We start from the raw sequence: 68,263 nt of genomic DNA on the forward strand, positions 1-68,263 counted from the left end.
CATAGGACGTGCTCTGCCCGCAAACCCCTGCACAAATCTCCTGTAATACCCTGCCAACCCGAGAAAACTCCTGATCTCCGTGACATTCTGCGGCCTAGGACAATCCCTGATAGCCTGAATCTTCTCCGGATCTACAGAAACTCCATCTATAGACACAATATGACCCAGAAAACCCATCTCACGTTGCTAGAAACTACACTTGCTCAACTTAGTAAACAACTTCTGCTCCCGCAGCTTCTCCAGAACTGCCCTCAAATGCACTGCATGCTCTTCAGGACTCTTAGCATAAACCAGGATGTCGTCGATAAAAATGATGACAGACACGTCCAAAGACTCCTGGAACACACTGTTCATCAATCTCATAAACGCAGTTGGTGCGTTAGTCAACCCAAACGGCATCACCACAAACTTATAATGCCCGTACCTTGTCCTGAAAGCGGTCTTCCTCACATTCGCCTCATCTATCGGGATCTGATGATAACCCGACGCCATATCTATCTTGGAGAACCAAGTAGCACCTCTCAACTGATCCAACAACTCATCGATCCTCAGAAGAGGGTACATGTTTTTCACAGTGACCCGGTTGAGATCTCTGTAATCAATACACAAGCGGAAACTCCCATCCATATTCTTAACGAATAACACCGGCGCTCCCCACGGTGATACACTAGGACGGATGAATCCCTTGCTCAACAAATCCTCTAACTGCTTCTTCAGCTCTGCCATCTCTGCTGGAGCCATCCTGTAAGGAGCCTTGGATAACGGTGTCGTCCCTGGTTCCAGTTCAATCGTAAGAGGATCAGACCGAGAAGGTGGTAATCCCTGCAACGACTGGAACACGTCCTCAAACTCCTCTACAACCTGAATACCGCTAACCGTAGACTTCCCCACTGACTTTGGCATAGATATAGTAACCAAATAAGCCTCACGGTCCTTCTCAATCATCTTCCCAACCTGAATGGCCGAGATCACGAGACTCCCCGAAGTCGGTCTAATCCCCTGAAAAACCAACTTCCCTCCTGAACGCTCAAACTCCACTCTACCTCGATGACAATCCAGATGAACCATATGCCGATGCAACCAGTCCATCCCCAAGATAACGTCATACAACTCCACTGGGCTGATAAGCAAATCCACAGGCCAAGACTCTCCCGCGATCTGAATATCAATACGCCTCGCTCGACCAATAACTCTCAGAAACTTGCCTCCCGCAACTCTGACAACTTCTGTACGCTCTCTGAGATCTCCCACGATACCCGCACTCTCTGCACACTCCGGGGTAATGAAGCTATGAGTAGCTCTAAAATCAAACATAACGTGGGACTTAAACCCGCCCACCAACAAGGTCCCAACACAAACCTCATGTGTTGAGAACCTAACACTTTATCACATGACAACATAAAATCTGAACTTACTAGGAATTCACAAAGACAAAGTATCAGAGATTATACATGTGATCGCCCCAGCACTGGTCCCACCAGTCTCTACCGTCGTGTAAACCCGTGGTGCCTGCTCAATTCGTGCCACCATTCTCTACAATAGGACTTGATGTGCCCTAGCTCCCTGCAGTAGTAGCATACACGATCTGCTGTCGACGGGGCACTCCTCATGGGATAGCTAGCAAACTTGTGATCCTTGCTCCCACACTTGAAGCAACCCGCACCACTCGACATCTGCCTAGTCTCCCACCTCCTCTTGGTTCCCTACGCAGGCTTACCGCCCTAGCTAGAACTTCCCTGATGCTGAGCCCTGCTAGGCTGGACTGCTGGGCTATCCGCCACTGACTGTGCCCGGATATCCTCCTCAATCCGTGCTGCAGTCTCAACCAGCTCTGCACGCGAAGCATAACTCCGCCCCTAGAAAGAACCCTCAAGTCATCACGTAGGGCCCTCAAAAACCTCCTGATCTGAGCCTCCTCAGACTCCATATCCCGACCCCCATACCCCACAAGTCGACTGAACTCCAAGTCAAGCTCCCGCACTGACCGAGTCCCCTGAGCTAGTTGAAGTAACTGCACCTCCAACCTATCCAGTGCCTCCCTAGGGAAATACTTGCGGTTAAACTTCCAAGACGAAGTCAGCCCAAGACATCTCCCTCTACACTCTCCTGGCTGCCACAGAACTCCACCATAACTGAGCATCACCAGTCAAATAGTGAACCCCAATGTCCACCCAAAACCCCTCAAGACACCTCAGAGTATGGAAGTTACGTTCCACACTCCTCCTCCACGCATCCGCAGCGGTAGGATCTGTACCTCCCGAAAACCTCTCGGTACCAATACGGCCCATCTCTGTCAGCATGCTGATATAACGAGAATTGACCCCACATCCGCTGCCACTGGCTGCCACTCCTCCGCCACCACTGGTGGCACTACCTGAGCCTGAGTCGGTGCCACATGTGGCAACCGCTCCAACAACTGTGCCAGCAAACCCGCAAGGTCGATACCCGCACTCTCTGCACACTCCGGGGTAATGAATCTATGAGTAGCTCCAGAATCAAACATAACGTGGGACTTAAACCCGCCCACCAACAAGGTCCCTACACAAACCTCATGTGTTGAGAACCTAACACTTTGTCACAGGACAACATAAAATCTAAACTTACTAAGAATTCACAAAGACAAAGTATCAGAGATTATACATGTGATCTCCCCGACACTGGTCCCACCAGTCTCTACAGTTGTGTAAACCCGTGGCGCCTGCTCAATCCGTGCCACCTCCTGCCCTCTCGGCTGCACCTGCTGCAACGTCGCCACTGATACCGGCTGCAACTTGGGACAATAGGGCTTGATGTGTCCTGGCTCCCTGCAATAGTAGCATACACGATCTGCTGTCGACGGGGCACTCCTCTTGGGACAGCTAACAAACTTTCGATCCTTGCTCCCACACTTGAAGCAACCCGCACCACTCGACGTCTGCCTAGCCTCCCACCTCCTCTTGGTTCCCTGCGCAGGCTTACCGCCTTTGCTAGAACCTCCCTGATGTTGAGCCCTACTAGGCTAGACTGTTGGGCTATTCGCCACAGACTGTGCCCGAATATCCTCCTCAATCCTTGCTGCAGTCTCAACCAGCTTTACACGCGAAGCATAACTCCGCCCCCTACAAAGAACCCTTAAGTCATCACATAGGGCCCTAAAAAACCTCCTGATCTGAGCCTCCTCAGACTCCATATCCCGACCCCCATACCCGAGAAGTCGACTGAACTCCAAGTCAAGCTCCCGCACTGACCGAGTCCCCTGAGCTAGCTGAAGGAACTGCACCTCCAACCTATCCAGTGCCTCCCTAGGGAAATACTTGCGGTTGAACTCCAAGACGAAGTCAGCCCAAGACATCTCTCTCTGCACTGTCCTGGCTGCCACAGAACTCCACCACAAATGAGCATCACCAGTCAAATAGTGAACCCCAATGTCCACCCAAAACCCCTCAAGACACCTCAGAGTATGGAAGTTACGTTCCATACTCCTCCTCCACGTATCCGCAGCGGTAGGATCTGTACCTCCTGAAAACCGCTCGGTACCAATACGGCCCATCTCTGTCAGCATGCTGATATAACAAGAATGGACCCCCACATCCGCAGACACTGGCTGCCGCTCCTCCGCCACCACTGATGGCACTACCTGAGCCTGAGCCGGTGCCATAGGTGGCAACCGCTCCAACAACTGTGCCAGCAAACCCGCAAGGTCGACATCCGGGACTCCACCCACTGGGACATCCACACCCGGGGTCCTAACATCACCGGCTACTGGAGCATCAACACCGCCCCCTCCGGCCACACTCATGGAATCCCCCTGGACACCTTGCGACTCGCCAACACCCTCTGCTGTCACACTCTGGTCCGCAGTCTCACTAACCACTGGGACTCTGCCCCTACCACGACCACGTCCGCATCCACGACCACGTCCGCGTCCACGACCACGACCAGCAACAACATCCTCTTTAACCATCTGCACTACCATGAGCAGAAGGCTAAGCACACAATAAACAGAACACAAAAACAAAAACTCATCGTGGAATCACAATGTAGGCTCGAAGAAGATGTTCTAGGACTCCATGCCACACACAATTGACTAACTCACATAATCAATCAAGACATGCAATCCCAGACAACACAACAGAAACCTAGTGAACCCAAGCCTAGAACCGTAAGGGCTCTGATACCAAACTGAAACGACCTGACCCTTTTTTTTTTAATAAATAATAAATAATAATAATAGTAATAGTAAATAATAATAAACTACGACTAGTGGTCCCATACCCACTAGTCATCTAACCACAATCACAACCAACAGCGGAATAACCAATACCAATAAATAACCAATAAATAATAACCAATATTTCAAGATAATTCAATAATCCTTAATCAAAGAACAAAAGACATAGCAGCAACCTAGCAACGTTCTACAGACCCAACTCTAGCAACCTAGCATAAGCAGACCACAACCAATCGAGTCCCTAGAACATCCTCCTCTTCATTGCCTTGATTCCACGATCACACTTTGCCTTTACCTGCATCACAAACACACATTGCAATGCATGAGTATTTTATAAACACTCAGTAAGGCAATCCTCCCATCTACTGGGCTATACACACAAGCAATAGAGATTCTCTAACCATCAAACAACAATCAACAAACAAACCAGGATTGGCATCGACCGACACCATCAGGGACCAACATCGACCGACACAGGGTATGCATCGATCGACACCCTCAGGAAACAGCATCGACCGACACAGGGTAAGCATCGATCGACACATGCTCGACTTCACGCGGAAATCCTATTCGTATCGACCGACGCCTCCACATGGCATCGACCGATGCTCCTAGGTCAACCGCGTCGTCCTTGCACTAGCATCGACCGACGCCCATAAAGCATCGATCGATGCTCATGTCGAGCATCATCTTCCCCAAAGCTTCTCGCCGGATCTCCATTCCTGCAACCACAAGAATCGATCCCAAGCCACAAGAAGGCTTCTCAACACCTCACACGACATACTAACAGGCCTAACAACATAGAAACAAGCAGATCATAGTAATCTCCAGCTTAGATAAGCCATGGTCATGCACTTACCTTTGCCACAGAAGAAATCTGACCCAAACACAGGAAGAAAACGCTCCTAGGAAGCTCCTACAATGATCCCAGCTACAGATCTCTACAGAAATAGCTTCCAACTCCAATAAATCACCAAGAACACCAAAAACTCTCTTCTCTCTTCTCTTTCCTCTCAAAAACGGCTAAAGTCGCATAATGAGACAAAAGGAACGACTTAAGGGTTTTCTTTTCCCTAATTCTCCAAAACGCAGCGTTTTAACTTAAGTTAAAACGCAAGAAATTAAGTCAACATCGACTGATGCTCCTCCAGCATCGATCGATGCTCATCCCAAACCAGAATTCCGGTTCGCGGATGTTACACTATCTCCTTGTACCTAACATAACAATTTATATTTGTTGTTGTTGTGGACTCTACTCTATGCTACATCCTCTAACCTTTTGAGTAATTAAGTTGTGTAGTGTGCCGATGGTAAAAAGGTGGATTATTGCATTAAGAATGATGGTTAAAAAGGGAAAATGTGGTCTGACCTTCATTTATTAATGTATTATGTATTTATTAAATCCACTTCCACTAAAAATATCAGAAGCCTTATCCACTTTTATGTTTGTATAAAGCATAGTTGGGATTAACCCTAAAAACTAAACCAAGTAGGTTGGTAATCAAATTCACAATTTCCTAAGCTAAACATTTTTTTTAAATACTAAAGATATTTGGAATTAAATTATATACTCCTCTGACGTATCTATGAGTTCATCAGCTTTTTTTTTACAGGCTGTATAATTTAATTAGTCAGACATGCAATCGAGGCCATTGTTAATGAATGAGCAGGTGTTGTTATGTGAGAGAGCAGTGCCTATTGCATTAATTTAAAAAGAGTTATTGCTGTGTTCAACTAAAAACCAGATTGTCTAATCTTTCTTTTTCTTTTTTGCATTGAATTAAGGAATTGATCACAAAACTATTGAAACAACCCACACCCAATAGCCAATAATACAATGAACCCACTTTGAAAGTGAGAAAGAAAGAGACAGCCGAGTAAGGGACCTCACTGTTCTTTTACAGTCGAATCCTATGAATGTGGAGCACTAAATCAATTATATTTTCATGGGACATACATATTATTATTACATGAAGACAAAGTAAAATGCCAAAACAAAGCTTGCCCCACTCTTCATTCCATAACCTAAGAAAACTATAAGAATCTTGTGAGTCTTCTTCTTGACCAAATTGATAAAAGAACCATCGTTGTTGGTCAATACTTAAAAAGTAAACATTAATTGATGTTTCCTGCATGAACTTTTTTTTGTTAATCTGAGACTATTACATATTGCAGAAATCTAGAGTTTTTTTCGTTTCTCTGTTTTTGACTAATAGCAAAACCACTATAGTAAAAGCCATTTGATCCAATGTGTCATCTTTAAAACGATTTGTTATATATCCTTCAAATTTCAAGTTGAACATTTTGGAACATTCCAGTGATCATTGATGTATATGTTCCTTTCCATCTGATAAAATCAAATAATCAACATTTAGAATCGTACGTTCTGACACGAGAAACATAATACTTTTTCATCACTATGGAAATAAAAACATACAAGAAGAAGAAGATATCTTTGTTGACTGAATATATAACATGTTAATGTTGTGTACGTCGTAGTACTGTATTTTTTTTGGACATGCTATATATACGACATACGAGATAATGCTTTTCTTCCTTTATGAATAAAACAAAGTAAGTAAGTGATCTTCAAAAATTGTTCTATATAGTCAATTATTACTACAATATGTTTTTTTTTTACTATTGTAAAGAACGAATAGAACAGAATAATTTCGTTGAAATCCTAAAAAAAAATTCTTATACGTCTATTATTATTATATATAGAATAGAAACTTATGTCGGTGAAAAGCTTAAAGATTCTCCACACATATTGAAGCTTAATTCGCATGAAACCAAGAGAATATCTTTATTTATTTTATAGTGTAATAATCAAATAAAAAGAAACATATAGTATTTATTACGTGTCCATTTTCGTTTGTCGCGTTGTGGATTAGATCAACATAGTCTATCACTAATCAAGATTACCTTAATCCATTTCGTTTCTCATCCTCTTTACAATTTCTAATTCTTTAAAATAAAGTTTTTCACAGTGACCCTGTTGAGATCTCTGTAATCAATACACAAGCGGAAACTCCCATCCATATTCTTAACGAATAACACCGGCGCTCCCCACGGTGATACACTAGGACGGATGAATCCCTTGCTCAACAAATCCTCTAACTGCTTCTTCAGCTCTGCCATCTCTGCTGGAGCCATCCTGTAAGGAGCCTTGGATAACGGTGTCGTCCCTGGTTCCAGTTCAATCGTAAGAGGATCAGACCGAGAAGGTGGTAATCCCTGCAACGACTGGAACACGTCCTCAAACTCCTCTACAACCTGAATACCGCTAACCGTAGACTTCCCCACTGACTTTGGCATAGATATAGTAACCAAATAAGCCTCACGGTCCTTCTCAATCATCTTCCCAACCTGAATGGCCGAGATCACGAGACTCCCCGAAGTCGGTCTAATCCCCTGAAAAACCAACTTCCCTCCTGAACGCTCAAACTCCACTCTACCTCGATGACAATCCAGATGAACCATATGCCGATGCAACCAGTCCATCCCCAAGATAACGTCATACAACTCCACTGGGCTGATAAGCAAATCCACAGGCCAAGACTCTCCCGCGATCTGAATATCAATACGCCTCGCTCGACCAATAACTCTCAGAAACTTGCCTCCCGCAACTCTGACAACTTCTGTACGCTCTCTGAGATCTCCCACGATACCCGCACTCTCTGCACACTCCGGGGTAATGAAGCTATGAGTAGCTCTAAAATCAAACATAACGTGGGACTTAAACCCGCCCACCAACAAGGTCCCAACACAAACCTCATGTGTTGAGAACCTAACACTTTATCACATGACAACATAAAATCTGAACTTACTAGGAATTCACAAAGACAAAGTATCAGAGATTATACATGTGATCGCCCCAGCACTGGTCCCACCAGTCTCTACCGTCGTGTAAACCCGTGGTGCCTGCTCAATTCGTGCCACCATTCTCTACAATAGGACTTGATGTGCCCTAGCTCCCTGCAGTAGTAGCATACACGATCTGCTGTCGACGGGGCACTCCTCATGGGATAGCTAGCAAACTTGTGATCCTTGCTCCCACACTTGAAGCAACCCGCACCACTCGACATCTGCCTAGTCTCCCACCTCCTCTTGGTTCCCTACGCAGGCTTACCGCCCTAGCTAGAACTTCCCTGATGCTGAGCCCTGCTAGGCTGGACTGCTGGGCTATCCGCCACTGACTGTGCCCGGATATCCTCCTCAATCCGTGCTGCAGTCTCAACCAGCTCTGCACGCGAAGCATAACTCCGCCCCTAGAAAGAACCCTCAAGTCATCACGTAGGGCCCTCAAAAACCTCCTGATCTGAGCCTCCTCAGACTCCATATCCCGACCCCCATACCCCACAAGTCGACTGAACTCCAAGTCAAGCTCCCGCACTGACCGAGTCCCCTGAGCTAGTTGAAGTAACTGCACCTCCAACCTATCCAGTGCCTCCCTAGGGAAATACTTGCGGTTAAACTTCCAAGACGAAGTCAGCCCAAGACATCTCCCTCTACACTCTCCTGGCTGCCACAGAACTCCACCATAACTGAGCATCACCAGTCAAATAGTGAACCCCAATGTCCACCCAAAACCCCTCAAGACACCTCAGAGTATGGAAGTTACGTTCCACACTCCTCCTCCACGCATCCGCAGCGGTAGGATCTGTACCTCCCGAAAACCTCTCGGTACCAATACGGCCCATCTCTGTCAGCATGCTGATATAACGAGAATTGACCCCACATCCGCTGCCACTGGCTGCCACTCCTCCGCCACCACTGGTGGCACTACCTGAGCCTGAGTCGGTGCCACATGTGGCAACCGCTCCAACAACTGTGCCAGCAAACCCGCAAGGTCGATACCCGCACTCTCTGCACACTCCGGGGTAATGAATCTATGAGTAGCTCCAGAATCAAACATAACGTGGGACTTAAACCCGCCCACCAACAAGGTCCCTACACAAACCTCATGTGTTGAGAACCTAACACTTTGTCACAGGACAACATAAAATCTAAACTTACTAAGAATTCACAAAGACAAAGTATCAGAGATTATACATGTGATCTCCCCGACACTGGTCCCACCAGTCTCTACAGTTGTGTAAACCCGTGGCGCCTGCTCAATCCGTGCCACCTCCTGCCCTCTCGGCTGCACCTGCTGCAACGTCGCCACTGATACCGGCTGCAACTTGGGACAATAGGGCTTGATGTGTCCTGGCTCCCTGCAATAGTAGCATACACGATCTGCTGTCGACGGGGCACTCCTCTTGGGACAGCTAACAAACTTTCGATCCTTGCTCCCACACTTGAAGCAACCCGCACCACTCGACGTCTGCCTAGCCTCCCACCTCCTCTTGGTTCCCTGCGCAGGCTTACCGCCTTTGCTAGAACCTCCCTGATGTTGAGCCCTACTAGGCTAGACTGTTGGGCTATTCGCCACAGACTGTGCCCGAATATCCTCCTCAATCCTTGCTGCAGTCTCAACCAGCTTTACACGCGAAGCATAACTCCGCCCCCTACAAAGAACCCTTAAGTCATCACATAGGGCCCTAAAAAACCTCCTGATCTGAGCCTCCTCAGACTCCATATCCCGACCCCCATACCCGAGAAGTCGACTGAACTCCAAGTCAAGCTCCCGCACTGACCGAGTCCCCTGAGCTAGCTGAAGGAACTGCACCTCCAACCTATCCAGTGCCTCCCTAGGGAAATACTTGCGGTTGAACTCCAAGACGAAGTCAGCCCAAGACATCTCTCTCTGCACTGTCCTGGCTGCCACAGAACTCCACCACAAATGAGCATCACCAGTCAAATAGTGAACCCCAATGTCCACCCAAAACCCCTCAAGACACCTCAGAGTATGGAAGTTACGTTCCATACTCCTCCTCCACGTATCCGCAGCGGTAGGATCTGTACCTCCTGAAAACCGCTCGGTACCAATACGGCCCATCTCTGTCAGCATGCTGATATAACAAGAATGGACCCCCACATCCGCAGACACTGGCTGCCGCTCCTCCGCCACCACTGATGGCACTACCTGAGCCTGAGCCGGTGCCATAGGTGGCAACCGCTCCAACAACTGTGCCAGCAAACCCGCAAGGTCGACATCCGGGACTCCACCCACTGGGACATCCACACCCGGGGTCCTAACATCACCGGCTACTGGAGCATCAACACCGCCCCCTCCGGCCACACTCATGGAATCCCCCTGGACACCTTGCGACTCGCCAACACCCTCTGCTGTCACACTCTGGTCCGCAGTCTCACTAACCACTGGGACTCTGCCCCTACCACGACCACGTCCGCATCCACGACCACGTCCGCGTCCACGACCACGACCAGCAACAACATCCTCTTTAACCATCTGCACTACCATGAGCAGAAGGCTAAGCACACAATAAACAGAACACAAAAACAAAAACTCATCGTGGAATCACAATGTAGGCTCTAAGAAGATGTTCTAGGACTCCATGCCACACACAATTGACTAACTCACATAATCAATCAAGACATGCAATCCCAGACAACACAACAGAAACCTAGTGAACCCAAGCCTAGAACCGTAAGGGCTCTGATACCAAACTGAAACGACCTGACCCTTTTTTTTTTAATAAATAATAAATAATAATAATAATAGTAATAGTAAATAATAATAAACTACGACTAGTGGTCCCATACCCACTAGTCATCTAACCACAATCACAACCAACAGCGGAATAACCAATACCAATAAATAACCAATAAATAATAACCAATATTTCAAGATAATTCAATAATCCTTAATCAAAGAACAAAAGACATAGCAGCAACCTAGCAACGTTCTACAGACCCAACTCTAGCAACCTAGCATAAGCAGACCACAACCAATCGAGTCCCTAGAACATCCTCCTCTTCATTGCCTTGATTCCACGATCACACTTTGCCTTTACCTGCATCACAAACACACATTGCAATGCATGAGTATTTTATAAACACTCAGTAAGGCAATCCTCCCATCTACTGGGCTATACACACAAGCAATAGAGATTCTCTAACCATCAAACAACAATCAACAAACAAACCAGGATTGGCATCGACCGACACCATCAGGGACCAACATCGACCGACACAGGGTATGCATCGATCGACACCCTCAGGAAACAGCATCGACCGACACAGGGTAAGCATCGATCGACACATGCTCGACTTCACGCGGAAATCCTATTCGTATCGACCGACGCCTCCACATGGCATCGACCGATGCTCCTAGGTCAACCGCGTCGTCCTTGCACTAGCATCGACCGACGCCCATAAAGCATCGATCGATGCTCATGTCGAGCATCATCTTCCCCAAAGCTTCTCGCCGGATCTCCATTCCTGCAACCACAAGAATCGATCCCAAGCCACAAGAAGGCTTCTCAACACCTCACACGACATACTAACAGGCCTAACAACATAGAAACAAGCAGATCATAGTAATCTCCAGCTTAGATAAGCCATGGTCATGCACTTACCTTTGCCACAGAAGAAATCTGACCCAAACACAGGAAGAAAACGCTCCTAGGAAGCTCCTACAATGATCCCAGCTACAGATCTCTACAGAAATAGCTTCCAACTCCAATAAATCACCAAGAACACCAAAAACTCTCTTCTCTCTTCTCTTTCCTCTCAAAAACGGCTAAAGTCGCATAATGAGACAAAAGGAACGACTTAAGGGTTTTCTTTTCCCTAATTCTCCAAAACGCAGCGTTTTAACTTAAGTTAAAACGCAAGAAATTAAGTCAACATCGACTGATGCTCCTCCAGCATCGATCGATGCTCATCCCAAACCAGAATTCCGGTTCGCGGATGTTACACTATCTCCTTGTACCTAACATAACAATTTATATTTGTTGTTGTTGTGGACTCTACTCTATGCTACATCCTCTAACCTTTTGAGTAATTAAGTTGTGTAGTGTGCCGATGGTAAAAAGGTGGATTATTGCATTAAGAATGATGGTTAAAAAGGGAAAATGTGGTCTGACCTTCATTTATTAATGTATTATGTATTTATTAAATCCACTTCCACTAAAAATATCAGAAGCCTTATCCACTTTTATGTTTGTATAAAGCATAGTTGGGATTAACCCTAAAAACTAAACCAAGTAGGTTGGTAATCAAATTCACAATTTCCTAAGCTAAACATTTTTTTTAAATACTAAAGATATTTGGAATTAAATTATATACTCCTCTGACGTATCTATGAGTTCATCAGCTTTTTTTTTACAGGCTGTATAATTTAATTAGTCAGACATGCAATCGAGGCCATTGTTAATGAATGAGCAGGTGTTGTTATGTGAGAGAGCAGTGCCTATTGCATTAATTTAAAAAGAGTTATTGCTGTGTTCAACTAAAAACCAGATTGTCTAATCTTTCTTTTTCTTTTTTGCATTGAATTAAGGAATTGATCACAAAACTATTGAAACAACCCACACCCAATAGCCAATAATACAATGAACCCACTTTGAAAGTGAGAAAGAAAGAGACAGCCGAGTAAGGGACCTCACTGTTCTTTTACAGTCGAATCCTATGAATGTGGAGCACTAAATCAATTATATTTTCATGGGACATACATATTATTATTACATGAAGACAAAGTAAAATGCCAAAACAAAGCTTGCCCCACTCTTCATTCCATAACCTAAGAAAACTATAAGAATCTTGTGAGTCTTCTTCTTGACCAAATTGATAAAAGAACCATCGTTGTTGGTCAATACTTAAAAAGTAAACATTAATTGATGTTTCCTGCATGAACTTTTTTTTGTTAATCTGAGACTATTACATATTGCAGAAATCTAGAGTTTTTTTCGTTTCTCTGTTTTTGACTAATAGCAAAACCACTATAGTAAAAGCCATTTGATCCAATGTGTCATCTTTAAAACGATTTGTTATATATCCTTCAAATTTCAAGTTGAACATTTTGGAACATTCCAGTGATCATTGATGTATATGTTCCTTTCCATCTGATAAAATCAAATAATCAACATTTAGAATCGTACGTTCTGACACGAGAAACATAATACTTTTTCATCACTATGGAAATAAAAACATACAAGAAGAAGAAGATATCTTTGTTGACTGAATATATAACATGTTAATGTTGTGTACGTCGTAGTACTGTATTTTTTTTGGACATGCTATATATACGACATACGAGATAATGCTTTTCTTCCTTTATGAATAAAACAAAGTAAGTAAGTGATCTTCAAAAATTGTTCTATATAGTCAATTATTACTACAATATGTTTTTTTTTTACTATTGTAAAGAACGAATAGAACAGAATAATTTCGTTGAAATCCTAAAAAAAAATTCTTATACGTCTATTATTATTATATATAGAATAGAAACTTATGTCGGTGAAAAGCTTAAAGATTCTCCACACATATTGAAGCTTAATTCGCATGAAACCAAGAGAATATCTTTATTTATTTTATAGTGTAATAATCAAATAAAAAGAAACATATAGTATTTATTACGTGTCCATTTTCGTTTGTCGCGTTGTGGATTAGATCAACATAGTCTATCACTAATCAAGATTACCTTAATCCATTTCGTTTCTCATCCTCTTTACAATTTCTAATTCTTTAAAATAAAGTTTACTTTAGATGGTTGGAGATATTTTTATAATCTTCATAAACTCTACTCTTCAAGTTAGTTCGATCGTTAATGTACGCAAAAAGGTAATCCTCAAATTAAATTAAAATATTGTTTTTACTTAGTGCTCCCATAGATAAATTAGAGAGATTATGCAGAACCAAAAAAAAAAAAAAAAACTCCGAGGATAATACCCAAAACACCCTTACGGCTTTACACGTGAGATAACAAAACGACAAAAAATTAGCCAAAGGGTAAAAAGGTCAAAATCACACAAATTTTCATCAGTTCATTTTGAGAGATGTCTCTTTCTCGTCTCTCTCTACTTCGCTTCTCAGTAGGCAAAACCGCCTCTTTGGTTTCTCGGATCTCGACGGTAACGCGACGGTGCAGTACTAGCCGGATAATCAGATTTACTCTTCTTTGTCGTATTAACATCCATAAACGAAGAGTACTCCCTTCTAAAGCTTTCTTCTTCGTCCATAACCATCTGCTTCGATCTACACTCCACGCTACAGAACGCTCTGTCACCTCTAAACCAAATCCCAAAAACAAAAACAAAAAAACGTTAACAAAGGAATCAAGAAACTTATTAAAAGAAAAAAAAAAAAAAAAAAGAATCTTTGAGTACTGTAAAGTAACATACTTGTACATGTAGATATCTTTGGCAGGGAGAAGTTTTCTTCTACAGAGAAAACAATGTTGGAGAAAACCAGAATCTTGATAATGACGATGGAGATTAGTCACGGAGGAGGCAGAGGAGGTTATGGCGGTGGTGGTGACTAGAACGTTGGCTTTGTTGACGACTTTAGGACTAATTAAACAGCCGTCACTTACAGTGTTGTTGCTGTTGTTAGTCATCTCCAAAACAATACTTAGTCCCACCATTTTTGTTTCTCTTTTTGGGGCTCTTATCTCATCTCTATGGTGTTTTGAGTTTTTTTTTTTTTTTTTTTTTCTTTTTTCTAGTCAGGTGTTAATGTGGCGAAGAAGAAGATGAAGGAGAAGTTTTTTTTTTTTTTAATTGAATAAGGGGGTGGGACCTACAAGAGTGTACTAAGCGAGGACGATTGATTTGATTTCTTTTGCTTTGATATACGCCACGTGTTTCCTCCTCTTCATTACTTCTGTTAGTGTTTAGGTCCTTTTTTTTTTTTCTTTGGGGATAAATGTTTTCACAATATTTATCAGATTTTTTACTTTTTTTGTCGTTTTGTATTAGTATTGGTGAGTCTTGTTATGAAACGTGTCACCATCTTTGAATGTTTAGTTTCTAAACTATATATATATATATATATATATATATATTTCGTGATGCTAGAAAGATCATAGTAGTAGACTTCTTAGAAGATTTTTGAAAAAATATTCAACTCTTTTGGATCTAGTGATTTGGAAGAAGTGTTTGATTCAGATGGAAAGTGAACACAATTAGAAAAGCTCAGTCTTAATTCTTTTGTTTGATAAGAAATAAGAGATTACAACATAGTAATTTCTCTATTTATTTTATGTCACCATATATTTTATATATTCTAGCCAATCTTTGGGTTAATAAGATTTTTTTTGAGTTGAATTCTTTTGAAACATGTTGCATATGTAAACCGAGATATCACAATATTTTTTTTTTATGTGAAAGCATATCTGGATTAGATGGAAAAACAATACTACAATTTAGTCTAACAATGCAACTTAATTTTCTCTAAATTTATCGTCAAAAAAAAAATATGAATTTCAACCATTTCATAAGTATTCCTCAATTAAAAACAAATTTCTTTGCACATGTTTTTAAACAACATTCATACTAAAATCAATTAAATCTATACAGATTGGAAAACATTCTACCAGTTCATACGGATTTCAAAGTAACTTAAGGTAAGGAAATGATCTTCACTCTTCCTGTAAAAGTGAAAAAAGGAAGGAGCAAATCTTTTTTCAATCTATGAAGAAACTATAGCAAATATTTTGAAGGTTGTTTACAAATTATACATCACAAATTGTGTGTAGGTGTTTTCTATGGCCCATATTGTTATTTTCATAAATATATAAAGGCCCAAAGCCCCAAACCTTGCTTTACTTCATCACTGGATTTTCTTTTCGTTTCTATATATTCGATATATAGTATACTATTAATTTGTATTTATCATAGTAAATAAAAAATTTACAGGATTATTACTTCATAAAAAAGAAAATATATGTATATGAATTACTTTCGATCACTTAAATATTCTTGTGTAAAATTTTGTAATTCTCGTTAAATTAATAATAATACAATCTTTTTTTTTTAACTTTCTACCATAAATGTAATACGATCTTAATTTTATCACAATTTCAAATATATATCTATAAATTTTAAAATCAATTAATCAGTTCCATTATTACAATGTGTTAAAATAGTTCTTCTAATATTTTTTATGAAATATAATATTTTCATTATGTCCGTTAACAACTTAGCATACGAGTGTTCTCTTTCAAATAATGATGTCCTCTCAAATTATAATATTTTGCTAAGGAGGATGTAGGGTTTGTTGGTTTTAGATACAAGCAATGGTTGATTAATTATGGAAGAGCATCACTATTATTGTTGATGATTAGACTAGTAAACATCATGAGTACTCTAAACAATCACACATAAACATAATTCAAATTTCACGTGCAAATTCTTGCAAACATGATTTTAGTCAAATTTAACATTTAATGTTGAATACCATTACATACTATATATAGTGTGAACGTTCCATGTCTTTTTTTTTTATCTATGGTTCGCTATTCTTCATGTTCCAAATAGGTTACAAATAGTAGGTTTTCATTACCTTATCATGCATCTACATGTCTTTGTGTTTGTTAATAGGAAAAAAAAAGATTGTAAGGCTTTATTTTGAAAATTTCCAGAGTAATTAAAAATCTTACTTATGAATTATGATTGAACATGTGATTATTCGTCAAGATTAATTAGTTAATTTAATCGTCGACAAGACATAATAACTAAGAGCTATGGTTGCCAATTATTTGAGAAATTAGGACCCAATTGATGTCGTTTACTTTACACAAATTGCTGCTTTTCTATTTTAATCGTTTTATCCTAATTACTTCCTTTTCCTAATTTCTTCCTTCTATTTTTTATTTGTGTGTGATAACGATTTGAAATTAGATTCCCTAAGATCTACTCGATCAAATTGTATGCTAATTTCAAACGTTTCAAGCAGTATACACTAAAAATCCATTAACATATCTTCAAATCCAAAATATTTCACATGATCTAACTATATGTATATGAATCAAGTTTGTATACTAATTTTCTAGATTTGTGTAATTCATAGTTTATTTATTATATATATAATTACTTTGTAATTTATATTTCTTGATGGTGAAGCATATGTTTTTTTTTTTTTTTGGCAAACTGTGAAGCATATGTTAAAGATAAAAATACAATAATAACCACAAAACAGTCATACATGATACGGTTAAAAAATGTAGGAATCCACATTAATTTTGGGTAATGTTGTTAATTTCTAGTTGGTAATTTATACGGTAGTTAGAAAATATAGGAAAATTGCGATAAAACAACTCTATTAGTTCCAAAAGTTTTCACATAAGCAATCAAATATTTTCCGAGAGCACAAACATAAATGTAACATGAATGCCAGACAAGTACAATGGTTCAAATGAGTTGAAACTTGGAAGAGACCACAAAACTGTTTTTTTTGGTAAAAATTAGAGAAGTTGAATATGTATCGATATTTACCATGATTGTGATGTTAAAAATTTGTACTCATATAAATGTTTTTGGTAAAAAATGAAAATTCAGTCTATGAAATGCATCGTGCTGTATTCTGTTGTTCCATGCATCCAGTCTATTCATCTGCCCTTATAAAGTCGATTTGTCAATCAGTAAAAAGAAGCAATAATTTTCGCTGTGGTCTTAACACAGTTGACTTCTCTTATTATTTTCAAGCTATTAAATTAATTACTACTTTGATTTCTTATGGTGAATGGACTCAACCCAATGGGTCAAATTGTAGAAATTAGTAAGCCACAATGTGGACAATAACATACAGAACAATATATTTATGTTTCCACCATAGAGATTTCGTCAATGAATGTAGCATAATTTTATATAGCATTATGTTAGGGTCTAAAAAGTAGTATATTGATAGATGTCGGAGATGTGAATAACAAAGGAGAGGAATTAAGTGCTATATCTAGTGAGAAATGTCAAACTATACTCGGTTCCATTTATACTCCATCAAGGATATTATTATCCATCATATTTACAAATTCCAATATTAATTTAGAGTATTAATTTTGTGCAAAAGTTTGAGTCACTACTATTATTAGTTAATCACAATTTACTCGTATGCTATTTCCTTAAATTTGAAAACATTCGTTTAATTAATTTAATAGCCGACCGATCACAGTTCTAGTAATAGTATTTCGAATTTATATACTATTGTGTTTGGACATAACTGATTGTATTAATATTTTATTTGAATATGTAAAAAGAATCTGTCACAGACTATATTATTGTCACTTACACATACATGATACATGAATGTGAATTATTATGCACAAAAGTCTTTTGCTTTGATTGCAATTAAATCAAGTGGGACTATGGATGCATGCAACAAAAGCAGATACTGATAAATATATCAAACTCAAATGTCGGGGAAAATGAAATGGTCGTGATTAATCAAACTAATACTTATAGGAGGAGAAACTAATTCACATAAAATATCAACGAAACATTAGAAAATAATGATCTATTTGAAAGAAATGTTTCACTTTCACTTTTTCGGTTCATAATTCACTTTTTTGATATTATAGTTAATCGAAATTTATACTTAATCATTGGAGAAATCTAGCTAAAATGGATCATTTTTCATATCTTTGTTTCTAAAAGCTTATTCTAAGAGTTTGGTAATATTGTAAACCTTTTATATTGATTGAAATCTAATTAATAATACACTCCTTTTGAAATAAAAGTTTTGACTGTATACAATCTAAGGGCGGCGAAAATGGTTTTCAAGGGGTATGTGAGGATTTTTTTTGTTTGTTTGTTTGTTTTTTTTTTTCTTTTTTTTTGGCAAAAGAGGTATGTGAAGATAGGAGACGAGAATTCATTGTAATCTTCGACCAGAACATGGCTTTAGTGGACACACTAAATATCGAGAGGATATATATGAACTTGATAAAATTGTTGTCCCGTACACTGAGATTATGGGTTTTTTTTTATAACTTTCATGTTAATTATCAACTGAGTGCCGAATAGAAGGCTTTATTCGAGACAATGGAAAACTATGATGTTGGCCATAATCAAGAAAGCTGATTTTGTGAGGCAACTAAAAGCTTGCAATACTTACTCAAGAAGGAGAGCACTACGTGATTAAACTGAATATAATCGACAAATCTGTTTTTGATTATGCATGTGGGTTCGGTAATTAACTTTTTTTTTTGTAAGTTTCTAGACCATTATATATATTAATTATCTGGTGTTATTCAAGTTTGAAACTATATATGTTGGAAAATCTCTCTTGTTAGTTGATTTCTGTACTAAAAGTGACCAGTTGGGTTCTTTTATTGTTAGTTGATATCTGGTTACTTTTGTAACTTTAAAAGATGGTTTGTGTTACTGGCAGTAAGCTCCCATGTTTAATTGATGTCAAAAACATTTTCTATTTGATTCAATTGATTATTAAAAAAACAAAAAGATGTCGGTTCTCAACTTTTTTTGGGTTTGATTCAAATCCTCCAAATCACATACTAGTAACTTTGAAAATAAGTTGCCAAGAAAAAAAATTAAGGAAATAGAAAACAATATCTTGCTTGCCTTTGTCTTCACAATAATAATAGTGGACTCCAAAGTCCAAAATAAATCTTCATTCGTTTATAGCTAAATTATATCTATACTTTCACAAGTTGCGTAGGTAGCTCTCAGCATATCTATTTGTGATATTAAATAACATGAATCAACACATATATAGCTTATCAAATAATCAAAATGAATCAACATAAAGACTCTTGCTCACCTCGAAGGCTCGAACTCTTGGGAGACTCTGCGCAGGAGAAAAACAACCGGTATCACAACAACATTACCACTAAGAATCATGCTTTATTCAAGGTCCTAAACAAACAGGTTCGTGATGCAGTTATGGTGAAGAAAAGACGCGAGCAATTGAAATACCTTATGAGAGTTTGGCTAAAGTATTAATAGATTGTTTTCCACTCATATTTCCTTTAACATATTTTGTCTTGTTTTAATTTTTTTTTGGCAACAAGGAACAATCTTTGTATTCAAGACTATTGTAAGTTTGTAACTTTTTCAAACCTTTTCATTTGATGAAAGTTCACACATTTATCAAAAAAATATGAATCAATAGATAGCATAAGTTATTAGAAAGCAATAAGTTATTTATCAGGATTTTTTTTTTTTTTTTGAATAGTAAAACGAGTGGGGAAGAAAAAAACGATGGCTTGCTGCTATTGGAGATTACGATGTAGACAACGCTCTTACCACAAACAAAACGATGTATACAATATAGAGAGGGATATAGGTTAGGCATATGTCCATGCATGTGTAAATGTGTTACGTGTAGGTTAAAAGTAGTGCATTGATCGAGATCAACGATGGAGATTGTAGTAAGAGAAAATAGGCACGTGCGAAAAAAGCAAACGAAGAGCCAAAGAGGATATTAAGCAACGAAAGGAGAGAAGATATGTTTCCTTTATAATGGGGAACAATTACGAACTCTTTCTCTAATTGGTACTTCTCGTTCACTAGCTACTTCTCTTTGATTAGTTTCCCCCCACGATTTACACAACTTTCTTCTGCTCGTATTTACAATTTTTTATTATTATTTACACATCTTTATATAGACTTACGCATGCACTATATATAGTCGTATAACGCATGCATGATTCATGTGTGAAAATTGACGGTACGAGTAGGACAATGTATAATTTTTTTATAACTCAGGGTAAATCTTCAGACTTACGGAAAAATCCGAGACTAATGCAATGTTTGGAGAGAATCAATCCCTGACCTAGGCTAACAAAACAACTCTTCCACCAAGCTAGAACCACCTGTCCACCACCTTGTGATTACAATATATAATTCATTACACTCTAAAGAATTATATATTGTGGTCAAATAACTGAAACTTTTATATGAAAATGATATATATGCAAATCTAAATTTTTACTAATTAGTAGATGAATATTTATGCTTTGTTAGTTGCATATTGATTTTTTTTGTTATCATTGAGTCGACAATACTCGATTCATATAGTCAATCCCTATAATTAGGGGTAACGCAATTTAGTAGAGTCGAATTCCGGTGGAATCGGTCATAAAAGTGGTGTTGTAACCACTTGACCTAAAGACACTTCCCAACTACATATTGTACATAAAAACAGGAAAAATGATTTATTGTACTAACCTCTTTCACTTTTCATCACTAAATCAGTGACCAAATGGACAAAGCCTTAAATTATTTTTCCATGGATTCGATTTTCAGTGACCGGAAACTTATTCTCTTTAGCTTGAACTATGTCACGTCTCTATGTCACCAGAAAACTTTAATAGTCGTCTAGAGAATTAAATAATTTCAAAAAAATATTTTAGAAAATCAATATGCCAAAATTCGTCACTAGAACTTACTAAAAAATCCTTGCAGAAAACATCCATACTATCTTTCAATAGTTAATAATTTTAAAATTTATGTCATCAAAACTTCTCATCTTAATAAAACCACACATGGGCTATCAAATGTACAAACATATACACTAGTAAAATTTTGTTGTATAGTTACAAAAATTGTATAGAAATAACTTGTTTTCCGTAGCCAAAAATAAATTATTACAGATTTGTTACAAAAAAAATTAGTAACGATTTACCCGTCACAAACTGACCCCTTTATAGCAATTCGTCGCAACTTGCTACAGATTAGAGACAACCGAAATTGTCGTCATTTGCCACTAATTGATACAGTTATCTACGCCAGTTTGCGACAATTGCCGTCAAACATATTAGTAGCAAATGGTTACAAAACGTTACAAATTGTACACCTATTATAACAATAATCAATTGATAGATTTCTAAAGATCCAACAAAAAAATCATAAATTATAAATTTTTTTCGATTAATAAAACATACAAAGTGAACTACAAACATGAACTCTAGAAGAGAACATGTAACCATCAAACCAAGTCATAAACAAAAACACAAAATCATGTCTTAAACTTATCATTCCCACATCCTCTCGTGACCAACTACAAATGCTATGGAGTTATACTCTCCACTTTCAGATATTTGCTAGCGTTTCCAGCTAACTCAAGAACATCTGTAGTCAAGAACTCAAGGATTGAAGTAGCAAACGGCAGCGATGGCACCAACTCTACCATGTGCACTTGAGTTGCCTGTGAATACCACCCAATGGAAACTGAAATAAACTGAACTTGACCTGCATAAATTTTCAAAAATTTAGCCTCTAGTATAAGAACAATATCAATAGAAATTTGACCAATAATTAAACAAGTAAACATCAAGAACATCAAACCGCATTGAGAGAAGTTAGTTACCTTTCTTGCAGCCATCAATACTCACCATCTCCAGTTTATTGATAAACTCAGCCTCACCATAATACAGGACGACTTACAGTCCCAAAAGTAGCAACTTCCTACACCCAAAAACATTTGTAAGAACACAGTTAAACAACACAAATGGGGAAACAACAGCAAAAATATATATACATGGAAAGAGTAGAGAGTCGTAGAACTCATAGGTCGAATGAAATTTAAAGTGGTCTGTTTAGAAGAGAAAATGGACATTACAAATAAGAGACTATAAAGTTAATAACTTTGTGATTGATTCCAGCTTTTAGGACGGTGGAGCTGCTCATAAACGCACATGGGATGTTCTGTCTTCTCTTAACGCATGTGAGAGAGGCTTAGACTCTTCCTGTGGTTCCTGAGAGAGAAGTGAATATCTCTTCAACATAGCAGCTAAAAACAAACAAGCACAGCTAAACTACAATAGTTTAGCAGACCTGCAAATTTTTCTTAGTTGCCAATCTAAGAAAATTTTAACAAGGACCAAAAATGAATGTTTAAAATCAGATACACTATTTGCAACAAGGACCAATTATGAATGTTCTGTTCCAACATCCAATGAATTCAGATTATCAGCTATTAGAAACACATGATTTGATAACAATTTCAATATGAGATTGGAGATCGAGATAAAAGGGATAGGAATTGATTCTGAAACCACAAAAGGACCAGAAGCATCAAAGTTCAATGTGGTCGTCTTGCTGAAATATCAACCAAAAAACAAAATATCTCAACAACTGAAAAAATCAAACCATAACACTTAAAAAACAATTTCTTCTACAAAGATGACCGGATATATCAAATAGCATTCACTAGCCACAAGCACATTCCAGACATAAACGACATAAGAATCTCACAGGTTATATCTACTCAGGTTCTAGGTCGGTAAGAGACATAAAAAGGAGAAATATAGACAAGAGACACATAAGAGAACTCACTGAAGAGTAGGCTCGTTTTGCTATTGTTGAGAACCGAGATAGACTCAATGCTCAATGGTAGAAGAATCGAGTAGATCTCCGGATGAAGGACGACGGAGAGAAGAAGGATTGCACATTAGCTTCGTTGGAGGATAAGGATGCTCGAAGGAGAGATTCGAGAGAGGCTTCACGGTCATCGAATCGGAATCGAAAGAGAGGATGTCGATGCGGTTGTATTAATCGTCGAGGAAGCTTCCGACGGTGATTTTGTGGCCGGAGGAAGTGTTGGCGGCCCGGAGAGATGAGAAGACCATGACGTAGAGTGGCTAAGGCGAATCGTAGGTTACGGCGGGGGAAACGGTGGAAGAGAGGAGAAGAGATTGCGAAGTTTTTTTTTTCGGGTCGAAACTTTTTTTTTTCCGTCTCCAAAGTCCAAAGAATATAACAAAGGGAAATGTTACATTTTTTTTCCTAAGTGTTGGTTCTAGTTTCTAAAGTCATTTTTGCTATGAATTTGCTAGATGTTACAATATTTTATGTCAGAAAATATATAGCATTTTTGCTACAAATTATATATGTTACTATTTGTCATTATATAGCTACACTAAGTAACTAATTAGTTACAATATTTATTAATTTAAATTTTATCACTAATTTGTAACAGTTTGTAGATATTATTTGTTACTAATTTGTTTGTAGCAAAAAAATGTAACTATATGATACAAATTTACTAGTGTATACGTAATATTGTTTTCGATGGTCATGATGATCATTTTTCCACGTAAGTAATATCACTAGTTATAAGGAGTGGAGTGGGAAGAAGAAGGAAAAAAGGGGAAAAGAGAAAGGAAAGGTATACATAATTTTCAAGTCGATTTCGGGTTGATAATTACAGTGAGAGGGAGACAAGACATTGCGCTATACCCAATTCTAACTAGTTTCATTTCTAGACTGATGGACCAATCATATCACTTTCTACTAATATCTTTTAGTTTGAGCTTCATCATAAAATATCTTCATGACATTTAATTTTACTTAAGAGGAAAAAAAAATTAAGCATAGTTTTTTGTAACCACACAGTTTCAAATTAAATATAGACCCATTTCATGTTTCAAAGAATCTTACAATAGTTTTTCTTCCTTTGTATTTATACATTTTTATTGGTAAATCACTATGAAATTAGAGATTAGGTATTTCCTAACATAAGTTTAGAATCCTTATATGATTTTCCGATAATCAAAGAAAAATATTTACTCTCAGATTCTTAACCAAAACTACTTCTAGAAGACTTGATGATTAAATAAAAGATATAATCATTAATGGAACTTTGTACTAATTTGATCAGAATGTTGAGAAGAAATTTGATTTGAGTTTTGTTCTATTTTTGTTGTTTTAAAATCCACATGCCTATACTTTCGTTTGTTTATGTGACACTTTTGTACGACAAAATCAGATTTGGATTCGTACTTTTTTTTTAGGTCAATAAGTTCTGTTGTTTAATAAAATTTAGGATAGAGTCGTCTCGAATTTTTAATAAAGATCGGTTTGATTTTCGTCATACTTTTTTTCTAAAACTACACGTACCTATTTTGTATTTATTCTTGTCTATACATTAGAGAGTTCACATATAAAAGTTATACAAATAATGACATCACATCACCAGCCCAAAGAAAAAAAAGAAAAACCATGCCAAACTCAAACCCCACGTTACTAAACAAAACAAAAAAAAATCTTTATAAAACGGCATCTTCTCTTCATATATATTTTATAAATCTCTCATCTCAATCGAAACAAACACTAACAATGGTGGTCGAAGAAGATTCACGTCTCATAAATCTCCAACACAAGTACAACCCGACAATGCCCGAGGTACTAAATTATATCTAAAATTTATATCCTCGGTACACTTCTCCCTCAATTAGAGTCTTTCAAATATCTCTTCTCTTATTTTTTTTTTTTTTTTGTCATTTAAAATATTTAAAAGGTGGTGGAGGAGATGAAGAGGATTTGGGACATAAGTTTTCCGGTGGCCGCCATGAGCATATTAAACTACCTAAAGAACATGACTTCCGTCGTGTGTATGGGCCGGCTCGGTAGTCTCGAGCTCGCTGGAGGAGCCTTAGCCGTCGGTTTCACCAACATAACCGGTTACTCCGTCCTCTCCGGTTTAGCCACTGGTATGGAATCACTTTGTGGTCAAGCCATCGGTTCCAAAAACCCTTCGCTCGCTTCCTTAACCTTCAAGCGAACCATCTTACTCCTTCTTTTAGCTTCTCTTCCCATCTCACTCCTCTGGCTAAACCTCACGCCTCTAATGCTAATGCTCCGCCAACAACATGACATCACACGTGTGGCATCTCTTTATTGCTCCTTCTCTTTGCCTGATCTTCTTGCTAATAGCTTCCTTCATCCTTTACGTATTTACTTACGTTGTAAAGGCACCACTTGGCCTTTGATGTGGTGCACGTTAGTCTCCGTCCTTTTACATCTTCCCATTACCGCTTTCTTCACGTTTTACATCTCTCTCGGAGTCGCCGGAGTCGCCGTCTCTTCTTTTCTGACCAACTTCATCTCCTTGTCGCTTCTCCTTTGCTACATCTACTTGGAAAACAACAACGACAACGAAAACGACAAAACCAGTTCTAAGTCTCTTTGTCTTGATACGCCGTTGATGCTGTCAGGTTTGAGAGACCCCGGTGAAGATGAAGTGTGGACAACGCTGGTCAAATTCGCTGTCCCGAGCTGTATGGCAGTTTGTTTGGAGTGGTGGTGGTACGAGTTCATGACGGTCCTCGCTGGATATCTCCCGGAGCCGAAGGTGGCGCTTGCAACAGCCGCCATCGTGATCCAAACAACGTCATTGATGTATACAATCCCGACGGCCCTCTCTGCCGCGGTCTCGACGAGGGTAAGCAACGAGTTAGGAGCAGGACGGCCGGAGAAAGCACGAACCGCGGCGACTGTAGCGGTTGGGGCCGCCTTGGCCGTGTCAATATTTGGACTTGTGGGGACCACCGTGGGGAGAGACGCATGGGGGAGAGTTTTCACGGCGGACGGAGTAGTCCTCGAGCTGACGGCGGCGGTTCTTCCGGTGATAGGAGCTTGTGAGCTTGCCAACTGTCCTCAAACCATTAGCTGTGGGATCCTACGTGGCAGCGCGAGGCCACGTGTAGGAGCTAAGATTAATTTCTACGCCTTTTATGTAGTTGGAGCACCCGTGGCCGTTGTTTTAGCGTTTGTGTGGGGTTTAGGCTTCATGGGCCTATGTTATGGATTGCTTGGGGCACAGCTAGCTTGTGCAATCTCTATTTTGACCGTTGTCTATAACACAGATTGGAACAAAGAGTCTCTGAAGGCTCATGACCTGGTGGGTAAAAACGTCGTTTCACCTGATGTCAATCAAATTATTGTAAAGTGCGAAGAAGGGATACTATACTAACAAAAATATTTTTGGTTCTTCATACTGTATCTCCGTTTCTGTCTTCTATTATTACAAATTGCGTCCATATCTATATGTATGTTTGTGATACATTAATACAAGTGTCTTCATTAGACAATTAAGGAGAGAATGTAAAACTTTATGGAAACCAAGATTTGCATTATTGAAGCGAGTGAATTCATAAATTGGATGATGACGACTTCAACGGATGCGATGGCTATGACCATGACGTGTAAGATATATTGGGTGCATGAGTGTATATAGAGATACCGAACCACATGGAAAAACAAGAGTTTATTGGCCGGAACACATGTGCAAGCATGTGCATGTGTACCCATAACCAAAAATAGGCATCATATTAGTGTCCTTGTGGCCTTCTCGCTTCTTTTCTTCACCTTAATTATCTTTCACAACAACTAAAGCTTTAATCCCATACTTTCAGAAACCTTTAAATGGAAATATATTATTCTGCATTCTCAATCCAAATTAATGTTTACATGTTGGCAGTGGAATAAAGCAGCTAGTATTATGTTTAGTGAGGTTTAAAGAAACAAACATATCACTGTCACATTTTCAAAAACATAATATCATTGAGATACAAAACAAATGTGGCATATGATTAATCCACTAACAGAAAAGAAAGTAGTTTTAACTATTTGTTCTAATTAATAACTAAATTTGACATCAATAGTTTTTAGTTAGATGTTGAAGCGGTGATGAAACTGAGTTGCCTAATTTCAGAAAATTTGTATATGACCATATATATCTAGAAAATTTGTATGCAAAAGTATTTATGTTCCGGTTAAAATTAGTAAACGGAGAAATGGTAAATCTAATTAATAAATACATTAGCCAAGAATATACATATTTTGGGTGTTGTGAAAGTAAGCCCGAAGGAGATAGGTGGGGAGGAGATAAGGAGAGAGACACAATATGTTTTGTTTCCTTTGTTGTTAACAAATACTAAGACCTTTGAGGTTTGACGTTTTTTACCTCAGAGACTTCATATACCTTCCGTTCGTACCATCACGATTCATGACGTGTCTTGCTTAACACGTGTCCCTTCATCATTTTCACTGTTTTTTTTTTTTTTTTTGTCTACATCAACACTTTCGCTTGAGCAATTTTGTCTACAATTAAATTTATTTTTTCGTTAAACCCTTACCGATCGATCTCTGTCAATTCACACGGCCGGGTTCGCAAGAATAAAGTAAAATGCTTAACCGTAAACTTGACACCACAATTATGAGTTTGTTATTATTGGACAAACTAATATCAATGGGAAAAGCGCAAATAAAAACAACTTAACGTGTGAGCATTTGAGTGGATGGAGTTTGAAATGAAAATTTAACAACAGTCAACAAGGCGTACGTTCATATTTTTGCTATGTACGCTAACAGAACTAAGAAAGGTCAAGGCAGATGTAATGCAGTTGAGATTACTCTAACCATTCAAAAAAACGAAAACACAAGGAATCGAAAACTTAACATCCAAAAGGCAAAAGAGAAAGAGAAGAAAAAGATAGTTTGGTCTGGTCCCAATTTAAAATGGGTTTCAAGCCAGTAAACCTCGCAGACTTCATTGTGTAGTCAACTTCCTATGCAAAGATTCACACACCTTGAGTGGACATTGCACTTTAAGTTCAGTAACTTCAGGGACATCGAGCTGTGTAGCTGAGAAGTGAATTCCATCTCCTCCAAACACAGAAAATAGTGCCAAAAATGCATTATCATATGAGTGAGTGAACATCAGGAGAAGAAGTAAGTGAAATTCCCACATGTGTTAATTAGTAATGTATGACACAGATTTAAAGGTAAGCTTCATGATATTTTCTATTAGTAAAGAACGTTTGATAAGTATTCTCATCAACTATAATGGGCTTAGAGAACGTATGGCCCATCCATGTGCATAACATTAAAACTCATGCCGTTTTTTTAAGAGAACATAAACATATCAATCCCACATCGCTTAGAACTGAAAGAATAATTGAAGAAGCAGAGTATAAAAGAAGATGTAGGCCGACTGAGAAAAGTACTTACCTGGACTGGGTCAACTCGTGATCAAGAAGACGAGTGGCCTAAGCTAGTGACCTCCATTGCACATAAAGGAGGGGTGCTTAGCTTAAGGTCTCCCCAAGTGGGAGAGCCTGTGTCATTATTTGTGGTAGAGGAGGTCTGCGTTCGCGCGGCCTCTACCGTTCTTAGTCTTAATCATATTTAATTATTCTTACTTTACTTGACAACACTCTTAGGTACATAAATTTTTCATTTATTAGGAATGTTAAAATGTATATATCTCTTACTTTGGACAGAGTCCCACATCGGAAGAATACATCAACTTGGTCGGTTTTGTTTTGGTATTAAATGAAAGAGGCATTTGTCGAAAGAAACTTATCTTTGCGCTTGGGGCAATGACGTAGCTAATGAGGTTCTAACCGAGGCGCGTCTATTGCTGGTTGAAAACTATTTCCAAATCCCCTCATAGGTGTAAAAGCCTTTGAGAATTTCTGGAAGGGCTCCCTTCGGGGTAAAGCCCTACAATCCTCGGTTTAACTTTTTTTGTCCCCTCTAAGTCATGGCATTGTTTCTTTGTCTGAGAGCTATATAGGGTCATCTAAGAATGGAAGAGCTCTCCTTGTTTCAATGGTCGTAGCTAGCACAAGTCAGCAGCGAACCTTGTTATGCAAACGGACTCACAAAAGTGGTGATAGAGGCTGAAGTCATTACTCGCCCCTTCAAACCATAATAAAAAATGTGGTTAGGTTTCTGGATTGGTTTGGGTTTTACTGTTATAGTTTCTTGGCCTGAATCTGAACCTAAATAAATGCTAGTGCAAAACAAACGTTCTGTGTGGTGGTTAGTAGTACTGTTGATTATAGATTAGATCAGATTATGTATATATAAACAAATGTTCATCATACAACCAAATTTTAGGTTACATATAATAATATTGTATTACCTCTGGTTTATATGTAAACTGAGTTGCAGTTGCAGTGTGTAGTTGATTAATCTTGTTAACGTTGTTGTCACTTGACAGTAGTTGACAATGAAGATCAGTTAAAAGATTATTATTATTATACAGAGTTCGGAATGTGAGAACCAACTGATAAATCAAACGGTTAACATTTCACTAATGACACGTGTTACTTTTGCATCCGTCGATTAAAAGCCAAAATGATTTCCCAACAAAAAAAAAAAAAACAGAGTAATTAAAAAACCCAAAAAAAATAATCAGAGCAGTTGGCGCTTTCTTCCCCCAAAGAAAACATCAAATCGATGATACAGTTTCTCTCATGTAATCAATGGCTATCAAACTGTTAACTCTCTTCTTCTTCTTCTTCTTCTTCTTCTTCTTCTTCAATGCGATCTCAATTTCCCAATCCGCAGGTTTGTTTCTGTTTTTCTCTTCACTATCATTAATTTTACTCGTCAGGGTTTTGAATTTTAGAGTGTTTTCTCTTTTACCGTAGATGAAGAATCTGGGGGGCTCCCTAAATTTACATTCAGTTGGTCGGAGGATAAGAGCAAGTTCAAATCTGGTGAAATCGCTGCGATTTCGATCAAAGTTCTCGGGGATTTCGCCTCGTTAGGTCAGAGAGCGTTTAAGCCCACAGTGACTGTAAACGGCAGAATCGGCAACAGTTCGTACATTTCTGGGGTTTCGCTAGATCTCGGCGAAGATATTGGAAATTGGAAGATTTATTTTACTCCAATCATGGTTGGGATCTTCAACATCGTTATAGACGAAGACAATTTCAAAGTTCTCGATTCGTCCCTCCATTTCCAAGTCGAAGCAGGTTTCTTTGATGTTCCTCAATTTTGGATTAACCCCTGTATAGTCAGAGAGATTTTAGTAATAAATTATTGAAACTTGTTGTGAAGGGATGATGTACCCATCGGTATGTGTTGTGTCTTGGCTGGGTCTTAGGAACGTGTTTGAAGCCGGGATGAATGCATCGGTTTTGATTCTTCCCAAAGATGCGTTTGGGAATAACATTTCGTATTCCGGGAAGGTGATTGAGTTTCAGGGGTTTTCTTTGTCTCTTCTCTATGAGAATGGTTCATTTGCTACTAATAGTAATCTTGATCTCTCACACGTTACATGGATTGAATCTGGCTATATCTCCATTGAGTTTCTTCTTGTGAGTTCTGGAAAGTTCTCGTTGCTTGTTGAGAAGGAGAGCCAAACATTGACTGGTGGTCCATTACCACTTGAGGTGAATTCAGGTGATGATAACTGAGTTTTGTTTCCATTAACTTTGTTTGTTTCTCATGTGGCATTTTTAAGATGAGCCATGTTTGTTGTTTTCTTGAGCAGGACCTTTGGATGTTTCCAATTGTGTGAGTTTATGGAAGTCAGAGCTAAACACATGGCAGATATTTTCTAAAATGGACATCTTTTTACACCAGAGAGATCGATTTGGAAACCTCGTTTCTGGTTTTTACGAATTCGGTGCTGATGTGGTGGAAAAAGAGACCGGTTTGTCCATACCGGTATCAGATTTCCAGTTTATGTATGTAGAGCCGGGGATTCAGTTGATGTCTTTTAGCCTGTTTGAACCAGGAAATTTCTTGCTTACTCTTTCTGATATGAAGCATCACAATAAGAGCATCTCTGGTATGCCATATGCGTATACAGTATATATAGGTCAGTGTTTGCCTAAATGGTGTATGATGTTTGCTTTAATTTTTGGTGAATGTTCTCTGCAGTAGTCCTCTTATTTTTTTTTCTTGACAGGTTATTGTGATGGATCAAGAAGTATAGTAAATGGTTCAGGGATCAATGCTTCTATTGCTGGGGAGTCTCTTCGCTTCTCTATTTACTTGAAAGATGCTTATGGTTACCCCTCGTCAGTCCAAGTGGATAGACTTCAGGTCAGAATCCTACTAGAGTCTGATTCCTCATTTATTCTGCCAACCATACAGCCAAGAGAGACCCTCAACGGTACTATTTCTTACTTTCCTTATTGGATGGTATCTTCACTTGTGGCTTATATCAATTGGCAAATGATTTTTTTATTTTAATTGGCAAATGATTTTTTACAGGGACTGGATCAACTTACCAAACTGCTACCCCCTTGTATGAGAAACATGGCAGAAGAGTAAGAAGAAGACTATCTGCATATATGCTTATGCATACCTGATTAGGCCTAGAGACTTAAGGGAATTTATTACTTGCAGACTCAAGCGAGTATTTTTGACGTAACTTATACTCCAAAGAGGAGTGGAATCTGTAAAATTCTTATATCATCTGGAAACATAGTCCTCAATGGAGGCCAGCCTTTCATCAAGGAAGTATATGCAGGTATCATGCTCCTTACCCGAATCTAGACAACTAGATATTTCCATGTTTAGATAGTGTCTAGTAAATTGGAAAATTCCCATTCTCCTTGTTTATGAGCACCACACTCACTCTTGCTTTTCTCAGGTGAAGTTAATGTGGCGGCGTGTAGTGTGACCCAATTCAGTGGAAAAGTGCCAAAGCAAATCAAGAATGAAATTGTGGTGTTGCTCTTGGACGGCTTCTACAATCCTGTACCCTCACAACCATCCCGTTTGAAGTTGGAGATCACCTCAGCTAATACATCAAGTTTCACTACATGGGAATTTGTAGATAATAATGATGGGACCTATACTGGTAGTTACCTGGCCATGGAGGTGGGTACTTACCACATGTGCGTTTCCGTTGACAATAAACATATCCAACCTTGCCCCTTTGAAGTAAATGTGTACAGCAGTAAGTCCATTACTTTTCTTCTTTCACACCATGATTCTTAATTTGCTTGTTTTTGAGATTCTGCCATGATTTTAGATGGATACTTTCCAAGAGCCTATGATGATCCAGTCAGTGTATGGGAAGATGAGTCAATATCTTTTAAACCACTGGAAAACGACTATTTTGCTGGCGGCAATGCGAGCATGCTCGGTTTCTCACAAGTGAGGATCGAAAGTTGCTTTACTTCTATGTTTTGCAGATAGTTAAATCATCTGACAGTAGCAAAATCTTTGTCTGTAAACTGTTGTTTTCTATTTGTTTTTGGATGTTAGCCAGGTCATGGTTCTCTTCTGAGAGATGGAAACGTGCTTAGATACACGCCAATCAAGGACTTTTCAGGAAACGACTCCTTTCCTTATACAATAGCTGATATAAATGGAAACTTAGCCGCAGCTACAGTCTACATCTCTGTTCTTACTGCTCCTCCTCAGTTTGTCTCATTTTCCGGCGGATTACAAGCAACTGAAGATCTTATTAGTCCGAGATATGGGCAAGCATTCTTCGTCTTTTCTTGCTTACATTAGTTTATCTTACTAATACTCCACTGCAGCTATAGTTATGCTGTTCTTGAATGTTATTACAGTGGCTTCTCTGGGTTGCAGGTAAGCTACTCAGACCTGTCAGAGAACATTTCAGTAACAGTACAAGCACTTTCGGGATCGGTCATTCTATCTCCAATGCTGATGCAGTTTAGACTGCCTTCAAGTGGAAGACTCTCAGTTAGCAATGGAGGTGAAAATGGAAGGCTCTTAATCTTAGAAGGACAAATAGGAGTTATCAATCCTGCACTTCAGTCTATTCAATATCTCGGGTATGCATATATGGAATCACAGGTAGTTAATACTAGAGTTTCAGATGTCACTCTCATTTTTATTCTTTGGTCTTGTCTGCCTCAGAAATGAGAATTTTGCTGGTGTTGATTCTCTTCGGCTGTCCACAAAGAACAAGAACGGGATCAATCATCTGGATGTTCCAGTTTTCGTTGAACCCGTAAATGATCCGCCGTTTATTACCGTTCCTCAATATATAACGCTGGAGAGTAACGGGAGTGAATCACTCATCTTTCACCCGGAAAGAGACAAGTTCAACTTTTCAGCTGGAGATCCAGATCTTGTTCATTTCCCCGGTAATGCTAACAGTTTACAATACACTCTTGATCACTTTCAAGCTAGTAACACATTTCTCTTTTTGACTGATGAAAGCAAAATTTCAGGTGGTGATTCTCAATTTTTAGTAACGTTTTCTGTGGAAGTCAGTGACGGGTTTCTGCTGACAAACTTACCATCGGAGCTTATAAACTCAACAGAGCTGAAGTTCAAAAACATGTTCCAATGGCAGCCGATTCAGACATACGCCGCCATCTCTAAACATGTGAATGTCAAAGCCAGTGGGATGAGGTTTCGCGGAACTATAAAGCAATGCAACGACCTCATGCAACAGCTTCTTCATCACGTAAAGTCGAATCATCTATCTTTCAATTAGATGTGTTTGGTTTCTCATGTGTACATGACCACCATGAATCCTGTGTAGGGAGGGGAGAATGGTGCGGTTTTGACCCTAAAACTGAGTGACATGGGGAACTACGGGTGCTACCTTGACTGTACCGAGAGAATTTCACAGCCTTTACACGCAGAGGCTCACGTAAACCTCATCAGAAAGAGACCATTGAGTTCTCTTACAGCTCACGGTACGTGAATGATATACTTTGTGTGGTTTCAATTCGGTTTGGTTTACTCGGTTATTGTGAAATTATAACGAACAGAAGTTTGGTTAGTTCCACTTCGATTTGGTCTTGGATTTGGTTTTTTGTTACTCGATCTCAAATGATTCGGCTCTGACGTGTTTGGTGTTGTTTAGTCTAAATCGGTTTAGTTTTATTCATTGTAGTAAAATGAAGAGTAGTAAAATGTTTTCTTCACAGTTCGGTTTAGTTTTCGTTGCCCACCTCTAAGAATTCCTTGGGTTCGACTTTTAATATCTATGTCACTTGGTAGCAGTTCTAGGATCTATGATTGTGATGGAGTCGCTCGTGGTATTCACTCTCGCTACTGTGCTTCTGTTCTTCACCTGCAAATGCGCGTTTCTTCTGGTACACGAGAGAAGAAGAGAACATTGTGCCCACAAGAGTTTACAGCAACCAACAGTAAACAAAAACAACTCAATCTCTCTTGTGTTTTCTTACAACCATTTGTGTCCATATTTAAACCGATCTTCTCTGAACAGGACAATGCCGACTTTTTAAACGACAATGTTGTTTCAACAAGAACATTCGCTGGTTGTCTCCCGGAAAATATGTGGAACGGCCATCATCCTCAGAGGTATATATAATTGGGGAAATCGTATACTTGTTATAATTAATCTCCCTTTTTACATAGTGTTTTGTTTGTTGGTATATAGAGACGTCGCTGAAACTTCCAGCAGGCAGAATAAGCAGTTGTCACCAGATATTAACAGTTTTATGCCGTTCGAGGTAGAGAATGGTAGAAGTTGATGAAACGGAGCTATCACAATTCACAATTACAAACAATCAAGAAATCTCATGGAATGGGCAAAAGAAATGCATTAACAAGAAAACCAGAGAATTGCTACGAAGACACAGTCATGCTTCTTCTTGTAAATGCTCATTAACTGATTCTATAGAATTTACTTTTTGGTTAGCTACCAATGCAAAGTCATTAGTATCAGATAAGATAAACAAGTTGATTTGTAATTCCTATTTTGATCAGAGAAGATTAATGAAAAAAAAAATGATTTTGAAATAAACCACAAATACAACACAAAACATATATAGAAACAAAAACACAAACTATACAGTGTTACATAATAAACCAAACTGAAGCTCAAAGTTTGAGTTGGATCAATTTAGCTGATATATGGAAAACACTGATCGAGGTTCAAACCAATCTCCTCATGAGTATACCAATTATCAAGGGAGCTTTCAAAATTAGTATCGAAATCAATGAGTTGATCAATATCCAGCTCTTGATCGAAATCCAAGTCAGTAAAAGAGTTGTTGTTGTCCGTAACGCAGAAGCTTTCACAAAGCGGGAGGATCTGATCTTGTTCTTCAGTGATGCCGTCTAAGATAAAACCGCTCTTATCGTTGTTCTTCAGGTCCTCGTGATCATCATTAACGAAAGCTTGATTATTATTAACGAAAGAGGCTTCCTCCGCACGCAATTCCTTGAGATTACCCAACAACGTCCACATGGAATCAATCGCGTCACTAATCTCTCGCGGATTCTCCGATCTGATAAGCCTCTCGTTGTTCCACCAAAACCCTAACCCTAGATCCTTACGAGTCAAACAGATACCAACGTCCTCCCTCATCGCTTTGTCATCCTCGGGATTAGGAACAGGAACAGGACGTTGTCCCGAGAGAAAAGCAGAGACAACGCCATCGACGGAGGAGTGGCCGAAGGAGTAGAAGGAGACGTTGGATTCGGAAGAAGAAGGAGTCGCTAAGACGGCGACTTGTGCACCGGAGAGAAGGCAAAGCTGAGAAGCTTTAATGAAGAGTCCGTTATGACGTTTGACACAGATAGGTCCTAACGAGCTCTTCTTCATGATCTTCTTAATCTCAATCTTCGTCTTCATTCCACCTCTCTTCACCATTCTTTTTTTTTCTTTTGTTTCTTACGATAAGAGAGAGATTAGAGAGTTTTTTTTGTTTCTTACAATCAGTGAGAGAGAGAGAGTTTTCTTTTGTTGTGAATTTGTGATTTGCCAAGATGATTTCCTTAATTTGTAGTAGAAGGAAAAGGAAATAACCTAAACCTAAAGTCCTAAACCCTCACATCAAAACCGATAACGGACATAATTAATTTACTAAACCGAATTAAACCATTGCTACGTCGGTTCAAATAAAATTGAATTGGGCTTAAAGGCCCACACATTTGTTGGGCTCGATATGAACCCTAAAATCGCGTAACGAGAAGGCGAGCGTGAGATTCTAATGGCGTCGAATTCGGAAACGAGGGGATGGATCATGGGCGGATTACGAAACAATGATGTCGACATCGGACGTTAAGCTATTGAAGAGGGCGTGGCGTAACGAGAAAGCGGCGCCTGAGATTCTTCAGTACGAAGGAGCTCTTATCGAAAGAGCCAAAGAACAGATCGAATTAATTAGTGGTAAAATCTCTGAATCCTTAACTGTTTTTGTTTGTGTTGTGTTTTTTTTTTCTTTGTTAGTGTTGAGTTTTGAAATGTTTGTGAATATCAACAATACAGGAAGAAACAATTGAGGATTATGTGGAAAATGGTAAAGAAGACCCTTTGGTGGTGTCACTTTTTATCAGATGGATTTGGACAGAGCCCAGTTTCTACTCAGATCTTATCTCAGGGTTAGGCTTCTCTCAAGGTGTGTGTTGTGTTGCCACCCTATCTTCTATTTCCACGAGTCTCAGATTAAATGTCAACTGTAGTACAGGAATGTTGCGTAATAGACTTTGATTTTGACTGTAAGAGATATATATATATTTGCAACGGATTTATTGCTTTTGATCATTTCCTCGTTAGTGATATTAGGAATGGAATGTTTGCTTGACAGTTAGTTAATACACTTCTCTTGTACAAATATGTTTGCTATAAAGACAATTTTTTTTTTTTTTTTTTCTATAAAGACAATTTTCTTTCCTAAAATGTATGTATCTCCAATGGTTTTCATTTGACTGTTGCAGATAGAGAAGTTTTTGTTCCACAACCTCAAGTCAGAAGAACCTGAAACACGGCTTTTAATAGCTGGGCATTGTTGAGTCATCGACAGGTGTGCTGATGATTTAGCAAAGCATTTTGAAGAGACTGTACGTACTGCTTAAGTTGCCTGAGAATTATCATTCGGTTCCTCAACCAATCCCTTATAAGTGATATGGGTACCTTACCTTCCTTAACCAGTTAACCTTATATTCTGAATTGGTTTGTCATTATTTAAGTTGGACATTCCTTTCACACAGTAGCTGGAGTTCTCTGTCTGTTACTGAACACTTCTATAATTTTTGAACTTACAGTGCCGCTGCCGCATTTGGACACCTTTGTTGTTTGTCGAAGCAACAACTTTGTCTCCTCAATCTCTATGAAGAGTAGGAGAATTCTCTTTTTCCCCCATACACATTTTATACACACAACCTTTCTGTAATCTATGTGTGGGTTTTTGCCTTTACTTACTTTTGCAGAGGAGAGATCCCCGAGACTGTGGAGATGGAGCGCGGTGATCTCTGCAAGATTGTTAAAAGGAGCAATCGAAATTGACTTGATCTGAACTCAAACATAGCTTAAGTTTTGGGTGGTGCTACCTTCTGTTGTTCTTCTGTTCAATGTTTATGATTTTGAGTTGTATAGTGAAATTTTATTTTGTATGAGTTTCCTTATGTCCTGATAGAAACTTGTCATTCTGTGGTTCGTCCGTAGTTAGATCTTCTTAGAATGTTTTAATAAGTGTCCCAATACAATCTTCTTAAATTAAGGAACCATCTTTTGCGTCATCCATCTTCTCTACACTCTACCAACCATTCTGCGACCTTACAAATTAAGGTGTTAAAGGGTTATGAATAAATGGTCTTTCGCATAAAACACTGGTGTTGTCTTCTACAAACTCGGATCGAACCTTGTTATGCTAACGAGACTCAAAAAGTGCTAGAGGTCGGACCGGTAAACTGAGAAAAGAAAAGCAAAAGTTGCGGAAGCCATTGATTACAAGTCCTTGGCAACATGACTATTTGGTTATTATAGCACATTTTCTGTCACGACAAGGTTCAGATGATCAAGCTCTTTGCAAGTTACAACTTATGCAGTGGATAATAAAAAAACCAATGTATATATGTTTCAAGAACTTGGTTTTTAACTTTTTATGCAAAATAGCTTCGATGCAGAAGAAAGTAAGGAGAATAGGACAAAGGAAAACCAATTAATATACATAGTCATGAATACGATAAATTGATATACATTAAGAGTTGGGGAATGAAGAGTATACAAAGTTTTGATGGATATACATATAGGGTCTTACTTACTTAAGAAAACAGAATGGTAGTACATATATCACAAAAGAAGGACGTTTTATTCCTCTCATTAGTGTTGTTCAGTAGAAGTAGGTTTAGCCTCAGGCTTCTTGACGATCATCACGGAGCAATGTGCGTGATGAGCTAAATAGTCACTTACGCTCCCCAAAAACACCCTCTTGACAGCTCCATAACCATGGCTACCAAGGACAAGAACACATGCATGATGTCTCTCGGCGGCTTCCAACATTATATTCCTCGGATCTCCTTCAATCACCTCCGAAGACGCGATCTCAACGGATTTAGCCGAGCGTACTTCGGCGCACTTCTTCTTAACCAGTTCAGCAGTCTTGTTCAAATCTTGTTCCACCATTGGTATTATATCTACCGTTTCGGGACCAGCAGCCCCGAGGAAGGAGGTCGCTGTTGGTCGGGCGTGAACAACAACAAGTTTGAATTGTGGATTGGCCTTGAAAGGTATGAAGAAGAGATCGAGAGCCGTCTCGAGTGCATGGTAGCTATGTGCTGAATCATCTACTCCTACGACCACCACACGCTGATCACTTCCACTAGCCATTTTTCTTGATTTGCTTAGTGATTGTAGAGTTGACGAAACATACGTACTGATGTCCATTTAATGAGAAGTGAGCGGGTATGAGTTGAGTGGTCGAGCGCTGTTGCTGGGACCGATACTAACGGGAAGCCTCTTGTTCCAACTAAAACGCGTCTGTTTAAATACTTAACTTCAAGTTAAGATTTCTTTGCTTTCCCTACTAATTATATCGGTCTTTCAAGTTGATAACGAGTTTGACCAAATGACCAAGGTGTTTTTGTTTTTGTTTGGGGTTTCGTTTGTTTGTTTTTATATTAATAAAAGCTTAATACAACATGAATAAATTAATCAATATTCATCCGTTCCATTTAAAATCTTATTTTTAACATAATATAATAGAAAAAAGTTTCTTAAATATTGAGTAAAACAGAATTTTAAGAAAGAAGAGAAATCACTTCGACAAGCCGTTTTCCATGTCGCCGTCTCCTTTCTCTACTGATCCAATATCTTCTTGCAAATAAGTATTATATAGTTTTGTACTGATTAGACGGTATCGGTGGTTATAGAATTCGTTGGTTTGAATGTTTAGTTATATTACGTAGTTAGCTTAGTATTGGATCACATTTTAAAAATTTAATATATTCATGCAAACGTTTGTTTTGGTTTGATAAGTTACTTGATTCTTTGTGGCCCAATGAAAAGTTACTAGATTTTTTTTTTTTTAACTGCCACATACTTTTGCAATAATGTGAGAGGAATCATTCCTGAATATGAAGTTCATACTATAATCAATTGATTGCTTAATTTCATTATAACAATTTCCTAAACCCTCTTATTTGTTATAGCAATATACAAGTTTTTCAATTTTCATATCCATTTTTAATCTCTAGAACACACCTTAAATCACCTCTTTTAACATTTTCAAAATAATATCATATATATCTTCACAAAACACATTAATTAATTTAAGCTTTTCATCACACATGCATCTTTATTGTCGTGAGTAAATCTTGCAAACATCACATATGCATTTTTTTTCGTGAGTAAATCTTCGATTTCTTATATATATATATATCACTGGGTTATTTATTTTGAAAGTTTTATTCATCTTGTACGTTTGTTGTTCATATTTTTCATATAATGGTCCAAAAATTATAATATATAGTGAAGGACGATATATATATATATATATATATATGTCATGATTTGCAGTTTGGAAACAAAATGTACATGTAAAAAATTGATGAACGCTTTAACTCCAATTCATGTCAAATGTCTCAACATCATATATATTTCTTTACCATATATATAAACTCTATGCCAAAATCCTTGATTCCTAAGAGACATAACAAATTAAAACTAACCTCAACCCTAATTTAAGTATTAAAGACATTTTGTCGACTTCATACCAAATAATTCTTAATCTATTGATATGTACTGCCACTGTGAACAGACTATACTACTCTTTGGCTATTTTTTTGACCTTATAACGAGTTTGACCAAATGACCAAGGTGTTTTTTGTTTTTGTTTGGGGTTTCGTTTGCTATCTGTTTGTTTTTACATGAATAAAGCTTAATACAACATGAATAAATTAATCAATATTTCATCCGTTCCATTTAAAATCTTATTTTTAACATAATATAATAGAAAAAAGTTTCTTAAATATTGAGTAAACCAGAATTTTAAGAAAGCTAGAAGAGAAATCCCTTTGACAAACGTTTTCCATGTCGTCGTCACCTTTCTCTACTGATCCCATATCTTGCAAATAAGTATTATATAATTTTGTACTAATTAGACGCTATCGGTGGTTATAGAATTCGTTGGTTTGATTGTTTAGTTATATTACGTGGTTAGCTTAGTATTGGATCATATTTTTAAATTTTAATATATTCATGCAAACGTTTGTTTTGGTTTGATAAGTTACTAGATTCTTTGTGGCACAATGAAAAGTTACTAGATTTTTTTTTATTTTTTTTTAACTGCCACATACTTTTGCAATAATGTGAGAGGAATCATTCATGAATATGAAGTTCATACTATAATCAATTGATCGCTTAATTTCCTTATAACAATTTCCTAAACCCTCTTATTTGTTATAGCAATATACAAGTTTTTCAATTTTCATATCCATTTAAATCACCTCTTTTAACATTTTCAAAATAATATCATATACATCTTTATTGTCAAGCTTTTCATCACGCTTGCATCTTTATGGTCGTGAGTAAATCTTGCAAACATCACATATGCATTTTTTTTTTCCGTGAGTAAATCTTCGATTTCTTATATATATATATATATATATATATATATATATATATATAGGTGATTATAGAATTCTATTATTTAATTTTAAAAATAAACCTGAAGATAATAAATTTATCGTGAGAAAATGTTAGTTTTGAAAAGAAAAAAATATTGTTATTGTTATATAAAAAACATAAAAGTACTATTGGAGGATAGTCTCATTGTTGAAAATTGAAATAAAACTCTCAATATTTATCTTCACTTATCATTTCTAAATTATTATTTTTTACATCCCTTCACTTATCATCTAAAATCTTCATTTTTAAAAAGAAAAAAAATCTCTACTTTGTAGTCAAATAAAAAATCTTAACGGACCTAGCTAGAGAGGTTCAACTGGCTCATCAAGCTAAGAGGATGACGAAACCGGCGCCGGCGAGGGAGGAACGGTTAATAGGTTGGTCTCGTCCACAGAGGGAACCCGGGTTTAGCAGCTGCCGGTGGTGTTTTAAGAGATGAAACAGGGGAATGACAGACAGGTTTTTCTCTTAATATTGGTATTTGCTCAGCTCCAATGGCGGAATTGTGGGGGGTATACTATGGATTGTGTTTGGCATGGCATAAGAGAGTGGAGCGGTTGGAGTTGGAGGTGGACAGTGAGATAGTGGTCAGTTTTTTGCGGACAGAGATTAGTGTGACTCATCCGCTGTCTTTCCTAGTATATATGTGCCATGACTTCATATTAAGGAACTGGGTGGTCCGGATTACGCATGTGCATGGAGAGGCTAACTGTCTTGCCGATGACTTAGCTTCCTATACTTTTTTTTTACAGCTTGGTGTTCATTTGTTTGAGTATGTTCTGCATTGTGTTGCGGTTTTGCTTTTGGAGGATGTTAGTGGTTATGTTACACCACGAACGGTTTGTATTTGATTTTATTTTTTCTTAATAATAAGACTCTCCTTGTTCTACCCAAAAAAAAAATCTTAACCAAAATATCAAATTCCTATCATCCCAATTTCAATACTTTGACTTTGACTGACGGAAAAATAGAAACGCCGTCTAATTTCATATTGAGATAGAAACAAATCTGTAAAACTAGAATCTAATATGGAATATTCGCTAAAAGCTAATAAAATCTTTTTTTATAGCAACCCTAAAATGTGAATAATATATATTTAGGCGCCTTTTTCTGATTTTGTTTCATTTTAAAAAATTTAGTTTTAGCGCCGTTTATTGCCGCGCGTCGTTTCGATCTCCCTCTCTCTCTCTCCCTTTTTGATTTTATAGTACTCTCTCACTCTTCTTTCCTCTCAAAAATCAAATCAGTCCTTTCTTTAACCTCTCTCTCCCTCTCTCTCTCTCTCAGACCGACCTAGGTTTCGCGCCTCTCCGGCTGATTTTCGCGTTTCTCCGGCTGATTTCGCTTCTTAACGTAAGTTTATCAGATCAATTTTTCTGAATTTTGTGTTGATTTTTCGAGCTACAGTGATTGTTAAAACCCTAGATTCGGGAAATTTTAGCTGGGGTTTTTGATTTTTTTTTTTTTTTTTTGATTTTTTTTTGCGTCGTTTTAGCAATGCGGTGTAGTAAACGCTTTGATTACGTATTCTCGTGTGTGAATTATAGTTCAATTGCGTTATAATGATGTTTTTTTGTGGGTGAATTTGGTTATGAAATTAGGGTTTTTGAAAATGGTGGAAAATGGGGCTAAGGCTATAAAGAAGGGAAAGAAGAGAGCACTTCCAGAGATTAGCAAATCAGAGGAAGTCTCGAGGACGAGGAGGCCAAGGCGCGCTGCAGCGTGTACGAATTTCAAGGAGAAATCTGTCCGACTCGATGAGAAATCTGCTACTGTTGAAGTAAAGAGACAGCAGACTGTTGACGAGGAGATCGTCGCGTTAATGTTAACGACTCTAGAGGGTGGTGACATCGAACCTCGTCCAACCAGGAGGCTGAATGATTTCGTTTTGTTTGATTCAGATGGTGTCTCACAGCCTGTGGAGATGTTGGAGATTAATGACATATTCATTTCTGGAGCTATCTTACCTTCAGATGTGTGTTCTGACAAGGAGAAAGAGAAGGGTGTGAGGTGTCCATCTTTTGGAAGGGTTGAGCATTGGAGTATTTCTGGTTATGAAGATGGTTCCCCTGTGATTTGGATCTCAACTGAGTTGGCGGATTACGATTGTCGTAAACCTGCTGCTAGATACAAGAAGGTTTATGATTATTTCTTTGAGAAAGCGCGTGCTTCTGTTGCTGTGTATAAGAAGTTGTCTAAGTCTTCGGGTGGGGATCCTGATACGAGTCTTGATGAGTTGCTTGCTGCGGTTGCTAGGTCAATGATTGGGAGCAAGTACTTTTCTAGTGGTGCGGCAATCCAAGACTTTGTTATATCTCAGGGGGAGTTTATATATAACCAACTCGCTGGTTTGGATGAGACAGCCAATAAACATGAAACAAGCTATGCTGAGATTCCTGTTCTTGTAGCTCTCAGAGATGAGAGTAGTATAGTTGACAAGGCTTTCCAGATGGAAGGAAAACCATCTAATGGGGTTCTGAGGATTGATGGAGTTTCTGAAGTTTCGGAGACCAATGGCTTGACATCGAAGCAACTGGTTGATGGTGTTGATGAGGACAGAAGATTTGCTAAACTGTTACAAGATGAAGAGTATAGGAAATCTATGCAGCGGCGGCCCAGAAAATACAGCAGCTCAGCTTCTGCTTCAAATATGTTCTACATTAAGATCAATGAAGATGAGATTGCTAGTGAATATCCTCTCCCGTCCTACTATAAGAGCACCAAAGAAGAAACAGATGAGCTTCTGCTTTATGATGCTTGGTATGAGCTTCACGCTGATGACCTGCCTCACAGGATGCTTCACAACTGGGCTCTTTACGACTCTGATTTACGGATGATATCTCTTGAGCTTCTTCCGATGGAACAATGTGATGATATTGATGTCACCATTTTTGGGTCAGGCGTGGTGACTGACGATATGGGACTGTGGTTTTCTCCAGCAAATCCCGACAGTGGTTCCCAGTCGCACGATCCTGATGGGATGAGCATATTTCTCAGTCAAATAAAGGGATGGAAGATTGAGTTTGGGGCGGACGGATATATCTCCATTTCTATACGAACAGATATGGCCTGGTAATCTTACTATACTACTATTTTGTGCTTCATGTTTCTGCGTTGTTTTTTTTTTCTTCTGTGGCTGATCTATAAGGTATATGCAGGTATCGTCTTGGAAAGCCGTCAAAGCAGTATGCCCTTTGGTATAAACCTGTTCTGAAAACAGCAACGGTTGGGATACACATTATTACATTGCTCGACCATGAAACTAGGTTTGGAAAGCTTTCATTAGCAGATGTCATAAAGAGACTGTCTGGGTATTCGATGAATGATAAAGCTTACATTTCTTCTGATCTCGTGGCTGTTGAGAGATATTTGATTGTCCATGGACAAATTTTCATACAGATGTGTGCAAAATATCCCAACAATGATTTAAAAAGGTGTGCATTTGTTGTTGGTCTTGCAAATAAATTGGAGGATAGGCACCACTCAAAATGGATCATCAAGACGAAGAAAATTTTGCAGAAGAAAGAGAATCTGAATCCAAGGGCAGGCATGGCACCTGTGGTATCCAAGAGGAAATCTATGCAAGCAACAACGACACGCCTGGTCAACAGAATTTGGGGAGAGTTTTACTCTAATTACTCTCCAGAGGATTCATTGCAGGCGATTGGTGCAGCAAATGAGGAGGTAGAGGTGGAAGACGAGGGCGAAAATGGGGAGGAAGAGATTGAAGAGGAAGGTGAAAATGAAGATGTCACGGAGGACACTGTAGCAGAACCTGCTGAAGTTCAAAAGCCTCATGCTCCTAAGAAAATTCGAGCCAGTTCTGGAAAAAGGGAAATACGATGGGATGGCGAGAGTCTAGGAAAAACATCTGCTGGTGAGCCTCTCTATCGACAAGCCCTTGTTGGAGGGGAAACAGTGGCTGTAGGTGGTGCTGTCACCTTGGAAGTTGATGATGATTCAGATGAACTTTCGGCCATCTATTTTGTGGAGTACATGTTCGAAAGTACAGATCACTGCAAAATGTTACATGGTAGGTTCTTACAAAGAGGATGTAACACAGTTCTGGGGAATGCATCCAACGAGAGGGAACTATTTCTGACCAATGAATGCACGACTGTACAGCTTAAGGACATAAAAGGAATAGTCGGCTTTGAGATTCGATCAAGGCCATGGGGGCATCAGTATAGGAAAGAGAACATCGCTGCAGATAAGCTTGACCGGAATAGAGCATTAGAAAGAAAAGCAAAAGATTTGCCAACAGAATACTACTGCAAAAGCTTGTACTCACCTGAGAGAGGGGGATTCTTTAGTCTTCCACTAAGTGATATTGGTCGCAGTTCTGGGTTCTGCAATTCATGTAAGATAAGGGAGGATGAAGAGGAGAGGTCTGCAATTAAACTAAATGTTTCAAAGACAGGCTTTTTCTCCAATGGGATTGAGTATTCTACTGAGGATTTCGTCTATGTCAACCCTGACTCAATAGATGGATTGAAGGAGGATATCAGAACTGTTTATAAGTCTGGGCGGAACATTGGGTTAAGAGCATATGTTGTTTGCCAATTGTTGGAAATCGTCCCAAAGGAATCTAGAAAGGCTGATTTGGATTCTTTTGATGTGAAAGTTAGAAGGTTTTATAGGCCTGAGGATGTTTCTGCAGAGAAGGCCTATGCTTCAGATATCCAAGAAGTAAGAACTATTTCTTATATCTGGTAATGTTTTAATTGGGGAAGGTTTCTTCTCAACTTTATCTTACAATCTTTTTCTCTTTCTTTTTGCAATTTCTTAAGTTGTACTACAGCCAGGAAACATATGTTCTCCGTCCAGGAGATATAGAGGGAAAATGTGAAGTAAGAAAGAAAAATGATATGCCCTTATGCCGTGAATATCCAATATCAGATCATATTTTCTTCTGCGAACTTTTCTTTGATTCCTCCAAAGGTTCTCTCAAGCAGGTATATATCTATTCACTTTAGTTTCTGTCAATAGATTGTGTCTCCAATTAATACGTTATGATTATTGTTCCGATACAGTGTTGAACTGTTTCTCTTAATTGTTTTGTAACAGTTGCCCGCCAATATGAAGCTGAAGTTCTCGACTATTAAAGACGACACACTTCTAAGAAAGAAAAAGGGAAAGGGAGTAGAGAGTGAAACTGAGTCTGGGATTGTCAAGCCTGATGAGCCACCTAAAGAGATGCGTTTGGCTACTCTAGATATATTTGCTGGTTGTGGTGGCCTGTCTCAGGGACTGGAAAAGGCTGGTATGTATTATCTTCAGTCAACTCTTAATATTCCAAAATGCTTGAATAAGTTGTATTAATATTCATGTTATATGTACAAGGTGTATCTGATACAAAGTGGGCAATTGAGTATGAAGAGCCAGCTGGGCAGGCTTTTAGACAAAATCATCCTGAGTCAACAGTTTTTGTTGACAACTGCAATGTGATTCTTAGGTAAAATAGCCAACAAGTTAAATGCTTAATCTGTTTGCGTGGCTATTTCTTGTATTTTGATCAGTTTGTTGAGATTACTCGCAGGGCTATAATGGAGAAAGGTGGAGATCAAGAGGATTGTGTCTCTACTAAGGAGGCAAATGAACTCGCAGCTAAACTTGATGAGGACCAGAAGAGTACTCTGCCAATGCCTGGTCAAGTGGACTTCATCAACGGAGGACCTCCGTGTCAGGTATATATTTCAGATTGTTGCAATACTTGTGTAAACTTTTTGTTGAATAAGTGAAAAGCTCTTAACTTGTGCAATTTGCAGGGCTTTTCTGGGATGAACAGATTCAACCAAAGCTCCTGGAGTAAAGTTCAATGTGAAATGATATTAGCATTCTTGTCATTTGCTGATTATTTCCGGCCAAGGTATTTTCTTCTGGAAAACGTGAGGACCTTTGTTTCATTCAATAAAGGGCAGACATTTCAGCTTACTTTGGCTTCCCTTCTCGAAATGGGTTACCAGGTAAAATCTTAACGCTATAAAATTGATTGTTCTTTATTAGGCGTTAGTATGCTATGTGGGCAATGGTTTGCAGAATACAGTGATACTAAATTTAACCTCTTTAACATGATGTTTTCCAGGTGAGATTTGGTATCCTGGAGGCTGGTGCATATGGAGTATCCCAATCTCGTAAAAGAGCTTTCATCTGGGCAGCTGCGCCCGAAGAAGTTCTCCCAGAATGGCCTGAACCGATGCATGTCTTTGGTGTTCCGAAGTTGAAAATCCCTCTATCCAAAGGCTTATATTATGCTGCTGTTCGTAGTACTGCATTTGGTGCACCTTTCCGCCCAATCACCGTGAGAGACACAATTGGTGATCTTCCACCAGTAGAAAACGGAGAATCCAGGACAAACAAAGAGGTATGACAACACATCAGGAGAAAGTATCTATACATACATATCTGTTAAACACAACAACGTGAACCCATTTGAATTTTCTTTTGTTGGGAAATTCTTGTGTCTTGCAGTATAAAGCTGAAGCAGTCTCGTGGTTCCAAAAGGAGATAAGAGGGAGCATGATTGCTCTCACTGATCATATATGCAAGGAGATGAATGAAATAAACCTCATTCGATGTAAGACAATCCCAAAGAGGCCAGGTGCTGATTGGCGTGACCTGCCAAATGAAAAGGTCAGTCCTATACATCCTACTACGGCAATTGCTTTGTCAGTTGGACCACTGGAAACTAAAAGAGTTGCCTTTCAAAACTATAGATCAACCTAATTGCTTTGTTTTACAATTACAGGTAAAGCTATCAACTGGGCAGGTGGTAGAAATGATTCCCTGGTGTCTGCCAAACACAGCTAAGCGCCACAACCAGTGGAAGGGACTCTTCGGGAGACTAGACTGGCAAGGCAATTTTCCAACGTCCATTACCGATCCTCAGCCCATGGGCAAGGTGGGAATGTGCTTCCATCCTGACCAGGACAGAATCCTCACAGTCCGTGAATGCGCTCGATCTCAGGTAAGAACAATTCTATGTTCCTAGTCAGTCCTCTAGCATCAGGGTTTTGACTTTTGAGTTTTTTTTTCGGGAAATAGAGTTTGTATTAAGTTTTAACAATACGGTGAAATGGTTGTGTATGAAAACTGCAGGGGTTTCCGGATAGCTATGAGTTCTCAGGGAACATAATACACAAGCATAGGCAGATTGGGAATGCAGTCCCTCCACCATTGGCGTTTGCTCTTGGTCGTAAGCTCAAAGAAGCCCTACATCTCAAGAAGTCTCTTCAACAACAACCCTAAATGAGATTCAGATTTGGCATGTCCTTTTTAATGATAGTAGTAGTCATTATGATCCTTCTCTTGAATGAAACTCATATTATTGGTGCTGGTACTTTTGGTTAAGAAAAGCCTAATAAGAAGAGTTTTTGTATATTCTATCTATATTCGGATTGGAAATCTTATTATATTGTGTCTCAATTATGTTTGTCAATCAAGCAAGCAATGATGTATGATTGTATAAATTTGCTTTGTCAATTGGGTAAAAAAGACTTCATGAAAATTTTAAGAAAAGAGAACTTTTTCAATCATATTGCGTCGAAAAAAAGTTGCGTTGTCACACTCTTATGTAAATGGACTCATCATAACCTATAAAACAATTGGGCCCATCAGGCCCACAAACCAAATCCAAGCGTTTTCTTGCAAATAAACTATAACCACACCTCCAAAAAACAAATCTTATTAATTCTGCAAGTTGATGTATAATCACGTGACCAAGTAAATAGGACCGGACATAGAAGAAGAAGAAGAGGTAGTGATCCTCTGTTGCCGCTCCATGTTAAGCTCCCGTAGACTCAAATATTGATGAACCGCCGACGTCGTAGCCATCGTTCGGTACGGTGTGCTCGAACCGCTCCAGCTCTCCGTCACGTAAACCGGACCAGATATCGAACCGGCTCTAAAGTTCCTAGCCCTAGCAATGTGAACGTCGTCGTCGCTAGTACGGTCGTCAAACTCATTATTGTTGTCTCCACCGGAGCATCGTGAGATTGGCCATTTCCGACGTTTCAGGAAGAACAAAGCGTTCTTGCACCATAACCAACGCTTCTTGTTCTTGTTCTTGTTCTTGTTCTTGTTCTTGTTGTGAAGAGTGGTCCGGATCAAATCGTCTTTCGATATAGGTTTCTGAAGCTTGAACTGAAACGTGTCAATGGAGGACTTGTGCTTCTTTGCTTCTTCCAAAACCTTACAATATATACAAAAAAAAAAGAAGCAAAGTTATATAGCTAGCTCTATATCGAAACCCTAGGAAGAAATAAAGTGGAAGAAGAAGAAGAGAGAACCACCTGAAAGTAATGGATCTGGGGATCGAAGCCATAATCACTGAAATGTTGAGATTGGAGCATTGGGAAAATTGGAGTTTTGTTGTTTTTGTTAGACATTTGGTTGAAATGAGTTTAACTTTTTTGGTTTTTTTTGTAGTGTCCCAAAGAGAAAAGGTGTTTTAGTGTGTTTTTTGGTTGATTCAATGCTTCTTCACTCTCTTGTCTCTTTCTACCTTCTTTTTCGGTTAGTAGTACATACTATCCCAAATACTACTTCCAAACTACATTACATATTTTAGAAAATAAAGACTCGTAGTTAATAAATCAATAAAACTAGAATTTGTATTCTGCAACCGATCACAAGGGAATTGTTTCTTATTATGGTACCAAGGAATTTGCATGGGTCCTTCTCATCATTTATTTATTCTCACAGACACATTTACTACGTTTACGTATTAACCATAAAGAATTTGAGATGACTTTCACAAGAAGCATATGACTATTTTTACACTAGACTTTACTCCAAACGAGTGGTTCTTTAAGACAAGGGCTAGATGAAAATTTAGGATGCCAGATAACTTTTAACTAGAAGGGTTCTTTAATTCTTTTATTCTCTAAATTATAAAAGATTTGTTTTTAATATATTTTTAGGTAATTAATATATATGGTTGGTGGCTTGGTGCCTTGGTGTGGTAGTGGATCTTTGGAAATCGAGACTTGAGATTGGAGCATATTGGGAAAAATTGGATATTTGTTGTTAAGAAATTGGTTAAAGGGGTAGAGAAAAGGTGTTTTAATATTTGCTTGATTCAATGCTCTTTTCTCTTCTTCAGTCTTCTTTACTGATCTCTTGTCTCTTTCTTTCCGCCACCTTTTCTGTTAGTCCATTCCCAAATACTTTCAAACTCTATATTTTTATAAGTGGAGACCCGTTAATAAATAAATAAACCTTAGATTCTGCATTTTGTATTCGATCACATGTAAATGATTTTCTTATCATATGGTCCCTCAGAACATTGTCGTAATTTTGACGACTTATTATATATATATATATATATGTATGACCCATTAGAATATTAGATACATCATACATATAATGATAAAACTATAAAATTGTTATCCTATTATATAAATTTTGATGTTTCTTATAAGAATTTGATCATGTAGCTACTAGCGGATGTACAACATATGTGTCAAGTTATTACTCAATTAGATTTTCGACACATATTAAAAGATTATTAATAGAAAAATACACTATAGTTCAACATGTGGAAAATTATAATTTATAAGATTGTTTCCGCTATCAATTGATTATATATCCACCAAGTCATGCCAAAACACCATCCAACAAAATCTAAAAAGCTTTGTAGTCTTCGATCCATAGAACAATGAAACACTCTTAACCAATAGAGTACCTAAAGAAAAAGTCAAAAAGTAATTTTCTCTTTTGAACCTAAAGGAGTAGGAATCCAAGTAAGGAACATACTACTAGACAAGAGATGAGAGTAGAAAACCATAATTGCAATGACAAGAACATAGCCATTATAGATCCATGGACAAGAAGATCATATATTGCTTGAACAAGTACAGTTGAGAGTGACTCTCTCTTTAGACGTCAGCTTGGTATGAACTATAATTTCTTAAAAAACTAAATGTATGTAATGGATTATAATTTTTCATCTTCCGTTACATTTATGTAGATTAATTGACCAAAACTATGAAAAGTTGAAGTTCTTTCTTAGTTGTTCTTAACCAACTACAATGACATGTACAGAAAATTATTCACCTGCAAAATTTTATTATTTAAAACAGAAACTGGAAGATAAAAAATCACAAATTGGAATCTACTGCATATTCCCCATGTAAGGCACACGAGTTGGTGGAATCCACAAGTTACCACGTAAAAACCTAGCAGGAGTGAATCTAAGAGCTTGCTTTGGCGAGAGTTTCTTAATTCCAGGCCACTTAACACGTTGTGATTGATCTGAGCCAAGCCCATTATTCTCATACTCAGCATAGTAAAGCGTATTAAGTGCAAAACTACCATTCCAAGGAAGCCATCCCGCTGGATCAACAACGTCTTCTATGGTTGTTCTCATTATAATGGTTCTTGAGAACTGTTTCCATGGCCTTCCAAGATATGCTTTGTTTATAGATTTCACGGGAATGTACTCCGGTTCTCCGGTAATGTGGCAGTTGTCTAGCACGAGTCCGGTTGATTCACGTTCATTGGTCCGTCCTTGGGCTGTGATCATGCAAGACTGACCTTTCATTGGTTTTCTAACCACAATGTTACATTTTTGTAAAACTACTTTTCCATCTCCGAAGATGAAGTCAACAGTGCCTGAGATTGTGCAGTCACGGTAGAACTGACGATGAGAATGGAGGTAGAGTGTGTCTTGGTAACCATCGATTTGGCAGTTGTGGAAGACCGCATAGTCTGCGGAGACTCTTAAGGCCACAGCTTGGTGTCCTTCCGGACCAGCAGTGTTTTCAAACCCGATGTTCTTGGCCGTGAAGTTATCACCGTTGATGGCTGTATCAATCCATAACATATTCGAATGAGTTAAACAGAGTTGGGATTAAAAACAGAGTTGAGATTTAAAACAGAGTTGGGACTCACCAACAGTGGCAGTATGGTATGTCTTGACCTTGCCGATGTAATAGTTGAGACTACCAGTGATCTTAGTTTTGGTTGGTCCATCACCGATGAAAGTGACGTGAGTCATCTTCTTGGTGACGTCAACTTTCTCGTTATAGACACCTTGCTTGATATAGATAACAAATGGCTTTTGGTTGGCTTTAGGGACAATACTCAAGGCCTCATTGATAGTCTTGTACTGACCACTTCCGTCTTGTGCCACCACCACATCAGGTTTCACAACTCCTTGCTCTGCCATGAGCCGTCGAGTGTTTGGTCCAACCCAACTTGGTATACCGTCCTCCGTGGACAAGAGTTTTCTACCGTGGTTTCCATGATCTCCAATTAATCCTGTCACCCAAAATGGTAGCATTTTTCGTTTCTACTACTAGCGTAAGAGATAGACATGTATTTTTAAGTGTACAAGTAACAAATGAAAATAATACCTGTGATGTGCTCTCCGAGAAAGGTAGAGATGCTAGTAATCATAGCAAGGGCATTACTAGTGAGTTCTTTGGATGTTTCAAAGATCTTGTGCATGTCTTGTGAAAGGTTTGAGTTAATTTCCTCAAAAGTATCCATGCATGTTTGTTGATAAGCGATGGAACCACTAAGCCAAACACGGAGATCTTCGACGAAGTCCTCAATATGAGTGATTGAGAACCCATGAAAGTTATGAAGACACTTTTCCAGATCGTCTGTAGCATCAGTCATAAGTTTCTCACACAAGTCCAAAGCCCCTTTGGTCTCGTTGTCATTGGCTGCCTTGGCTTTCAGCTCCCCGGAAGCTTTCTTGACGCTATCTTTTATGGATTGGATGGTGATGTTGAAGCCAAGCTTAATGAGTTCAAGAGGCTGAGTGGAGTCAGGAGAAGCTTTCATGAGACTGTTGACACAAGTCTCTTTGTAATCAGTTGGTGCGCAAACTGCTCGGATTGCCTTGGTGGTTGCTGTAATATGCACAGTGGTGGTTTTGTCTGGATTGCTGGAATTTTGTGTTTTTATGATGGCGACAACGATAACCATGGCAACGAGTAAGGCCGTGAGAATCCCAGCAATGATGCTTTTCTTCTTTATCAGTTCACCTTCCAGCCCCATTTTTTTTGTTTGGTGGATTCAATTTCAAGAGAACGTAAAGAAAAGAATTTTAGTTGGAGGGGCTTCTAACTGTTGCAAAGAGCCCTGTTGTGACTCTGTTTTGGTTAGAAGGAAGGAGAAGAGATGAGTGGAGTTAATAATATAATGCAGATGCAAAGTGCTATTATTGGGGTAGAGCATGAGGTTATGAATTAAGGGGTTGTTTTCCCAACAAGTTAAGGTTTTTAGCTTTGGACCGTTATAACTAGGTTTGTGTCTTTACGTCTAAAAATAGTAACTACTATTAGCTCTTGGACACCAACCAGTGAAAAAAAAAAAAAAGACACCAACCAGTGAATTATTGTTTTTGATATTAAGAAAACAAACAAAACAACATTAACACAAACAAGTCCAAAATCAAACCACTCAAGGAAACAAAACCCAACAACTTTTATTTTAGATAACACAAACAAAAGCTCTAAAGAGAGTGTAGAAAATGGAATTCAACCATGTCATGCTCAATTCTCATCTGTTGCCAGCGGGATTGAATTGGCCTGCAAACCAAAAAAGAATTATGCAAGTAAAGTAGGTGAAGACATCCAAAACAGAGGAGAAGTAGTAGTGTGAGTTACACTAACCAGATCACGAAACTTCAAAGAGTAAAACATCTCTAGGTAACGTCGTGTTTCTCTCCTTTCGAGCTTAGACACATGTTTCCAGAATGAATAGACTCCAGCCAGTGTAAGCAGCCTCTCTGAGTACTTCTTCCATGTGTACCTATACATGCACAAGCCCTTATAATATCAGCTGGGTGAAGTGATATTAGAGTTCTGTTGTTGAGCCTGTTAAGGAAAATGAGGCAACCTTTCATAGATTCGCTTGAGCCCCCCTTCAGAGATTTTTACCCAATGATTCGGATTGGTGTTGCAGGTCTCAAAGAAGCTGACCAGGGTAGTTGCAACCTGGTCTGGATGATATGGGTCAATGTGGAACCCTGAAACTCCATTCTCGATAATCTCTGCTGGTCCACCATGACAAGTAGCAAACGTTGGGAGCCCACAAGTCATTGATTCCACAACTGTAAGCCCAAATGCTTCATAGAAAGCAGGCTGTGGTGTCAAAAGAGAGATATTAAACAGTGGTCTGTAAACCTAACAAAAAGTCCAAGTATATGCGAATTATTTCATGTTACCTGAACAAAAACACCTTTTGTGTCTGCGATATAACGGTAAAGCTCACCATTTCGGGCACGGTTCATTTGAGCAGCAATCCACCTTAACTGACCATGTAAATCATACTGCTCGATCAGGCTGTGCATCTTTTGTATCTCAGCCATTTCTTCTCTGTCCCTGGACTGATTCACGTCGATGTAGCCACCAACTATAACAAGATTTGCGAGCTCTCTCAGCTTGCTATTTTTGGCATAGCACTCAACTAGCCCAGTCAAGTTTTTCACCCTGTCAAGTCTTGCCATGGAGAAGATGATTGGCTTTGATTGGTCGCTCAGTAAACCACTGCATAAACACAAGAAAATTAAAACATGCAAGCCAATACATATATACTGTCATTCATTAAATAAAAATTTGAAACTTGCATCACACATTTGGACTAATATGTTGTATTGCTGAATCAGAATTGTTGTGAAAGGACTTACACATGCTCATCATTCTGTTCTGCGCTAAAGAGGAGTTCTTCAATTGACTCATGAAGGGCAGTGAGTCTTCTTTCTTTGTCAGAATATGGAAAGTATATGGTCATATCAGCTCCTGGAGAGACTATGTTAAACTTGGGGTCAAAGACATCGATTCCATGAACAACTCGGTAAAGACCAGGAAGAGTGAAAGCTGTGTGGCTCTCGTATTGCCCAACATTATTCTTGCTGTAACAAAAGCAAAACAGTTTCTGTTGGTATTAAACCACAATTCCAGAGGCAAGAGCATGCAGTTGAATATTGGGTGAAATTTTTACCTTCCCGCAATCTCTTGGTATGTGCTGGTGATGATGAAATCAGCATTATTCATGGCAATTAGATCTGCAGTGAATTGACTTGAAAAATGATACTTATCTTCATGGTTTCTCCAGTAAATGTCAGACTCAGGGTACTTGGTTTTCTCTAACGCATGAGCAATATTACACTGCATCTCAGATGGTAAAGGAGAGATCAGAACAGAAGTTTACAAGTCTTTTATGAATAAGATTGAATTTAATATTTTTGTTAGCATAAAACTCATCAACCTGTATCACGCCTAGCTTACTAGCTAACAAAGAAGCAACAAGATTTCCGTCACTGTAGTTGCCAATGATGAGATTTGGTACACCCTGCAACTCTGCAGAAATTTCGTTTGATGCATCCTAGTCACATAGACGTAAGTGTTAGCTAATATACAGCTGAAAAGGATCATCCTACGTCATATGTACAAGTATATTCTTTAGTTCACCCTAACTCTAGCTAACCCCATCTAAATAAAGAAGCAAAAGAAAAATTTCTGAGTTTAAATAGAAATCTGGCTACTAGTAAGTTCTAACCTCTGCAAAAGTCTCCAGGTATGGCCAGACATCAAACCTCGAGATCCACTTGCGAAGAATGCCTTTTTCAGTCCTAAATGGTATACGCAGAATGTGTGCGTGTTCTGTACCACTAACTTTTTCTAACCTCTGGTTGCACGTTGTTCCTTTTGCTTCGGGTATCAACCTTGTTACCTATACAAGCCATCAAGGATACATGAACTTACATTGAAACTTGAATGCTAATGTTTTAAAAAGGAGAAGAACAAAGTAAATAGTCAGTAAGAAAATATACAATGAGAATCTTTGGAATGACATCTAGGCCTTGCTTCTGTATCCTAAGGAGCATTTCATTTTCTAAAGCACGTACTTGATCAAGAATGTACACAACCTGCAAATCTCAACGGTAGAGTATAAGTTGAATCAACAGAGAACCACCAAGTTACCAGAAATGGAAGATTACGACCAAATCTACCTGTCCACCAGTATCAGGCAGACCCAAGACATTGGCTTGGCCAAAGTAACCATGCGGAGACAAAATCACAACATTGAACACCATAGGAATCCTTCCAAGAAAAGTCTCCAAGACGGAAGGATCAGGTGCCTGGAGTATGTCCAGAAGGAGATGCACCATTTCTGAAACCTTCTGTGCTGTGTCACCCCACCCCCTTTCAAATCCCAGCCCTTGTAGTCTTCACCAAAGTACATCGTCCAAGAAAGAAAAGGGCAGCATAATTTGTTAGCGAACAAATAAGGGTAAAGAATATGCAGCGAATGACGAAAGAATGAAAGATCTTACTCAAATTCGAATTCAGAGAATGGTGTCGCCAGAGGAAGTTTAGAAAGGAACTCCTCTGCCCTTGCCAAAGCTCCCTGAAGTATGGATATATTCTGTATTCGATCATTCAACATCATGGGCTGCATTATACACAGAGAGTACGGATCAGTCTTATATACAAATTACACAATGTTTATGACCAAAAACTAAGTTCAAGTGTTGAAAAATACTAACACGGCCATCATGTTTGTGAGTGCGGAGAAACTCAAGCAAAGGCTCCAAGCTTTCTTTGTTTCGAAACATAATTGAGGAGAGGTGACGGTTGAGGAACTGAACCCCATTTCCAATGGATGATGACCGAGTTGGGCGAGGAAATGTGGCATTGAAAGGTTCAAAATCAAGCTCAAGAAGATAATTTCCATTGGCACTGATGAAAAAGGTTGACACTTTAAGCATCTAAGCATAGAAGTATACACACAAAAAATTTGCACAAAAGGATTTACTTACTGGCCATTAACAAGCTCTTCCTTAAACCTAAGATATTCAGAAACAGTTAAATGATCTACGCTCAGCTCGTACACATTCACACGGACATATTCCCTAACACCAGGTCTGGGACGAATAGCCAGCGCAACAAATGGAGGCAAAACTATGGCTTCCTGAACACGAAAACTTATTGTGTATCACACATCAATAAAGCCTAAACCGTAAGGTATATGAACATAATAACATAGTCATGAGATTCAACCTCTGCAGACTGCAGAACTTTCATGAATGGACTCTTGTTAACATCTTCAGTTGTTCCATCAACTTTGACAGTCTTAAGGAACTCATCAATCAGCTGGTGGGACTGCAGTATCCCCTTTCCTTGAGCTACATATCTAACGATAACAAACAAAACAATTACTCTTGAGACTCAATCACAACACATATGCAAAGGGTATAATTTTGCATTACGAGTCTCAGGGAGAGAGAGAGAGAGGGTAAAGAAGAAACCTGGAGAAAAGAGAGAGGAGCTCATTGCGTTGAGCAGAGATGGCGTCGTGAACCCATTCACGCATCGTCTCGAACCTACCAGTCGGCATGATTTTTTTTTCTTTTAATCAGAGGCAAAAACACAAACACTTACAAAGCAAACCCAGAAAACACAAAAGGAGAGGACTTTGTTGAAGAAACCACTCCGGCTTATGTATACAAGATCGAAGAAAGACTCCATTATTTGGGTTACTGGTAACTTGGTGAGAAGTGGCGAAGAAAGATCGACACTTGGCGGCAGAGATAACAAAAACCATGGGCGAGGTTCTTCAACACCACCACATGTAACGCTTGATTCGACTTCGAGTGTAACGCCTGTAGTGAGTGGTGGGCCTCCTATTAGTCCTATACATGGTATCCACGTTCAAATTCTGAGATCGCTTTAAACGACGAGCTATGGTTTGTTAACACATATGAAGAAGAAGAAGAAGACCCGCCAAAAATGGATCAGTTTCTTTGTTTTTAATGTTTTTTTCAGTTTCATCTTTTGTTATCTTCATTTTTATCTTACTTATTCACAATTCACATGGTTTTATACAATGGGGAAAAAATTACTATACTAATTCACTAAAATTTTAATACTTAACTTTTCTATCCATACCAAAAAAAAAGATACTTAGCTATATTTAATTATAAATTTTGGAGATGGTCAAGTTTAAATTTTTTTAGAAAAACTGTAAAATTGTATGTCTCCAATGGAAGATACTAATTTTAAGTTTTTAAAAATTCTTAAAAATTATTTTGAAAATTTGTATGCCCCCAAAGATACTTACCTTTGTGTCGATTTCATCCATCAAAGACTTGCCTATCCCGCTCCTGCAGGTTGTGACACGGACCATCAGTTCAAGTACTGAATAAGGGAAATGTGTTAAGAGCTGCACTTTAATAAACTCACCTCGTTCATATCAGATGCCATGTTCTTCAAAGCATCTAAACCTTCAGATATCATGTCCAGACATTGTTTCTAGTTTACACTCAAATAGACAAGTCATATATAGCCACGAATGCTTAAGTGAACAATATAGTAAAATGCAACAAGATAGAATATCTCTTGCCTGCTTAATTTTTCTCATCTCATACTCCTGTCTGATTTGGCTGGATTCATGTGATTATTGAAAGTAATCATCATCAAAACATCCATCTAAGATCCACAATAGAGGTGACTTAGTGACTTGGTTTTAAATCGCGCAAAGCGCACTGTGGCACAAACATCCTGTTAATGTGCCATACGCCATGGCGCATGCGGCACATCGCAACATGGATATGAGGCGCTTGGTGTTTAAAAGAAAGAAAATAAGAGGTATTCTGCTGAAACTTATTAAAACTTTAGAATAAACTAGCATAAAACAATCCAATCCATCTCAAAAGAAATTAAAAAATACAAGTAAGTATACAACAGTTTTGATTAGTAGATGATTACCTTTTGCAGTAGCTGTAGACGTGTAGACGTGCAGAAGCTGTAGACGTTTAGGACTCGTGAATGAAAGAGATGAGGAGACTAAATAAACTAGGGTTTTCTTATATATAATGGGTGAAAAAAATGATCAAATCAAAGATTTTTGATTACGTAAAATCAATAATTAAAGATATTATTGAGAAAATCAAATATTTTTTCATTATACGTTTGATATATAAGTAAACTACTATATTACAGAACAATTTTTTACCTTGTTTGTGCCATAAACCATGTTGCCCTCGCCTCACGCAATGGTCGCATCGGCTATGGCTCATCGTTTCGCTCGCATCATGGATATCGCCTTGCCATAGTGTCCTGTTTCCCTCATCTCCTCACATCATTGCGCAACGCGCCATGGCGCGCCACATGCGCGCTTTTTAAAACCAAGCTTAGTGTTCGTAAACTTCAGGTTGCTCATAGACCCATAACCTGAACAATGTATAGATTAACACTCGAGTTTGAACAAGTTGATCCTTTAAACATGATTTAGACAAATCTCAGTCAATGAACTACCAACATGAATAATTATCTCAACCAGATTCATATCTTGGAAGCCTACTAACTTCAGGTTTTGATGTTACTACCAAAGCAGACAACATGAACACCAAAAAGAAAAAAATTAAACATATATATCTCAACCAGATTCATGTCTTGGAAGCCTAATCCATGCTTTGTCGATATCACAACAATACGAGCATAGCTCCACACCATCGATTATACAATTTGTGATAATAAGTTCCAAGGATCAGACACTCAAATAACTATGACATTCACTCACATATGCATCAACACACTAGAAAGAAAGCAAAGAAGCAAAAAGATTAACAACCGCAATAAACTGAATCAAAATCTCATATACCTACCTTATTAGTTCTTCTTTGTGCGAAAATAAACTGTAATAACAGTCAAAAATATATATATATATATATCAATTAAAAATCGATTTACCTTTAAAGCGAACCCCAAAACTTGAAACTTGAATACGTTAAGTGAAGGTTCATCGAGCTCTTCCTGCAAAATAGAAAAACAATCAATGGATTAGTACCAAATTATATAAAATAAAACCTTAAATCTATGCAAATAACGAAAACCCAAAAACAATTTCACGTTATAACTCAAATTCGACCACAATAGTTTGATTTAGACCAATGAAGATGAGGACAATTAAGAAGAGGGAACGAGACTGAGAGTGGGTGAACGAGACAGCGACCGAAGAACAACACATAGATCGAGAGGGAAAATTAACGGAGATTGGCAGATGGAGACAGAGACTGAGGATTCAGAGTGACTGAGAGGAGGCCATTGTTGTTGGTCATGCGGTGGGAAGTGGGAACGGTTCGAATTTCGAAAGGAAAGAGAGAGAGGACGAAAAGGGTCGAAGAAGTTTTTTTTTTTTTTTTTTTTGTTAATTTGAGCAACCAATCATAAAGGGACACATATGACAATCCTAAAAATACTTAACTTAGGATCAATTTCAACGTTAATAATGTATTTTGATTAATTTTTAAGCTTAAACATCTCTTCGAAATCTCTAAATACCCACCGTTGGACAATGTCTCAAAGCAGTAGTACTAGTACCCATCTATATATATATAAAGTTAACTTTGCTCACTTCTCCTTCCTCCATATCAGCATCCACCTAATCAATTTTTTTTTATATAAAAAATACTATTTTTAATATTCATTCATTGCATATTTATTACTTATAATTAATAATAGTAAAAAATAAATAAATAAGGAATTAACTATAATTAACTAAATTTTAAAATAGTATAAACAATAATATAATGTTTTAATAAATAATAAAAATAATTACTATCTAAAATGAATTAAGTAAAATAAATGAAAATTTTAAAATAGTAACAATAATACTATAAATTTGTTTTAGTAATAATATTATTATTAAAATTATAACCAAAAAATGATTATATTCCAAAATCTAGACTGGTTAATGAGTTTTAGAATGTAAGTAAGATTTTAATGAATGGTGGAGTAAAAAAACAAGTTATGTAATTGTATTTATAAAAATCTAAACATGAAAATAAAATTGAAGTGAAATATTAGTTTATAAGAAACATATACCATAAAGATTTATTATTAAATTTTACTTATAAGAAAGAAAAGATTAATTACTTAACTTAACTTAACTTAAAATTTTTGATCTAAAACAAATACATTGTAAGGGACACACTTTCTTTTGGCAAAACTATGAAAAAGAATTTCAAAAAAATAATCTCTCTAAAAAAACAAAATCAATGGTTAGGAAATATAGAAAAAATGATATGTAAGCCGTTACAAAAAGTGGCATGTGATTTGTGTAAGGTATATCATCAACTGGAGCTACAATTTTATGATGATATAAAACATATATAACAAATATAACATATATATATATATATATAGATTATCAATTGCTTTTAACCCAAAACATTGGTAAAACCAACATATTTAAAATGCACTATGATTTTTTTGAGAAGACGAAGCTGGGGTTGCATCACAAAATTAATATTTGCAAATAACATATGAGATTTTAGAAAAATATGTAACTTGGATTAGTGAATATATATTCATCGTGGGGTTTAAACGTTTCATCATTTAAGCATTCTTAACTTAGTCGGAAATTCTATTATGGCAGATGATGCATTTGGACAACCTCATTATAGAGACATATTACTAAAACTGTTCATGAAACTTTGTATATTCGCATTTAATGTAGGATATCGATATGTTTAAATGGTCTCTATAATTAGGTCAACGATCGACATTGACGTTAGAACTTTTAAAATTATGAATATGAAATAAACTCTTTTAAAGATAAAAGGTTAGAAGATTGTCGACACTATTATTGCGACACTAGAAAATATATGTTATATATATTAGTAAAATAAGTACGCTGTTTATATAGATTTATCTTTTAATCTTCAAATTGTATTCATATTCAATGATTCTTATTGATAATTTTTTTAACTAAAATCCCATGTAAAATCGCAAATAGATATAACAAAGAAATATTATCTTTAAAAATGTATATGTTGTATATCACTGAGTAAAGTAAGTTTACTATTTATAAATCTATGTATATGTTGATCACACTCAAAAATAGATTTATAAATCTATGTATAAATTTATAGATAGACATGAATAGATTTATACTCAAAAATTGAAATGATCATATTTGAGCTCAACAATTTCTATTGATAAGAAATATTTTAAATTTAAATCCCGCGCGTGCGCGGATACAAATTCTAGTAGAATTATAAGTTATAACCTTATTTTTGTAAAAACTTACATACCATACCAATGCCATTAAACAAACATTTAATTTCTGTAAAAATGTAATTTAAATAAATATTAGACTAATAAAATCTTTTAAATATATTAGTTTCAAAAAAATAAGGGAATTTCATGAAGAATGCCATTTTCGTTTGAGAATTTGTCTCAAATGCCAGTTTTTCGTTTTGTCCCCAAAAATGCCATTTTGTGGGGTTAGTTTCCTTTGAAATGACAAACATACCCTCTTGTTTGAGGGACGTCAAACAGGCGGGGGAATTCAAAAAAAAGAAATTAATTGCGATGGGACATGCATTTATGGCTAGATGGACAGAGATTTACGACGCAAAAGTGTGGTAAAAGGTGTTTATTGGAGTTAATGCTGTCATTTGTTTAGGACAAAATTTCTCTAACCTAAACAGATTTGAAGAAGATAAGGTTAGGTGAAGAAGGTGGAATTTGGGAGGTATGTCTCTATGTTCATTTAAGGGATCACTTCATTTAATATGGTCGGTTATGATAGAAGGATGTTCTTGCATTAAATCTGGGCATATGCAAATTTTTCTGCATTAATTGAGTGAAAAAATGATTTTCATTAATGATGCAGATGTTCGGGAGAATGTGCCTCCTGCTGGGTGAATGGACATGTTCAGATATTGGGGTGTGGAAGTTTTCTGTTCGTCATGGGCAAATGGCAAGATTTTTTTCTATCGACAAAGATACTTCGTTCGCGGGTTTGAAGGCCAAGATTGGAGAGGTTTTGGGTGTCAAAGAAGAGGAAAGTAGTATGGAGTTAAGCTTTTGGCACCCATGAGACACAATTGTCTTTACACAAGGTAAGATGCCCCCAGTTTCAGTAGACAGTGATGTTGAGTTTCAACAGTTTAAAGTGAAGAATGAAGAGTGTGGTGGACTGTATTTGTATGTTTCATTGAAGAATAATACACTATCGTCCATCGTGGAAGGACATAATATTATGTCCACCGAAAATGAAAAAACTACGACTGGGATGTTGGTCGACCCAGATGGACCAAGCGTCGAGAAAGGACATAACAGTGTCTCTTCCGATGAAGAAAAAAACACGACTGGGATGTTGGTCGACCAAGATGGACCAGACGTCGAGAAAGGACATAACAGTGTGTCTACCGGTGGAGAAAAAAACACTACTGAGATGTTGGTCGACCCAGATGGAAAGGACGATCTGGCATCTGGTGGAGAGCATTTCTGGTCTACTTACTGTGGACATAATAGTAAAGGAAATGAATGACATAACAATGTTGCTAACAATGCAGGTCCATCGAGCGGAGAAGTCCCCGATGAATTGTTGCTAGAATGTTTGAGAAATTTTGAAGAAAGCCATCGTGCGGAGATGGTGCGCAAGGAACCAATAGTAGCTGACAAGCATGGGAAGAGTAAAGTAGGGGCTGTCGAGCAAGGGTACAGAGATGGAAGTGGTCCATCGGGGAGCTTTGAAGATTTGGCATGTTTTGAAGACTCGCCAGACTATGATTTTGACGAGTGGACAGAACGGATTAACAAAGAATACCCGCCAGAATGGGATCCTTGCAAAGGTAGGGTGCAGAGGGCAATGGATCCTATTGGTTTTGGGCTAGGAATAGAGCTAGATGGTGAGTTGCCGAATGAGGGCGTCGCCTGGGATGATGTGAGTTCTACTAAAGCGATGGCAATGGGAATAGTGCCACATAACCCATCGATGATATCTGATGTGAATGAGGACGTCGCACAGGATGATGTAAGTGCTACTACATGGATGGAAATAGTGCTACACAACCCATCAGTGAGATCTGATGCACCACCAGTGCCTTATGAGGACATCTTACATAGTGAAACTACAAGGATGGGTGATGCACCACCAGTGCATGACAATGTTGTAGGGCAAACAAGTGAAATTCTTGGCATTGGCTTGGAGGAGATGCACGATGGGTTGGGCGTGATTGACCGAGGGATCGTGAACGGGACTATTTCCGGAGTAACAGAGCAATAATAAGTGAAGACGATCCTCATTTAATGAATGATGCTCCTCCAGTGCATGACAATATGCGAGGGGCCCCAGAGGAAGAAAGGAATATGGATCTAAAAATGGCAACCGACGGACTTTATGTTGGAAGAATATTTGCAAACAAAAAGGAGATGCATAAGATGTTGTCCCTTTATGCAATGACAAGGCTGTTTTGTTTCCGGATAAGTAAGTCAGATAAAGGCAAAGTTATAGCCAATTGCATAGACAGGAACTGTGGATAGAGAGTGTATGCAACAACCCATGCCAATTCGACAAACTTGGAGATTAAGACACTGACATTGAAGCACAGTTACGATGTCGGAGCACGGGCGAGATATGGTGAGAAAGCGACCGCAAAAATATTGGCAGATCTGCTGAAGGCCAAATTTGCAAATGGCAAGAAAGGACCAAGACCATGCGACCTCCCTGATATAGTTTTGTCTCTGTTGCACTTGACAATTTCTTATACGAAGGCTTGGAATGCGAGAGAGCTTGCCATGGAGCAGGCCAGAGGAAATGAAGAAGACAATTATCGGTTTCTGTCTACATACTTGCACTTTCTGAAGTCAACAAACCCAGGGACGTTGACTGCAATGCACAATATGGTGGACAAAAAAGGGAATGCATTGTTCAAGTACTTGTTTTTTGCTTTTGGGACTTGCATATCTGGTTATCAATATTTGAGGAAAGTGATTGTAATTGATGGCACATCAATAAAAGGGAAGTATAAAGGTTGTTTGGTTGCAGCGAGTGGACAAGATGGAAATATGCAAATTTTCCCCTTGGCATTTGGAGTAGTTGATGGGGAAAATGAAGGAGGATGGGTGTGGTTCTTTGAAAATCTGAAGAAATTTGTGCCAGATGAAGAAGGGTTAGTATTTGTCTCAGACATGCATGCATCAATATATGCAGGTCTGCGTAGAGTGTATCCTTTGGCGGAACATGGGGCCTGTTCTGTTCATTTATTTAGAAATGTGAAGCACAACTTTCATTGCGAAGGTTTGGCTGCAATGGTTTCTAAAGCTGCAAGGGCATACACAGTTGGCGATTTCCGTTATTGGTGGAGAGAAATAGAGAACCGTAAACCTGCATGTGCTTCGTATCTTACAGAAATAGGACTACCACACTGGCACTTTCTCACTTCCCCGGAGATCGTTACAATATAATGAGTGGCAACATATCTGAGTCGCTGAATGCAGCAATGCAAACTGCTGTTGATTACCCGATCGTGTCCATGGTGGAGTTCTTACGAGCAATGTTGATAAGGTGGTTTTATTGTAGGAGGAAAGTGGCAAATAAAGCGAAAACACGATGCACCCCGGAAATCGAAGAAATACTTATAGATCACCTACAACACGCGGTGGACTGTCGTGTGCTATCAACAAGCGAGTGGATTTACCAAGTGAACGATGGACGAGGAATTGTTTTCACGGTGGACTTACAGAATAAAACCTGCACTTGTCGGGTCTTTGATGTATTGAAGGTGCCCTGCTGTCATGCTTTAGCTGCTAGAGGAGTGCTGCAAATTGATATTTACACCCTAATTGGAGAGTTCTACTTTGTTGAGCCGTGGAGGAAAAAATATTCACAAATCATTATGTCAGTTCCAAAAGAAAGGGATAACGATATTCCAGAGGCTGTAACTGTAGAGGCTGTTAATCCACCTCGTACAAAACGCGGTGGTGGGAGGCCGAAGAAGAAAAGGATACCGTCGCAAAGAGAACAACATATAGTAAGATTTCCATGGGTAATAACTTTGGTTCTGCTAACCTTTGAAGTGTACTAATATGTTTCTTTTGATGTAATTAGAGGAAAAAGAGGAAGACACCAAGCAAGTGTGGAAGATGTTTTGGAGTGGGACACAACAGGAAAACATGCTCAATATTGATTTGAATGAAAGGTTCCAAAGTAGCAATGTATTTTGTAGGAGGCACCTCATGCATGTGTTTGGGATTGGTACTCTCTTTTTGAAACTAAGACATGGTTGATTATCAACAAAGGCTACATAACTATTTTGCATGTGGCTTTCATGTATGTAGGCTGAGAGAGGCTCTGTTTGTTGTTGTCTATCGTAATTATCATGTCTATCAGTAGCCTTGGTACACAGGTGGAACGGTTTGATGATTCCGAGTTCTAATGTCTTTTGTAATGTCTATCATTAGCAATGTAGGTCGGTCGTATTATGTATATCGAAATTGTAATGACTATTGACTATGTTTCATTTAGGAGCATTGGCACTTTGTGTGATTATTGTCTATCTTTCTCAATAAAATTGTATACCACAATACTTTCTGACAATATAAATTAGAGGTAGACAAACAATGGGCTCGGGTTTTTATTGTCTATCGTAATTATCATGTCTATCAGTAACCTTGGTAGACAGATTTAAAGGTTTGATGATTGCGAGTTGTAATTTCAATTCCTCGTCTATCATTAGAAATGTCTGTCGGTCGTATTTTTTTTATCTTAATTGTAATATATTTTGAATTTGTTTTTAGGAACATTTGCAATTTGTTTGTTTATTTTGTATCTTTATTAAAGTATCTATTGGATATTCAATAAAGTTGTCAACCACCATACTTGTTGACAATAGAAAGTATTCATTAAAAAATAGACATAAAAACAAGATAGATAAAAAGGTGGACTAAAAAGGCAATACAGTACAATTTATCGAGTAAGATAGAGGGGTAGACATTGTTTGAGAAGTAGACAACATTAAACTTTGAAAAATGTCCATCATGGATGGACATTTTCGCCTGATGAGACTCAGTTTTCAAATTTCCTAATGCAAAACCCAAATGCAAAGAGTAGGACAATGCAAGAAATTAAAGTGCACAAAACATAAGCATATGTTGTGCGGGTGCGTTTTGGGTGTGTGGTAGGAGGTGGGAATCGCTGAACAAAAGCCCTGAAGTCCATGTACCCATCATTTAACTCTGCGATCATCTCATGGAGGTTGTCGATCTGCTCCGAATTCGTCTTAACACGAGAAAGGACAGTGCGAGGATCACATCTCTCACCCTCGTCTATGTAAGTTATGAACCGCAGCATACGGTCATCTGTCTCCGAAAACCTCGCCTTAATGTCGTGTATGTCCTCCATAATGGCTTTGTCCCACCACTTGCTTTAGTGATGTCCACCAGTTTTGCAAAAAAAAAAATTATAGATTAGGAAGTGGTAATGAACAACATATAGAGAGAGAGATCGTTGCCTATAAAATTTGAACAAGTAAAAATACATACACCACTTCTCTTGCATTCATAGACAATACGTCCAAAGCCTGGTTCCTCGGTTTTAGTAGACGTTTTAAGATGGCTACCACAAATGCACTTCTGAGGTATGCCATATGTATGATCGCCATAACGTCGAGACCTAATAGACGAAGCAGATGAAGGGGAAGCCGAGGGTTGAAACTGACACTGATTAGATGAGGCGGATGAAGATGAAAGGTTAGAATAACTATACTGACCCATTTTTTCTCTGAAAAATTTGAGTAGAGAAGAGGGGAAAGAAAGGATAGAGGACTTATGGGCTATGTCGGTATAGAAGGTAGATGAATCCCTTTTAATGACAATTAATAAGGGTAATTTGGCCAAAATATTCTTAGTTTCACTTTAAACCCTTATAAAAAGGAATTGTTAGATGTTAGACTGTGAACACGCAACAGAGACGTGAGTGATATGGCTCAACTGTAGAAAGCATAGAGAAGGGGTAAAGTATGCATCACTTCCACTTATACATAAAGAAACACGCCTGCATTTGGGCTCCACCCACTTGTTTACATAAATATTT

At 38.2% G+C, this 68,263-nt stretch overlaps 10 protein-coding genes, 2 long non-coding RNA genes, 1 other non-coding gene and 1 pseudogene across 21 annotated transcripts; 8 read left to right on the forward strand and 6 right to left on the reverse strand.

The window, feature by feature from the left end:
* Positions 1-13,892: 13,892 nt before the first annotated feature.
* LOC104760895 (FCS-Like Zinc finger 15-like) lies at positions 13,893-14,796 on the reverse strand. The gene is made up of 2 exons (XM_010483892.3): positions 14,464-14,796; positions 13,893-14,350 (listed from the first exon to the last, which is right to left on the reverse strand). Exons 1-2 carry the CDS (start codon positions 14,703-14,705, stop codon positions 14,152-14,154), a joined length of 441 nt encoding a protein of 146 aa, XP_010482194.1. The 5' UTR covers positions 14,706-14,796; the 3' UTR covers positions 13,893-14,151.
* A 7,133-nt stretch (positions 14,797-21,929) lies between these two features.
* Positions 21,930-23,853, reverse strand: LOC104760896 (uncharacterized). 4 transcript variants are annotated; one of them, XR_763047.3, is made up of 4 exons: positions 23,356-23,853; positions 22,640-23,118; positions 22,388-22,485; positions 21,930-22,269 (listed from the first exon to the last, which is right to left on the reverse strand). It is a non-coding gene; the product is annotated as an uncharacterized LOC104760896 (long non-coding RNA). The 4 variants fall into 4 exon arrangements; XR_763046.3 differs by having other exon boundaries at positions 22,640-22,775; positions 23,356-23,807; XR_015588148.1 differs by having other exon boundaries at positions 22,388-22,481; positions 22,640-22,775; positions 23,356-23,780.
* A 1,269-nt stretch (positions 23,854-25,122) lies between these two features.
* Positions 25,123-26,891, forward strand: LOC104774150 (protein DETOXIFICATION 55). The gene is made up of 2 exons (XM_087498109.1): positions 25,123-25,203; positions 25,319-26,891. Exons 1-2 carry the CDS (start codon positions 25,138-25,140, stop codon positions 26,771-26,773), a joined length of 1,521 nt encoding a protein of 506 aa, XP_087354235.1. The 5' UTR covers positions 25,123-25,137; the 3' UTR covers positions 26,774-26,891.
* Positions 26,892-28,804: 1,913 nt separating this feature from the next.
* LOC147922827 (U1 spliceosomal RNA) lies at positions 28,805-28,967 on the forward strand. The gene has a single exon (XR_015589990.1). It is a non-coding gene; the product is annotated as a U1 spliceosomal RNA (small nuclear RNA).
* A 198-nt stretch (positions 28,968-29,165) lies between these two features.
* Positions 29,166-29,307, forward strand: LOC147922828 (U4 spliceosomal RNA; annotated as a pseudogene).
* Positions 29,308-29,968: 661 nt separating this feature from the next.
* LOC147922829 (protein GAMETE EXPRESSED 2-like) lies at positions 29,969-35,311 on the forward strand. Of its 5 annotated transcripts, XM_087499781.1 has the most exons (18): positions 29,973-30,159; positions 30,243-30,569; positions 30,655-30,999; positions 31,091-31,420; positions 31,511-31,717; positions 31,819-31,874; positions 31,954-32,077; positions 32,201-32,509; positions 32,585-32,709; positions 32,821-33,038; positions 33,132-33,150; positions 33,238-33,359; positions 33,445-33,674; positions 33,762-34,000; positions 34,079-34,235; positions 34,546-34,691; positions 34,772-34,866; positions 34,946-35,311. In XM_087499781.1, the coding sequence occupies exons 1-18, from the start codon at positions 30,075-30,077 to the stop codon at positions 35,037-35,039; spliced, it is 3,228 nt and encodes a 1,075-aa protein (XP_087355907.1). In that variant the 5' UTR covers positions 29,973-30,074; the 3' UTR covers positions 35,040-35,311. The 5 variants fall into 5 exon arrangements, 3 of the variants coding, with proteins under 3 accessions (XP_087355906.1, XP_087355907.1, XP_087355908.1); XR_015589196.1 differs by lacking the exon at positions 33,132-33,150 and having other exon boundaries at positions 29,969-30,159; positions 33,151-33,359; XM_087499780.1 differs by having other exon boundaries at positions 29,971-30,159; positions 33,132-33,359.
* Positions 35,312-35,410: 99 nt separating this feature from the next.
* On the reverse strand, positions 35,411-36,246 carry LOC109130476 (agamous-like MADS-box protein AGL62). Its single transcript, XM_019240054.2, has one exon. The coding sequence runs from the start codon at positions 36,161-36,163 to the stop codon at positions 35,411-35,413; it is 753 nt and encodes a 250-aa protein (XP_019095599.2). The 5' UTR covers positions 36,164-36,246.
* Positions 36,247-36,440: 194 nt separating this feature from the next.
* LOC147922830 (uncharacterized) lies at positions 36,441-38,031 on the forward strand. Its single transcript, XR_015589199.1, has 5 exons — positions 36,441-36,682; positions 36,782-36,911; positions 37,231-37,422; positions 37,558-37,629; positions 37,723-38,031. It is a non-coding gene; the product is annotated as an uncharacterized LOC147922830 (long non-coding RNA).
* Positions 38,032-42,542: 4,511 nt separating this feature from the next.
* LOC104760898 (DNA (cytosine-5)-methyltransferase 1-like) lies at positions 42,543-48,844 on the forward strand. The gene is made up of 12 exons (XM_010483893.2): positions 42,543-42,772; positions 43,021-44,491; positions 44,578-46,108; positions 46,210-46,374; positions 46,487-46,682; positions 46,763-46,874; positions 46,959-47,106; positions 47,188-47,385; positions 47,505-47,783; positions 47,891-48,052; positions 48,168-48,386; positions 48,518-48,844. The coding sequence occupies exons 2-12, from the start codon at positions 43,032-43,034 to the stop codon at positions 48,665-48,667; spliced, it is 4,620 nt and encodes a 1,539-aa protein (XP_010482195.2). The 5' UTR covers positions 42,543-42,772; positions 43,021-43,031; the 3' UTR covers positions 48,668-48,844.
* An 82-nt stretch (positions 48,845-48,926) lies between these two features.
* On the reverse strand, positions 48,927-50,040 carry LOC104760900 (uncharacterized). The gene is made up of 2 exons (XM_010483894.3): positions 49,711-50,040; positions 48,927-49,609 (listed from the first exon to the last, which is right to left on the reverse strand). Exons 1-2 carry the CDS (start codon positions 49,804-49,806, stop codon positions 49,130-49,132), a joined length of 576 nt encoding a protein of 191 aa, XP_010482196.1. The 5' UTR covers positions 49,807-50,040; the 3' UTR covers positions 48,927-49,129.
* Positions 50,041-51,458: 1,418 nt separating this feature from the next.
* LOC104760901 (putative pectinesterase/pectinesterase inhibitor 58) lies at positions 51,459-53,637 on the reverse strand. The gene is made up of 3 exons (XM_010483895.3): positions 52,777-53,637; positions 52,313-52,681; positions 51,459-52,225 (listed from the first exon to the last, which is right to left on the reverse strand). Exons 1-3 carry the CDS (start codon positions 53,426-53,428, stop codon positions 51,534-51,536), a joined length of 1,713 nt encoding a protein of 570 aa, XP_010482197.1. The 5' UTR covers positions 53,429-53,637; the 3' UTR covers positions 51,459-51,533.
* Positions 53,638-53,761: 124 nt separating this feature from the next.
* LOC104763273 (sucrose synthase 2) lies at positions 53,762-58,922 on the reverse strand. Of its 2 annotated transcripts, XM_010486671.3 has the most exons (18): positions 58,781-58,922; positions 58,621-58,689; positions 58,499-58,541; positions 57,687-58,070; positions 57,439-57,571; positions 57,198-57,349; positions 56,925-57,117; positions 56,712-56,830; positions 56,388-56,604; positions 56,208-56,303; positions 55,934-56,107; positions 55,643-55,759; positions 55,376-55,542; positions 55,062-55,286; positions 54,600-54,921; positions 54,272-54,516; positions 54,046-54,184; positions 53,762-53,961 (listed from the first exon to the last, which is right to left on the reverse strand). In XM_010486671.3, the coding sequence occupies exons 4-18, from the start codon at positions 57,773-57,775 to the stop codon at positions 53,926-53,928; spliced, it is 2,424 nt and encodes an 807-aa protein (XP_010484973.2). In that variant the 5' UTR covers positions 57,776-58,070; positions 58,499-58,541; positions 58,621-58,689; positions 58,781-58,922; the 3' UTR covers positions 53,762-53,925. The 2 variants fall into 2 exon arrangements, 1 of the variants encoding a protein (XP_010484973.2); XR_015589198.1 differs by lacking the exons at positions 58,499-58,541; positions 58,621-58,689; positions 58,781-58,922 and having other exon boundaries at positions 55,062-55,282; positions 57,687-58,005.
* Positions 58,923-64,530: 5,608 nt separating this feature from the next.
* LOC104763274 (uncharacterized) lies at positions 64,531-66,257 on the forward strand. Its single transcript, XM_087497801.1, has one exon. It carries the CDS (start codon positions 65,562-65,564, stop codon positions 66,255-66,257), a length of 696 nt encoding a protein of 231 aa, XP_087353927.1. The 5' UTR covers positions 64,531-65,561.
* LOC147922831 (uncharacterized) lies at positions 64,787-65,545 on the forward strand. The gene is made up of 3 exons (XM_087497800.1): positions 64,787-64,810; positions 64,945-65,342; positions 65,452-65,545. The coding sequence occupies exons 1-3, from the start codon at positions 64,787-64,789 to the stop codon at positions 65,543-65,545; spliced, it is 516 nt and encodes a 171-aa protein (XP_087353926.1).
* Positions 66,258-68,263: the final 2,006 nt, after the last annotated feature.

The sequence above is a fragment of the Camelina sativa genome, chromosome 18 (assembly GCF_030686135.1).
Source record: "Camelina sativa cultivar CO46 ecotype springtype chromosome 18, ASM3068613v1".
Classification (NCBI taxonomy): Eukaryota; Viridiplantae; Streptophyta; class Magnoliopsida; order Brassicales; family Brassicaceae; genus Camelina; species Camelina sativa.

What these genes read in the sequence shown, in the direction of transcription:
- LOC109130476 (XM_019240054.2), bottom strand. Translation starts at nt 36,163, where the DNA reads ATGGTGAAGAGAGGTGGAATGAAGACGAAGATTGAGATTAAGAAGATC.
- LOC104760901 (XM_010483895.3), bottom strand. Translation starts at nt 53,428, where the DNA reads ATGGGGCTGGAAGGTGAACTGATAAAGAAGAAAAGCATCATTGCTGGG. An exon ending in TCTCGGAGAGCACATCACAG is followed by an intron (nt 52,682 to 52,776) that starts GTATTATTTTCA and finishes TTTGGGTGACAG; the next exon opens with GATTAATTGGAGATCATGGA. An exon ending in ATACCATACTGCCACTGTTG is followed by an intron (nt 52,226 to 52,312) that starts GTGAGTCCCAAC and finishes GGATTGATACAG; the next exon opens with CCATCAACGGTGATAACTTC.
- LOC104774150 (XM_087498109.1), top strand. Translation starts at nt 25,138, where the DNA reads ATGGTGGTCGAAGAAGATTCACGTCTCATAAATCTCCAACACAAGTAC. An exon ending in ACAACCCGACAATGCCCGAG is followed by an intron (nt 25,204 to 25,318) that starts GTACTAAATTAT and finishes AATATTTAAAAG; the next exon opens with GTGGTGGAGGAGATGAAGAG.
- LOC104763274 (XM_087497801.1), top strand. Translation starts at nt 65,562, where the DNA reads ATGTGCTTCGTATCTTACAGAAATAGGACTACCACACTGGCACTTTCT.
- LOC104760900 (XM_010483894.3), bottom strand. Translation starts at nt 49,806, where the DNA reads ATGTCTAACAAAAACAACAAAACTCCAATTTTCCCAATGCTCCAATCT. An exon ending in CCCAGATCCATTACTTTCAG is followed by an intron (nt 49,610 to 49,710) that starts GTGGTTCTCTCT and finishes ATATATTGTAAG; the next exon opens with GTTTTGGAAGAAGCAAAGAA.
- LOC104760898 (XM_010483893.2), top strand. Translation starts at nt 43,032, where the DNA reads ATGGTGGAAAATGGGGCTAAGGCTATAAAGAAGGGAAAGAAGAGAGCA. An exon ending in TCAGGGACTGGAAAAGGCTG is followed by an intron (nt 46,683 to 46,762) that starts GTATGTATTATC and finishes TATATGTACAAG; the next exon opens with GTGTATCTGATACAAAGTGG. An exon ending in AATCCAGGACAAACAAAGAG is followed by an intron (nt 47,784 to 47,890) that starts GTATGACAACAC and finishes TGTGTCTTGCAG; the next exon opens with TATAAAGCTGAAGCAGTCTC.
- LOC104763273 (XM_010486671.3), bottom strand. Translation starts at nt 57,775, where the DNA reads ATGCCGACTGGTAGGTTCGAGACGATGCGTGAATGGGTTCACGACGCC. An exon ending in TTCTCTGAATTCGAATTTGA is followed by an intron (nt 56,605 to 56,711) that starts GTAAGATCTTTC and finishes ACTTTGGTGAAG; the next exon opens with ACTACAAGGGCTGGGATTTG. An exon ending in GTAAGCTAGGCGTGATACAG is followed by an intron (nt 55,543 to 55,642) that starts GTTGATGAGTTT and finishes TCTGAGATGCAG; the next exon opens with TGTAATATTGCTCATGCGTT.
- LOC147922831 (XM_087497800.1), top strand. Translation starts at nt 64,787, where the DNA reads ATGTCGGAGCACGGGCGAGATATG. An exon ending in CGGAGCACGGGCGAGATATG is followed by an intron (nt 64,811 to 64,944) that starts GTGAGAAAGCGA and finishes TCTTATACGAAG; the next exon opens with GCTTGGAATGCGAGAGAGCT. An exon ending in TTTGTGCCAGATGAAGAAGG is followed by an intron (nt 65,343 to 65,451) that starts GTTAGTATTTGT and finishes AGAAATGTGAAG; the next exon opens with CACAACTTTCATTGCGAAGG.
- LOC147922829 (XM_087499780.1), top strand. Translation starts at nt 30,075, where the DNA reads ATGGCTATCAAACTGTTAACTCTCTTCTTCTTCTTCTTCTTCTTCTTC. An exon ending in ATGAGAAACATGGCAGAAGA is followed by an intron (nt 31,875 to 31,953) that starts GTAAGAAGAAGA and finishes TATTACTTGCAG; the next exon opens with ACTCAAGCGAGTATTTTTGA. An exon ending in CAGTCTATTCAATATCTCGG is followed by an intron (nt 33,360 to 33,444) that starts GTATGCATATAT and finishes TGTCTGCCTCAG; the next exon opens with AAATGAGAATTTTGCTGGTG.
- LOC104760895 (XM_010483892.3), bottom strand. Translation starts at nt 14,705, where the DNA reads ATGGTGGGACTAAGTATTGTTTTGGAGATGACTAACAACAGCAACAAC. An exon ending in AAAGATATCTACATGTACAA is followed by an intron (nt 14,351 to 14,463) that starts GTATGTTACTTT and finishes GATTTGGTTTAG; the next exon opens with AGGTGACAGAGCGTTCTGTA.